Source organism: Anolis carolinensis, chromosome 2 (assembly GCF_035594765.1).
Source record: "Anolis carolinensis isolate JA03-04 chromosome 2, rAnoCar3.1.pri, whole genome shotgun sequence".
Taxonomy (NCBI): Eukaryota; Metazoa; Chordata; class Lepidosauria; order Squamata; family Dactyloidae; genus Anolis; species Anolis carolinensis.
Window position 1 is genome coordinate 290,593,947 of NC_085842.1, and position 72,089 is coordinate 290,666,035.

At 39.8% G+C, this 72,089-nt stretch overlaps 1 protein-coding gene across 1 annotated transcript; it reads right to left on the minus strand.

Annotated features, from left to right (window-relative positions):
* Positions 1–1,368: 1,368 nt before the first annotated feature.
* Positions 1,369–23,445, minus strand: slc30a5 (solute carrier family 30 member 5). The gene is made up of 16 exons (XM_003216344.4): positions 23,161–23,445; positions 20,433–20,555; positions 19,981–20,047; positions 18,405–18,490; positions 16,790–16,877; positions 16,351–16,438; positions 15,761–15,837; positions 14,623–14,793; positions 12,730–13,018; positions 12,122–12,330; positions 9,640–9,797; positions 7,692–7,821; positions 5,868–6,090; positions 4,925–5,151; positions 3,999–4,127; positions 1,369–2,255 (listed from the first exon to the last, which is right to left on the minus strand). Exons 1-16 carry the CDS (start codon positions 23,241–23,243, stop codon positions 2,085–2,087), a joined length of 2,319 nt encoding a protein of 772 aa, XP_003216392.1. The 5' UTR covers positions 23,244–23,445; the 3' UTR covers positions 1,369–2,084.
* Between the last annotated feature and the right edge of the window lie 48,644 nt (positions 23,446–72,089).

Sequence of the window (72,089 nt, forward strand, 5' to 3'; positions counted from 1 at the left end):
TCAGCAGCTCAGTGGTTTAACTCACTGTGCCACCAGGAGCACCCAAAACTGGGAAGGGTGGCTAAAACATAGGAAAATAGGCATATAATTCCAAAGATAAAATATAACACAAGGCAGGAATAGAATAAAATTCAACAGAAACCAATGCAAAATCCTACACTTATGCCACAAAAGCCAAATGCACAGGTATAGGATGGGAGGCACATGGCTCGATAGAACATGATGTGAAAAAAGCCTTGGGATTATTGATCATCATAAACTGAAGATCTGACAGCAGTATGATGCTATAGCAATGAGAACAAACACTACCTTAGTCTGCATTAATAAAAGCATAGTTTCCCAGCTGACAGAAGTTATAGTCCCACTATATTCTGGCTGATTAGGACTCACCTGGAGCATTGTGAATTCTGGATGCCCCATTGTAAGGATACAGACAGGATGGTGCAGAATCACATGAAAGTAACAAGCATAGCGAGAAGTAAGGAAAGCAAAACATGAGGAAAGACTGAAGGAAAGACTGTTCACCCTGGTGAAAAGTAGACTAACATGATTGCTCTCTTTCAATACCTTAAGGGTTGTCACCGAGAAGAGAGAGCAGGCCTATTTCTTGCGGTTCCATGGCCAATGGTTTGATTAATTTCAATTGGAAGGAGTAGAAGGAATTATTTGACAGTAAGTGTGATTTGACAATGAAAATCAACTGCCTCAGGTGATGGGCATGTCTTTGATGAACATCTTTGAAAAGAGGCTGAACAGCTTTTTGCTGGCAATACTTTAGAGCTTGAGCAAGGGGCAGGACTAGATGGCCCTTAAGGGCCCCTCCATCTCTGTTAGAAGACTGCCAACCCAGGAAAATCTGCCATTACATCAAATGAGTTCATCAAATTGCTGTCATGTTTTTCTTAACATTCACTCAAAAACCACCCTCCTAGCATTTGTGATTTAATCCTGCCAATTTAAGGAACAGATCAGAAATCTTTATTGTTTCATAGTCCCTTGGGTAATTGGAAATATGTCATCTGGTCCTTACTATCATATCTTTCCCAAAGCTAAACATGCTTGATTCATTCAAACTTTCCTCATTTTTTCGCTATAGTGCTGATCATCTTGGCTGCTTTAGTCTGCATTAATAGAAGCATGCATACTTTCTAAGCTGAGAGAAGTTATAGTTTCACTATATTCTGTGTTAATCCAACCTTGCATTTTCTACACAATGTTTGTATCAGACCAGTTTTTTCACACTGCATGTGATGAGTGTGATTTAGGGCACACTCTAAACAGAAGATAGCATGGATGTATCATTCCATTTTACAGAACAGATCAAACTTTTGAAGCTGTAGTTTAAGTAATATGTCACTAGAAAATATATAAAAATTATGAAATGTTTATTTTACATAGTGGTTCAAATTAATTTTTCAACTGAACAAAAACAGGAGTGTACCAACAAAAATGTAGTTTTGTTTCTCCCTTGCTCATTGCCAATATATCTATCAGATTTTTTTGCTTAAAAATTAGCTCATTGATGATTTTTAAATGGTAGAATCTATCACCCTTCATTTTACAAAGCTGAGCTTAGAAAATAGGATTTTATACAGAAATGGAATAAATATAAAATTGTACAGATTCATTTGTATGTAATGAATGGAAATACCTTTTTGCATTAATCTTTATGTGTAAATACACATACAGCAGCACTACTTCAAAATAATTTTGAAGAAATTGTTTTTGGAGTCTACTTGTTTCTAGTAAAACCTAAAACAATTTCCTTTAGGTCAGAGATGGAAGAGAAATGCTCAATATTCCTTTTTGGGGAAAGTGTGCAATACATTTGTGCTCATCCACACTCTGATAGCAACATTTGTTTTAATAAACACCAAATACAGTATTTTTACATCGCCACCATGTCCACATATACAGCATATGTTCCAAGTGTTCCATTACTTCTTAAACCTCCTGATTAGGTTTTAATGTTATAATACTTTCCCCCCTAAAAATCCAAATATATAATATACATGTTTCTGTACATTTATGTGCAAATTCCCCTGATATCATCCAGATAAGGAACTGATAGACGTAGCTCTGAGTCACATGATGTAAGTCCCATCTTTGTAGTATTTCAAAGATTCCATTTGTTTTGTCATAGCAAGGACATCATGAAACCCTGTGCTGAGGCCAGACATATGCTGAAAATAGGCTTCTTTTTCTACTTGGACTGTTAAATTGTTGACACCAGCATCTTTGAGAACTGCTGAAACCTGAATAGAATGAAAATATGAATATTAAATCTTCAGGAAATGCCTTTCAGCAGCTTTAAGCAAAATATATTATGTGGTGTGTAAGACAGCAGTTTGCATCGGAACTCTATTTCCACAAAGAATTACATGAGAAAACAGGATTGCATGTGAATCATTCTGAGCTCAAAAGCGTAACTTTCTATACTTTGCTAATAGAGCGCAGGATCAAAAGTGGTCACTTGAGAGACCATGTTGGGGATGGATAAAAGACTTTCAGGACTCATTGATTTATGACACAGAATCTACATTTTGCAATAGTGCAATGACATGGCCAGAAAACACAAAATTGATAAATAAAATATTTCACTAAAACGTAACATAGTTTACCATGATAACTCTGTTCTGAAGTCTTAGAATGATTACCCCATTGGATTTTTAAAAATCTTTCTGTATGAATCTGAACATGTTCTAAGATCTGTGGGGGAAGTCTTTCTCTTAGTACCATCATTTTCCCAGCAAGAAAGAGAGTCTTCTTAGTAACTAATCCCATTTTATGATACTGGCTTCTCCTAGAAGTCTCTTTGACACCCACCCCCCCCCCCCCCCCCCCCCCCGCGCGGCAGTCTTTCTGCTGGTAGATAAGAACTTTTTATTTAAATAAGTTTTGTTTATAGTGTATACAGCAGACACAGCTTTACTGAAATTATAGTGGTTTTTTGTTTTTAAAGCATATTTTAATGTTGTTTCACACTTGTTTTCAATGTTATTTTAAACCTTTTAAAATAAGAAATTTAATTTGTGATTTAACTTTTCAATTCATAATATTTAAACTGTGCTGTGCTTTAAAAAGTGTATACTACTTTGGGTTCTAACACTGGAGAAAGGCAGGATACAAGCCAAATATAATCATTCCAGACGCATGAGAAATGAACAAATGAAGACTGTTTACATCATCACATCAAACATTATATTCATGCTTGTATGTTTTTCCACAGTGACAGATAAGTGTATTCTCATGCATCTGGAATGATTATATTTAGTTTGTTACCATTGTTCTATTCTGTATAATAGCTAGTAATAGGACAACTTTATCTCTACGTGTATTCATAGATTTCTATGTACTTTTAGTGATTAGTAAGGATACAAGCCAAACCAAACAATCAAATAATAAACTTCATCTCTTAAGTAACAATGAACAAAATTCAAAATTTATTTTTAATTCCCCCATCCTTTCCAAATTTGTCTGATATACATAAGAATTACTCAAGAAGGCTAAAATTTTGAGTCTGTAGCACAGGGGTGGTGAATCTCTGGCCCCAAATACTGAGGAAATCCTACACCACCAGGCTGGCTAGACTAATGGAAACTGAAGTTCAATAATATCTGAGGGCCAGAGGTTCTATTACTCTGCTGTGAGTGAAAGGAAAACACATAATTGGAGGAGGAAGAGCACCACTTTACACCTGTCCTGCTTGAACAAGCTGCACAGGTGACATCATTAAAAGGACATCCTCAGCAGCTCTCAAAAACCTGAAAAATGGGATTTCCAAGTAGGTAAACCCTCCTCACCTCAGGCTCCCTGTGAAAAAATCACAAACTTTATATCTTGAGTGCAGTGAGGAACACCTAGAGATGATGACTAGCAAATTTCAGTATATTTTTGTATACAGCTTGCGTATTGTTTATGTTACTGAATATACACATGTGGAAAAACTGGAAACCATGAGAACTGGTGGTGGATAAAGCATTAGTACACTAAGTTACCTGCTGTATGATTCTTTGCTCCATGACTTCCGACATCACTTGGACATGTATAGTGCCTGCCACAATGCTAGCAGAGTGACACCAGAAATGAGGGTCTCTGTAGGAAATTACACCATCAATGTTCTGGATCTGTAAAAACAACAGAAATAACTAGTAACAGCATTTGTAATAATATTAAAAAGGAATGCTCACTCTGGATAGTTAGGTTATCATGAACTTACAAAGTTTCAAAGCAGAGGCATTACATTTTGGCGAAGCAAAACTAGGAATTTAAATGGCGCATAATTTCCATCCATCTTTCTGGTTGTTGGGGAAGAGTGGCTATGTTTGGTCAAAACTCCTACTTCGTTGGTTAAAATTTTCTGGGAGGCAGGAGCTGCCAGTGCTTGGGATGGTTGGCTGGGATCCCAAAATCTGAGAATGTGCTGCAATGGAAATGAGCTTGGGTTTGCAGTCCTGAAAACTGGAGCATTGTGCCTTAATACTGAGTAGACTGAACCATGGTTTACATACAACCATAATGGAAAGGTGTCCAAACGACATCTAGTTCTGGCCATTTTGATCTGTTTCATGTCCTTGGTCCCACTTCTCCCACGCTGAGACTCTTTTTAAGCAAGAACTAAAACACTACTTCTGCCTCAGAGGGTCCTCAAACAAAGTAGAAGCTTCTGATACAAAAGGGTTAAATGAAAGGTATTTCTGGGAAAACATAACCTATTGCTCTACATGTAGTTTTCCAAAGGCTCCAGCTTTTCAATTTCTTTTTAAAATCCCCAAATATGGATTTTGCTCAAAAGATTCCATTTACCATCACACTGCAAACAGCAATGATTAATGTATTAAGACAGAACTTAAGAACTCTAAAGATCTAAACACAGCATGTGACAAGGAATGAAGAAAATAAAAAAAGAAAGCACTATTTTTACCTTTTCCAAAGCCATGTGTAAATCCTTTTCATGTTCTGGTGGCAGCCTCAACAAGAGCACCTGGCAAGCATCCTTGATAAGTGGGATAACACTGAGGAAAATCAATGTAGCAATAAAGAGAGAGCAGAGGGGGTCAGCTATCAGCCATCCAAACTGCTGAATGAGTATTGTCGATATGATCACACCGACACTACCGAGGGTGTCTGCCAAAACGTGAAGAAATACTCCTGAAATTGGAAAACAAAACAAAACATAGACCATTTATTTCAAAGTTGGGAAACCTCCAGAGTCCAGGACCCATTTCTTTTTAATCCTTAAGACCTAGCATGGACTGGACAAGCCAAGAAAAAAAAATGGAAAGATTATAGAAAACAACTGGAACTGGCCAGAAGCTTCAAAACTGATGTTCCTAATTATTTCTCTTCATTTTTCCGAAATAGAAAATGACCTGAACTTGAAGGAGCAAAAAACCAACATGACACATGACAAGTCTGAGGTTGTGAGAAAAGGTCTGAGTACTGCAAAAGTCACCCTGGGGGCTATACAAAATGGTCATCAGGACACATGGAGCCTGAAGGCTACACTGTGCCCATCGTGGATCAATTTACTGCTACCTGCTTTTTTTTCTGAAAAAAGGATAATTGAAGCACTTAAGTTCTAAAACACAGCGTAAAATCAAGTTTAAATATCAAAGCTAACATAAAAGCAGATTTAAGTCAGAAGCACAATTAAAAACACAACATTTATGTGATTGGGTCTTTGTCAGCTGTAGATCAACTCACAAGTCAAATATCATAACTCAAGTTTTACCAGATACATATTATGAGCACATGCCACTCCACAGTACTTCTGTGAATCATCATCCAGTATTGCATCGTCACACTGTTCCCCACTCTCAACAATAGGAACTCAAAGGGCAAACAAATCCATTGGCTTGGCTTACCTCTCATATTGGTATTCATGCCACCTCCTGATGAATGTCCATGACTATGACCGTGCCCGTAGTCATTGTGGGAATGGCCATGGCCATGACTGTGGCTATGGCCATGGTGTGAATGACCATGTTCATGTGCATGGCATCCTCCTCGAGAAGGTCCATGGGAATGGGCATGACTAAAGGCACAGATACCAACAAGGTTTACCAGTAATCCTCCAACCGAGACAGGCTGCACAAATGATAGGAAAAATATCTTTAAAACATTACCTTCTCTCATCCATGAAGCTTAAGAAAGGTGTATGTATAATATAAGCAGAGTGCCTATGGCCTTCCAGCTGTGGCCGGAATTTAATTCCTTTCAGTCCTAATCAGCAGAGACACTGGTCAGGATGATGGGAGTTGTAGTCCAATAAAAACTAGAAGACCAGAGGTTCCTCAACAGAGGAGAGATGGGAAGCCACTCCATCACCTTTGCTGAATAGCCAACTTCTCTGGGCTGCTCCTCAAACCAGTTGGCACATGGCAACAACTCTTCCATGGTCATTATTTTTAGTTAACCCAGTTTGGGATGATTTATAAACTTAATTAGGATTAGAAGCCAGCCCTGAAATCTGAAGCATTATGTAAACCCTGGTTAGCATAAATACTGTAATTTCTATGCTGATGTAACGTGTGAGGCACTCATGTCCAATTGTTATAGCATCTGAAGGTTTCACAACCTTGCTGGAACAAAGTACTATTTCCTGAGTTAAGAGATGTAACATTTTTGGAATTTTTGACATTGTAAGGAAAACTCTCCTGCACCTCAGTTTCCCCCCCAAAGCAAAATGGAATTTTTTTTGAAAAACAGAAAGGCAGTATCAGTACAATCTGCTACTTTGGGAAGATAAAGTATTTCATATGTAAGTGACCTGGCATCTAATTATGGCTGATGTACTAAAAGTGTAATTTACTCACACATTGATTGTAAATTAAATTACTTCTTAATTTTTATGTTTTCTTAGAAATTGTGATATTAGCTTCTGAATTGTAAGAAACCTTTTTGTTTTTGCTAGCTGATGAAAATCAGCTAATCATCATTAGTAATCATCATTAGTAAAACGTAATCATCATTAGTAAAACAATTACTTTGTCTTCAATAGTTCTAGTTTAAAAAGTGTAATACAAAAATTGAACAATTAAAATACAATCAATGCACCAAAGTGGCTTTGAAAACCCATTTTAAGAAAAGCAATGTTTTCCCATTTAAGGCTATCTTGGTGACACTTATTTTCACATTTTTTTCCCGAACTATTGGAGTAATAAGAAGGAAAGTGTGGAAAGCTGCTCAACAACTGTTAACCTTGTAGAATTTATTTCTTCAGCCTTAAAGGCAGAGAATCCCTGTGTAGCAGAAACCTAGTCAATTTACAGTCAATGAGCCACATTACAGCAGTAGAGTCTATTTTGGCTTTAGGATAGCAGCAGTTTACAGAATAGGAAAAACTTGATACATGTACTGTAAGAATATTATATTGAGATTTGGCAAACATTACCATTGCAGATCAATACTTTATCATATTACCATTTATTTTTCAGAGGATAAGCATTAATAAGTCTTCCTTCTATATATCTGCCAATGCAGAAAAGGCTTTTTTATTTTTAGTGCTGTGTGAATTTGGCTTGAACCAAGTATAGTTTATTGCTTCTCATGCATCACTACCTTAGGCTAACCTCTATGAAATGAAAAGAGCATCAGCAATGCTTGAACCCTTCTGTTCTCACCACATAGGCTAATATGCTCAGCAGAAGTAAATTCAATGTTAATAGAAAATAAGGTGTCAAACTTACCGTCAACATGTTTGTATCAATATCAGGAGGATCAACCAGCCTGGCCACAGACTCAATGAAGACAAAGAAAGCTATTACCATGAGGAAAAGGCCATTAATAAACCCAGAGAGAATTTCTACACGACCAAACCTGCAATTCAGAAAGAGAGGAATAAAAATACTGTAAGTAGGAGATAATGTTGAAGTGTCCCTAAATGTCTTAAAAACCACAATTATTATGCTGGGAATTAGAACAATTTGATCAAGAGAAATCAAGCAAATCAGGCAGGCCTCTTATGTTTTTGGTTGGTTTACAGACTGTATAACTATACAGTCTGTTATGATATGGCAGGACAGTGACTTTGCTAGATTGAAGGAACAATGCTAGTTCTTTAAGAGAATGGGCAAGAGAAAGAAGCACCTTCAGAAATACTGTAATACTAATTAACTTTTATTCTCTGGAATAGAAACTGGTGACTAAGTAGGACAATCTTCATGTTATTTATCTTGTATTTTTTACTTTGAGCCTTTGGGATGAATACGATAAAAGAGTACCAAGGCATATAAGAACAACTCAGGACTAGCTTTAAGATGTCTTGAGTTTAGTTCTTGAATACAAACAGTCCCCGAGTTACAAACCTCTGACTTACACACAACTCCAAGTTACAAATGGGGTGAAGTAAGAATAAATCTACCCCTAGGAAGGGAAATTCACTCCAGTAAGAGTTATCGTGAGAAAAAGGTGTTTCCACTGATGCTTTATCACTAATCCACGTTCCCATGAGAACGCAACATTTTCAGAATACAATTGTCACAGAAACAGAAAGCGGGGCACAGACAACTAAACAAACATCACAGAGGTATTAACCCTCCCCTATGCTATTGAAAATTAAAAACTGGCTGGATTTACCTGTTTCTACTTACATACAAATTCAACTTAAGAACAAATCCACAGAACCTATCTTGCTCGTAACCTGGGGACTGCCTGTACTGGAAATTAACATCTGATGCTTGCTTTCTTAAGTCTTCTCTAATATTAATAACATAAGGAATATATAGAATGTTTCTTTTTGAAAGGCAACAAGCTCTCTTCAGCTTTTCAGGAGGGAAACTTTCCCAATCTTAATGGAAACGCTGATGACTGAATCAGGAAGACACACATTCTACACAGCTTGGTTAAGTAACATTTTTGGAGTACACTTCAAGACAACACAGCCAATTTGGAGAGCTGTATTCAAAAAAAGTAACGTTTCCAGGCTATGGTACTCTGCCACTGAGCTACAGTCCTTCCCCATTGCCTGTTATTTCATTTAACACAAAAAGAGTAAAGGAATGGGAACTAATTACAATGGCTGTCAGCCCTAGGCAGCACGGCCAACAATGAGGGCTACAAGTTTCAAGAGCCATAAACTGATTGCCTCTGGAATGGAGTATGACCAGTTTACATGAAATGCAATTTGCAGTCAGGGTACATTGGTCCTTGGTGTGGTGAACATGTCAAAGCCTAATAGTGAGGTGTATGTCAAAAGCAGTTGGGGACATACTGTAGGGACCAACATTGGTTTCAGCTCGTTTATTTTCTGATGTATGTTTAGAAACACATGACTTTCATGCATGCTTGCCATGTTTATTATGCCAAACCATGCAACACAGATATATCCAGAATAATACATACACTATACCTGGTTAAATGTTTTGCAGTTAGGGAGAACAGGCAGCAAATGATGTAAAAAGCCCAACAATCTTCTTAAGAAGCAGGCAAAGCACAGCTAATCATATTAAATGATACTGGGCAAAGCTGATACACAGTTCAGACAAATATAAAGCAACTTCCTCTGATATATGACATTATTAGTTCCTGTAAATTTTTCTTTTTGGACTGCAGCCCACAGAATCTCCCATCACAGCCCAGTTGTGACTCAACTGACATCTCTTTAATATATCTTAGTAATACATTCAGTGGGCATACCCATAGGAGAAGATGCGTGTTGCTTTCCATCTTGTCATCAATGCTGCAAACAGACCCATAACTAAAGCTGAACAGTCAAACAGCATGTGAAATCCATCTGATATCAATCCTAGACTGTTGGTCCACACACCATAAAAGAGTTCCACAAAAGTAAAAGCCTGCAACAAATTTGAGGAAAATTTGGATTTTGCCCTTGAAAATAAAACATAAAATGATGTATTGTAAGAGCAAATGGTCAACAGATTTTGTAAAATTCTCTCTTATTCATCTTACACTTCATATTAATGAAAGGGCCCTCATACATAATGAGGAAAGTAGATATATAATACTCAGTACAGCATATTCTATCGCAAAGTTCATTCTGAATACTTCTCTTAAAACCTTGTTTTTGCAATGTTTGCTGAAGCTATTAAAATGAGGTACGTTTTCTCTTTAATGCCTCATTCTCTCCCATATTTTATTACAGAATTTTATCTAAACCTCTTTTGATATAGCCTTATTTTCTTACTGTGATAATGACAAAAGGGTATGTTCATATCTATCTCTTTCTGTCATTATTAGCAAGAATATGAATTTTATGAAGAAAGAGGGCGCAACAAGGTGGCCTTAACACCCATCTTAGCAGGGCTACTGAGGAAAATGGCTGAGTGCTGTGCCTAGAATAGCTGTGGCAAGATGGGACAAAATGTCACCTCCTTTCCAGTGGAATGGCTTTTCTATTATTACTAGCTGGATTGAATGGGGTAAAGCTGTTTATCCTCGAAACTGGGACACAATTATCCTTTCTAAAGTCAATATAGGTATTCCTGATGTTTAGTGATAATATAATCTTGGATGAAGCAAACTGACTATTAACAAGGAAACATCTATAACACACTAGCCAAGAACTGTCAGCATTGAAGACTGAAAAATCTTTGAACACACTACATGTTCTTTAGAACATATAGAACCTTCCTGCAATTTGAAAGAAATTTCCCAAGTGGCAGAAAGGGTGGGGCAATGACAGTATCACAAATCACCACTGGATTTACAGAACTAGTTTAGATTGTCATCGGCCATGAGTTTCTGAACTCCCTTAAATGGGGTAATAAATTTACTTGTCACATTTTTCAATGAGAAAGACTTGCTAATGAACTTGGATGCCTGCATACAGAGACTCTGTGTCAATAGATTCAATCATCCATGACAAAAAGTACCTTCCTCCCAAAAAAATCCCCAAAGATAAATTTTGATTTTGCTATTTTATATATGGTACACAATTTTACTACATCACTGTATATAATGAGACTTGAGCATCTTCAGATTTTGGCATTTAATGGGGATTCTGGAACAAAATTCAGCGAATACCAATGGACGAAAGAAAAAGGATGGGGTATGAGGAAGGATCTAGTAGCAACTTTCAGACAGGTACAATGCAGCATAAGCTTTCAGAGAATTTAGGGCTTTTCATCAAGCTTAAGAGACTTTGTAACTTCCTTCTTTCATAACTTGACAAATGCAAGATGCTCCACTTAACAGACTAGAGAGATGGGTCAAAACTAACATAATGAAGTTCAACAGGGACAAATGCAAGTTACTCCACTTAGGCAGAATAAATGAAATGCAAAAATACAGAATGGGGGATGCCTGATTCGACAGCAGTACATGTGAAAAAGATCTTGGAATCCTTGTGGGCAACAAATTAAATATAAGCCAACAATGTCATGTGGTGTCTAAAAAAGTCAATGGGATTTTGACTTGCATCAATAGGAGTATAATGTATAGATCTAGAGAAGTCATGCTACCCCTCTATTCTGCCTTGGCCTGAGCACAATTGGAATACTGTGTCCAATTCTGGGCACCACAATTGAAGGGAGATGTTGATAAGCTGGAATGTGTCCAGAGGAGGGTGACTAAAATGATCAAGGGTCTGGAGAACAAGCCCTATGAGGAATGGCTTAAAGAGCTGGGCATGGTTAGCCTACAGAAGAGAAGGCTGAGAGGAGACATGATGAGGGCTATGTATCAAGATGTAAGGGGAAGTCTTAGGGAGTTTATTTTCTGCTGCTCTGGACACAGAACAATGTCTTCAAACTATAGGAAAGGAGGTACCATCTGAACATTAGGAAGAACTTCCTAACTGTGAGAGCTGTTCAGCAGTGGAACTCTCTGCCCGGAGTGTGGTGGTGGCTTTTAAACAGAGGCTGGATGACAAAAATCTGTTGGGGATGCTTTGAATGCAATTTTCCTGCTTCTTGGCAGGGGGTTGGACTGGATGGCCTACAAGGTCTCTTCCAATTCTTATGATTCTATGACTAGCTAACACTGAATAATTATCGAAGAGATAACATCGTCATACCTTAAAAACTGAGCAGCAAGACCAGAAGCTGAGCCAAGTCCTTTCACCTGGTTTAATATCACATCCAGCATATTTGATATTACAACTACATTTATACATCTCCCTGAATGACCAAAAAAGTTTGCTCAAAGTTTAGGGACTTACCAGATTTAGGCACAAAAAATAGAAGATCTGCCTTGAGTCATACTCCTCGAGGATTTGTTTTAACGAGTCTTTAATAAATCGAGGTAAAGACTGAGAGCTGTGTTGAAAAGCATCACCCATAAAATTGTATAGTGGTATTCCTTCTGGAGAATAACCGATGAGAGTGCCTTTCTGTCCTTTCCGTGTTGGAGAGGAGAGAATATTAGCAGCTGAAAAGATAATGAATTTGTTTGTATTTTATACCGAGTGTAATACAAGCATTTCTTCTACACATAAGTGTTTCCAAAAGCATTCAGTAACAATATCACACATTGATTGCATAATTATCTAATTGAATTGAATCATACCATCATTGGAAAGTATTAGTTTTCATGTCAGAATACAATCCAATGCCTCAAAGCATGTTGTTTCATGCTATAAACTTTGGATACTTCCCAAACTTTTTAATCTTAAATTGTTAGTGATGATTTTAAAGCTCGAAGTGACAGTTAAAGTTAATACTACTCATAGCATCAATATATCAAGGCATGCTGAATCACTTTATATCTGTATATGGAAAATAGATTAGTAAAATTTCACATTCTTCCTAAAGGAGAAGCAATACATACATAATATAAAGAAGATGGCACTGACAATCACTCCTCCAGAAATAACATGCTCTGTGGTTTCTGGGTGTGCTGGTTTGCTCATAGCTCGAAGCTGGTCTGTTATTGGATGTGTCCAAAAGTTTCCAAAAAGTAGAGCACTAATAAAAACTAGAAAGGAGCCATAACGGGCACACTTTGAGACCTCCATCTTGATGGAGCATACAGATTCAACATAAAAGTCCAAAACCATAACAAATAGGATAACTGTTAGGAAGGGCATGATGAGAGAAGACCAGGATTCTACTTTACTCTGCAAAGAAAAGATATAAACATTAAGGTACATAAGATACAAAAAAGTAATAGTAACATAGGCAGCAAAACTAGTTCATATTCAGAGTCGATGATGTTATGCCTAGTTAAATTTGGGGCAGACATTCTCATTACTTTCCCTCCCTACCACTAGAATCTGCAAGGTTCATCAAATATACGTTGAAGTTATAAAGCAATAGGGCATTTTCAGTATGTTCAACAGTTTGTTGTTGTTTATTCATTCAGTCGCTTCCAACTCTTCGTGACCTCATAGACCAGCCTACGCCAGAGCTCCTGTCCGCAGTCACTACCCTCAGCTCCTTCAAGGTTTAGGAATACCGTATTAAGTGATTTCATTTATGTATTCTTATTTAAGAATATACATTTTGCTTTGTTAGAGCAAACCAAGGCCTATTGATTCTAGCATTCTTTGTAAGAATCCTAGCAAGCACAGGCATTTTGTATTTTACAGCAGTGCACAACTTACCTTCTAACCACATCTGACCTATATTACAGAAAATTTAAAAAATGTTTGCTTATTCCACTGTCCAGTACACCACCAAAAATTTAATAAAATGTCTTTACTTGAAACATGTTGACAAAATTGACATAAATATTTCAAAAAAAAAATACTATCTAATTAAAATGGACAAATTTGATGCTGATACTTGGCTTCAATAAGAGCTTAGCATTGGCTGCATCCAAGTCATGTCATATTTCTTATTTCACAATAAACAACATAAACTATGGAATAACCTCAGTCAATGACCTGAAAATTTCATCAAATGTCTATTGTTTTTCCTTCTAGGGCACAGGTGGGCAAATTTGATAGGGCTGACCAAATTCTTACATGAAGCAAAACAAAGCTCCACCCCCCCCCCCCCCCCCCAGCCAACCCACAATTTAAAAAGCTGGAAATGAGTGGGTCATGCCTGTGGAACCCATACAACCTGTCTTAAGTGAAAAGCCATCACCCCAGAAATATTTTTTTCATTTCCCCCTTGCATTAAATGTGTTAAAAGGGGTTCTAGGAAAGGTTTGGGGTATTATGTGAGTGAAAAGTGCAATATGCACTTCAGGGAATTGTGCTTCAAAACACACATGATGTTTTAACCAGTGCCGAAAGCTGCTAATTGCCTCATTTCAAAATATGCAGAGCATAATAGTAGTTTTCTCTGAAGTGTACTACTTAACAGTTGCAATTCAAGGTGCTGGTATTAAGCCAGACACCAATCTTGTTTGAACTGGGAACATCAAGTGAGACTCTGGTCTGCTTTTGCATCTCATCACAGTTTCTCTGCTTGAGGCTGTAAGAAGACCCTTTTCTCCACTTAGTTTCTATCTGACAGAATCTCACCAAATTACTTCATTTCTAAACTTCAAATCTTATCAAAACCTAGTGTTCTTCTGTTGTTCCATTCAATTTACAAAGTCATGGTTAGGATTCTGAGGGTTTTTTTAAAATTGCAATTTCACTGAGGTTTTAGACCAGTCCTTTGCCTTGGGCACCTGTTTAAATAGAACACCAATTTATACATAAAATGTTATTTTAAAAATACATACATTAAAACTATTGGTTTGCTTCTCAGCTGTAATGATACTTGCCTCTGTTGTCAGAGATAAAACAATAACCCATGGGCACAAAATGATGACAGAAACAAGATGAGACAATGCTTGAAGGCGTTTGGCTCCACCGATATCTACTGAAAGCTTTCGGGAAGCTGTGTGAAAACCAACTTTACAACACAATGCTAAAACTAATAAGATTACTCCTCCCTGCAACAACAACAAAAGAGACAGACCGACAAAAGATATTAGCATGTTTATCAAATATTTCCCACCTTCTTTACATGCTACATGCTAGTTGTGACAAAATCTCCTCCCTTCCAACCCTTACAAGATTCAAAAACAATGTATGGACAGAAATTATCCTTAAGATGTACATGTATTCTTGGCAACCCTCAGAAATGGAAACAGAACAGAACATAAAGTTTTACACTGTTCTAGCTGGTCACACTGCAATTTGCATTCTCCAAACTCTTCTTCCCATACTCTACAATCATGATCCAGACACCGATGAATTTCTGGAAATCTCTAATTACCAAAGCATTTAATATTACAATTTCATGACTGTGACTGCAACCCTGAATATTTTTATGCTGCTCTATTATTGTGTTTTTCTCCCTTCAGCATATCTTTACTTTAAATATTATGCTATTAAAGTTTAAAGACTTTCTGTATTTCTAGTGGCAAGAATCTATGATTACATCTCAAGAAGTAGTGGAAATAAAAGTATAAAATCCATTTATATCTTTTTTGACAAGATTCTTAGGACCTTCTCTTCATAAGAATTTAATCTTTAGTCAATAAGTTTCAATTAGAATATTTTTGCATAGAAAAAGTGCTGAGACTGGAGAACAGCAGCATACAGAGTGCTATATTAGTAAAAACTAAAATCAGAGGCCAATGTATTTGCACATATTGCATTGTATTTTAATTTACTATTTAATAATTATTCTAGCTCCCAAATACGTTTTTATTGTAATAATATTTAACCATAAAATATACATAAAAGTTTGGCAAATATCTGAAAAGTGTTACAGAAACAAGCAATTCAACAAAATTAAAAGCTACTTAAAAATTGATAATTGCCAAGGCAACTAGTTAAAAGGCTCACTCAGCTTCCTAACATCAACTAGTGTAAATTTCCTCAATGATAGATCATATGAGCAGCAGTATTTACCTTGTGATCTGCAACTCCTAAGAAAGCAATGATTGTATAAAGTATGTGGGTAAGAGCACTATCATGGTGCCCTTCAGCTAAAGAAAAGAATGTTCAGGAAAATGCTATAGAGGAATCCTACCCCTCTACCCCCAGGGTCAGTGAAGCATTAACTTTTCTCATAAATAAATACCATCCTTGAAGAAAATAAATAAAGGGTAAAAAGGTTAATGACAGATCTATGGCAAGTTGTATTAATACATAGGATCTTAGGTAGCTAAGCCTCTATTTGAAAAATATACTGGAAAGAAAAATATTCATTCAAGCAAAATGGAATGGTCTCTCGAAAGCAAGTTTCAACATGCACATGAGAACAAATGAATTGCCTGTTTAAACCAGAGGTGAGCAACCACAGAGGTTTCCTCAGGAACTCCAGACTCCCCACTTATTTTGCTGCATATATTAACTGGAAAAATTGCAAAGATTGTAATGATTCTTCTAAATCTTTCAGCATTTTTCAGTACAATGAATCAACTTTGGAAAGTATTTTCATTCATTCAGACAAGTGAAACAATAAAAATGTATGCCTAATCCATGTTCAGAAAGGATACGGTGTTCTGCAATTTTAGCCATGAGGTCATCGTTATCAAAAAGCAAGAGGCAGATCACAGCAGTAATGAAAAAGACCACACCTCTTGTCTGGAAAAAAAGAAAGTCAGAAAATCAGCAGTACAAAAAATCAGAAAAGACAGGAAAATAAGAACATTTCTTTTAAAAATTCATTTATATATAATAGAACTTTTTTTTGAGGAAACAGCAAGAAGAATTTGCAACAAGTCATCTTGTTAAACAGGTTTCAATACAATGTTCGGAGTTTGCTCTGCTGTATCTCATATTGAATTAGTTTATCTGAAAGTTGCAGTCCAAGAAGAAAATATTAATAAATTCTGGCTAGAATGATAATTTTGTGAATTTTGGGCAGATGTTATCATCACAATTTCTATGTTTTTAAATATGTATAGTTTATTATTTACAAGAGAAATGACATACCTTTGCTGGTCCTCCTCCTGAGCTTGTGAACAGTACGCTAAGCAGTGAAATGACCACGATATCACTATGCTCAAAAAGCAATACAGTTCTGAAAAACAAAAGATTCAAATAATCTCATTATAAAATAGAATAATAAAAAATCTAGATGCTTTGCTAAGGTGTTGGCTGATGATTCTGTGAGTTGGGAAACCTCAAAAGTGAGTTTCCTAATCTCTGTCCAGGTCCAGTGCCCAGAACAACTGTAGGGACTCCATTCATCTCAGAGAGTGTAGGATTGTGGAGGATATCTCTTTGTGTAAAATATCTCTTTGTGTAGATGTGCAACAGAAAATCAAGGAGCTAAAGATCAATCCTATGCACATCTACTTTGTAGTCCCAAATTTGATGAATTTTATCTGCAGGTGAGCACATGCCACAACAACATTTACTTTCTTCCAGTGCTATGCACGTATGTCCTGAAGGGCAAAGTTCCAGCTACCAGAAATTTGGGGAATCACTATCAAGGATAGCTGAAATGTTGTAGAAGCCTGCCCTGGTTATTTAGCTTAATGCAAGAAAGTGATCTATACAAAATGGTGTCTCAGATTGATCATAAACAGGTGCAAGTAGCATAAAGATGCAGGAATGCTTAGGATGCTTTTATTTTGAAGATTTCTGGGTTTTCTATATCACCCCAGGCATTTATCAGTATGGAGAAAGCTGTGCAGAAAACAACAGACTTGTAGGATGTCACACAGTACTGTTAATGCCCTACTCCATGCTATATTGCACTTTGTCCATTTTAACTGTGAAATTACCTTCCCCATTTCGGCCCATTTCGGCCCATGTTGCACGTTGCCTGGGTTCTATGAATTAGTCTCCAGTGTTAATATTGTATGTTTTATGTTGATTTTAACGATTGTTTTTACTGTAATTGATGTTTTTATTGGATAACTGTTTTATTGCTGTGTTTTGATATTTGATTGTTTTATTGGGCAAGGCCCCATGTAAGCCGCCCCGAGTCCCTTCGGGGAGATGGGGCGGGGTATAAAAATAAAGTTATTATTATTATTATTATTATTGAATCAAGATATTAAGCTCAATGAGAAAGGATAGATGTATGGATATCCATATGCTCCCTAGGGATGCCCCCCTTGCTTTTTAAAAACGAATTGTCTAGAAGGGCATCTTCACTTTTGATATCTATTGTTGGAAGTCTTGTATTGTCATCCACTTGTGTGATTTCATCAAATATACACAGATGCTTTTTAATGGAAGTCAAACATGAGCTAAGAACAAACATTTCCAAAATATCATTCTATATCTATCTAAAAATAAACAAAATTTGGTCAGAGTAATCACCACTTAGCAATGCAAGATCGCCTATTTCAATTGTATATTGGCTTTCCCTAGCCAAAGTATCTGATATATTTATTTAATAAAGTAAGCAAGGTAGGCAAGGTATGCTTTCCAGCTGTAGTTGAACTGTAACTCTAATTACCCTGATCCAGAAACGATAGTGAAGAGAACTGTAGTCCATTTATATCTGGAGGACAAAACTTTCGATTGCCAGTCATTTCTAACAATTTGATTTTGAGACCTCATCGATGACATATAATTTCAGTGACATATTTACCTTAGAGGTCCACAAAGGGTGAGGCCAAAAAACCACAAAAGTGAAATTATGCAGCCAACAACAGCATGTTTAATTATTTTGATCCACTGCAAAAGAAAAAGTAGCATCAATATGACTGTACAGAATTTTACAGCCATGTCATTTTAAAAGGACTTATTATTTAGTACTTTGTTTACTAATTCAGAAACATACAATCCAAATGACGCAAAAATCAACGGCATCAGTATTATTCTCAGCACAATGGCTCCATATCAAACTATTGTCCTGACATGACGTAGCAAAATAATTGCTGTAATTACCACAGTAGACACAGCAGTTTTATAAATAACAAGCTTAACAATATCAGCCAGCAAATAAACAGTTTTGTCAAGATCCATCACTTCCTAAAATTGCAAAGCAACCGTATAAGGAATGTTGTTTCCATAATCCTGATAGAGCAGGGAATGAGAAGGTATTTCACAGTAACTTTCATATCATTGTCTTCAACACAAAGGAACATCAAGGTATCTATAATTTAAAATGTTAATAGCAAAGTTCAAAACCCAAGCCCAACTCAGCTTATAATACAGGAATGGGCAAACTTTTTTGCCTTGGGGCATATTGTGGGCCCAGCCAAAAGGGCCAGGCCAGGAGACAGGGAGGCAGTTTGTGAGCTGGGCAGGGCAAGCCTATGAGGGGTCGGGCCCAGGAGGGGGCAGAGCCTGGGTCATCCTCAGTTTGTCTTCTCAGCATAAGGATGGAGCCGCTTGACATCTGGTGACTGCCCTGATCCTCCTCCCCCGATCTTTGAGCTGTCCTCTTGGCATAATGCTAGGAGGGTGAGACATGCAGCAGCTGAGAGTGCTTGACCTGTCCTCCCGGCATAAGGATGGAGCTGCTCACACAGTCCTTATGCCGGGAGGAGGATGAAACAACACAGTGGCTGAGAGCGCTCCAGAAGGCTCTCAGCTGCTGCATGTCTGCCTCCCCCATGCCGCTTATGCCAAGAGCACAGGGAAAATGAGGAAGGACCTGAGATAAGTGCCCAGGGAGCCACATCCGGCCCCTGGGCCTTAGTTTGCCCATGCCTGCAATAATACAACACATCCTGTGTCATTAGGCTGAGGATCATATAAATATAGTAAATATATCTAATATGTTACTAAGGTCACTATATTGCAATGCTAGTGACAAAAAGAACCGTGCCAAATGTAAAACTGCTTTAGCTAATTGTGTAAAAAGCAGAAAAGCATGCACTGTAAAAAGCAAACCTAGCTAACTTTAACATATATTTCCTCAAAACAAGAAATGAAAAAGACAAATATACGTTTTAATTTGCACATACTCTAAACTGATTAAAATGCTAAATAGAATTTATCTAAGTAGAATTTTCTGAGGTCTATAGGACAAAAATGTATTGGGGAGCCACAGCACAAATTTCACATAAACATTCAAACCTTTGACATAGCTACTTTTCATTTCAATGCCCTGAGGCATCAAAGCCAGGCTCAGAAAGGAAATTTTAGTTCTTAAACTTAATTCAAAAATATAGTTTATACGTATAAAACATGAGATCTATAATAAAAGCTTTACTCACCTGATGCTTGGTAACAGGCTTTCCAGAAGAAAATGGCTTTTGAAACAGAATCATAAAAAATGCAGACCTGTGAAAATAAGGATTTCTGTTAGATTAAGTGACATTCACAATCAGCGTTCAAAGGCTTATTTTAACATGCTCATCTCACATTATTGTTGCATTTGGATCTTAGTGCTATAAGAAGAAAACAAAACCTGAGCTGTGAATTATGAATTAAGGACTATAGGACTTAATTATGTATTTTTATAATTAATATACTAAGCTCTTGGCTATAAATATAATTACAATAATAGTTCAATTGCAGATTGAACATAGCAACAGAGAAACATTAGAACTGAACTGTTAGTTATGGCATCTACAGCTAATCTTCTATGATGCAAACAAAAAAGAAAAGATTTTCAGTACACAACCATTTAATACATTTTAAACTGTTCAAGTGAAAATCAACTTACCCAAGCTTTACTATGAAGATAAACTGTACAAGGTGAACTACTTTCAGGAGGTCATAGGATTCAAACAAGCCCAATGCTTTCAAAAATTTGGTTAAACATAGCAACACAATATATTTAGTCAGGCTGGAAAGAAGAAGAAAAAGGAGATTATATGAAGTGGTGAACTATAAAAGAAGGATACAGAATGATAATAAATGGACTGAATTTAAAAGAGTACTCAAAATGTTATCTGAGGCAGTGAACACAGCCCCCAAAACACTGGCCTATCATCCGCTAACATTTCCCTGTTTACAATTGTGAACTATCTCAAATGTGTCTAATAAGCTCTGAACATTTTTGCTTACGGTGGTTCCCAACCTTGGGTCCTTCAGTTGTTTTGCACTTTAGTTTCCAGACTGCAAGGAATTGTGGGAGCTGAAGTCCAAAACACCCGGAAGAGCAAATGTTGGAAACCACTGCTCTAAAGCAGTGCTTCTGAATGTGGTGGGCCACAGAGTTCCCACTAACTGCTAGCACATGGCAAGTTTCCAAGAAAGAATAATAATGCAATAATAATATGACACAAATATGGTACAAGTTTGGTGCATCACATCAGGTGGTTTCTGAAGCACTGTTCTAGATAATAATTCAAGAAAGGAAAGCAGAGAGATAAAGATATGATATCCATCTAATATATCAATAAGGTGCTATAGCCTTAAGACTTTTTTATTGTAGTTCTCTCTATGTATGTATATGTATATTAAGAGATGTACCCTGGGGTGGATGTAGCCTAGAATAAATTGCAAATGTATATGCATACTCTCTACAGAAGATGAGATCCTCAACCAAAAAGGATTATTATTTTAAGTGAGTAGTTAAGTAAAGGACTAGTCTAGTCCAAAGCCAACAAACAATGGAATGGATGAAACATTTGGGAATAAGGTATATTCAAAACAGAAAGGAATGTCGTGTTTCGACTTGGGTCCCATCTCTAAGGGCCCTTCCACACAGTCATATAACCCAGAATATCAAGGCAGAAAATCCCACAATATCTAGTTTGAACTGGCTTATCTGAGTGCACACTGCCATATATTCCAGTTCAAAGCAGATGATGTGGGATTTTATTCAGTCGTGTGGAAGAGGCTTAAGATATTTCATTATGTACATAAATGCAAAAATAGGTATTCCAAAAATCCTTTCCCACATTTTTGGTCCCAAGTATTTCCCAATAAGGGATATTCCACCTGTATAATTAAGGCAGAGCACCGGAACTGACTTAACAGGTTCTTATCAAAAGCTTTGGTGCACTGACACACACTCTGAGAATTAGAAAATTGCATCTGAAAATTCCACTTAAGTGATCCCTCCTCTACAGGTTCATTGTTTTTGCTGCAAAAGAGTGACATGGACAGTGTTTTCTGGAATTTAACATATACAAGGTAGAGTGATTTAATTCAGGATAGATAGGGGACATGGAGCTCTCCATATGTTGTTGAGACTGAAAGTCTCATCAGGTCTACAACAAGAAAAGCCAGCACTCGGGGAAGATGGAAGTTGTCTTGGTTTAAGGCAGGCATGGGAAAAACTTCGCCCCTCCTGGTGTTTTGGACTCCAACTCCCACAATTCCTAACAGATGAACCCAAAGGGTGCTCACCAATGCTTCTTCTTCATATTGGAAAGAAAGGGATGAGTGGAGAGTCACAAGGTTCCATCCTGGGCCTGATTCTGTTCAATATCTTTATTAATGACTTGGATGAAGGGCTAGAAGGCATGATCATCAAGTTTGCAGATGATACCAAATTGGGAGGGATAGCCAATACAAGGCAGGAGCAGAATCCAAAATGATCTTAACAGATTAGAGCAGTGGTTCTCAACCTGGGGTCCCCAGATGTTTTTGGCCTACAACTCCCAGAAGTCCCAGGCAGTTTACTAACTGTTGGGAGAGATGGGTCAAAACTAACAAAATGAACTTCAACAGGAACCAATGAGATACTCCAGCGGCTTAAAGAACTGGGCATGTTTAGCTTGCAGAAGAGAAGGCTGAGAGAAGCCGTGATGGCCATGTATAAATATGTGAGGGGAAGTCATAGGGAGGAGGGCGCAAGCTTGTTTTCTGCTGCCCTGGAGACTAGGACGCGGAACAATGGTTTCAAACTACAGGAAAGAAAGGAGATTCCACCTGAACATTAGGAAGAACTGTTTAGCAGTGGAACTCTCTGCCCGCGGAGTGTAGTGGAGCCTCCTTCTTTGGAGGCTTTTAAACAGTGCCTGGATGGCCATCTGTCTGGGGTGCTTTGAATGGGATTTTCCTGCTTCTTGGCAGGGGTTGGACTAGATGGGCCATGAAGTCTCTTCCAACTGGTATGATTTTATGAAAACATCCAGAGGGCCGAAGTTTGCCATGCCTGCCTTAAGACTGTAAAATTAATGCAGCCTGACAGCACTTTAGTTGCAATGACTTAATGGGATTTGTAGCCTGGTGAGCAGGCACGGGTAAACTTGGGCCTCCCAGGTGGTTTGTACTTCCACTCTCACCATTCCTCACAGCCTCAGGCCCCTTCCTTTTCCCCCTCAGCCGCTTAAGCGGCTGAGGGGGGAAAGGAAAGGGCCTGAGACTGTGAGGAATGGTGGGAGTGGAAGTCCAAAACACCTGGGAGGCCCAGGTTGCTCCGTGCCTGCTGGTGAAGCACCAGCACTCTTTGGCTGATCAAACTACAACTCCCATGCTTTCCCTCCGGCCTCAGTTACCGGGCGCTGGGCACATCCACGGGCCCCAGCCTCCCGCCTCCGGCCAGGGCCTCCCCGCTGCCCCCGCTGAACGGCTCCTCCATGGCCGGCTCCCCTCAGCCGCCGCTGCCTCGGCTGCCTCCGCCTCCTCCTTCGCCGCCTCCTCTGCAGGGTTTCCTCCTCATCCTCGTCCAAGGCAAGGCCCGCAGGAAAGCAGGCCTCGGCCCGCGACGGAACAGGAAGCAGCCGGCAAACTGCGCGCTTCCTTAGAGCCACGTCCTCAGTTGCCGCCGGAACCTCTGATTGGGGAAAGCAAGGGGGGGGGGGTAAGGAGGAGGTTGGCGCGGTCCATTGTGCGCGCGCCTCTCCTCTCCTCTCTATCCCCCCTCCCATTACAGAATAATGGATTCGCCCAGAGGGGTCTGTAAAAATGTGTCATAACAGCGCCACCTACCGGCCCAGTTCTGAAAGTGAAAGAGGGAAAGAGGCAGAGCTGCCTTATCTTCTACAGACACACTAAGAAAATCCAAGAAATGCTACACGTTCAGCAAAGGACACAAGAGGGATCCTCTCACCCCTGAAGGAGTCTATCGTATAACATGCAGCTGTGGACAAGTCTACAAAGGGGCCACCAAACGCAGTATTACCCAAACACAAATCAAGGAACAAGAAAGGCACTGTAGACAAACTCAACCAGAGAAAGCCATAGCAGATCACTTGATGAACCAACCTGGACACAGCATATTACAGTAGAGTCTCACTTACCCAACATTCTGGATTATCCAATGCATTTTTGTAGTCAATGTTTTCAATACATCGTGATATTTTGGTGCTAAATTCGTAAATAAAGTAATTACTACATAGCATTACTGCACATTGTGTCAGAGTAATAGCAGCGCAGCAGTAGTTGGATGGAATCAGTGGGACGCAGAACGAAGTGACACCAAGACTTTAGTAAAACTATATACAAAGTTTTACTGTAAGCAGTAATAAAGACAAACAGACTTGAAGACAATGGACACAGGACTCTCACTCTAGGCAGACTCAACACAGAACAGAACTGATGCAATCAATAATGCATACACACACTTGTGTCTGGATACTCCCCAGTTCCAGCCACCCATCAAGGTCATCACAGCTTCTCAGTAATTAACTCTTTACAGACTATAGTACACTCTGGATGATGCAATCAGTATGCAATACAAACCAAGACACAAATTGCATTTAAACACTATCAATACACAAATCCCACATTAACACATTGAACTACTTTTTCAGTCAAATTTGTTGTATAACATGATGTTTTGGTGCTTCATTTGTAAAATCATAATCTAATTTGATGTTTAATAGGCTTTTTCTTAATCCCTCATTATCCAACATACCCGCTTATCCAACATTCTTCCGGCCCGTTTATGTTGGATAAGTGATACTCTACTGTATTTGAGAACACAGAAATGCTGGACCACTCTAACAATCACCATGTCAGGCTACACAGAGAAGCCATTGAAATCCACAAGCGTGCGGACAATTTCAACAGAAAGGAGGAAACCATGAAAATGGACAAAATATGGCTACCAGTATTAATGCCCTCTAAAATCAGGATGATAAATAAATAACAACACACTGAAAACAGGGGAACTCCAGACAGGAAACAATCAGGGCCAGCTAACATCTCCCAACAAAGGATTCCCCACAGACAGGAAGCAGCCAGGCCTTAAAGCGGTAAGGCCATTCAGTGCTAATCAAGGTGGCCAATTGGAACATTCACACTTGCCTCAAACAGACAAGAGTTCTTTCTCCCACCCCAGATCTTCCACAGATACATATACAGTAGAGTCTCACTTATCCAACATAAACAGGCCAGCAGAATGTTGGATAAGCAAATATGTTGGATAATGAGGGATTAAGGAAAAGCTTATTAAACATCAAGTTAGATTATGATTTTCAAATGAAGCACCAAAACATCATGTTGGACAACAAATTTGACAGAAAAAGTAGTTCAATACGCAGTAATGCTATGTAGTAATTACTGTATTTACGAATTTAGCACCAAAATATCACGATGTATTGAAAACATTGACTACAAAAATGCGTTGGATAATCCAGAACGTTGGATAAGTGAATGTTGGATAAGTGAGACTCTGGAACATATACTTCTGGAACATGGCCATACAGTCTGGAAAACTCACAGCAACCCAGTGATTCTGGCCACGAAAGCCTTCAACAACAATTGGAATGTTTCCAAATGGATTTTGTATTTATTTAAGTGAGCCCATATCAAGCATATCCTCTGGAATTGGTTGAAAATTCAGTAAAAAAATAATTAGGGTATCTCCATGACTGCTCCCCAAAGCGAATTTTATGTCTTCCACCAAACCCAGTTTAAATTGGGCCACTCCAAACAAATCTTCTAGATGTGGAAAAAATCGCATTTGGCAGCTTTTGTGTGATGTGTTAACATGCAAATAGACTAGCCAGAAACTTTATTTTGATAGATTGCTACTACCGGTAATAGTAAAGCATTTATTTCCCCCCATTTCCATCCAATAAGCTTAGCTGGGCAATTCTTTCTTACTTTTTCACACAATGGTTGTTGGAGCTTGGTACCTTTTTGTACTATAGATCTCACAGTCCTCTTGCAAGTTGGGAGAATTCTAGAAATTGCAACCTGGAATCCCCTCCCAAACTGTTCCACATTCATGTTTCTCTTCAATTAAATCAGGGTAGGGCTGCAATCCAAGGTCTCTCTTCCCCTCCCACCACCTTCTCTTTTTTCCTGGCTTGTTGGCCTGAAGAACGAGTGTAATTTCACACCTTGCAAATCCAGGCCAGGGAGCTTCAGCGTGTGAAATTACATTCGGTTTCAGCCCTGATCCAGTGTGACCCACGCCTGACCACCGCCATGCCCATACAGGTCTGCCTCTCTGCCTGTCTGCCCCATGCTTGCTGGCTGGACTCCTCTTTGGGAGGCATGGCCAGAGTTGGCTGCCCCAGCAAGAGGCCATTTCTCAGGGCAGACCAGCAGCTGTGAAAGCAGAGCCTGAAATTCGCCACGTCTGACCCTGTTAGCGCTGACATTCCTGCCACCCTCCAGGGCAAGGGGTGGCCATTTGACACCCGGCATCGACAAAGCTTTCTCTGTGTGATTCAACCACAGTGAGCGGATTTGACCACGTGGACCAGAGATGTGTATCAGAATACACTGTCCTAACATCATTTCATTCAGATTAATTACCTTTTAACGTTCTTGTAGCGACATCTCTTTGGAGAGCAGGGTCCACGGCTCCAAAGAATCACAGCCTTTCTGGAGAAAGGGCTGCCAACTTTTATTTCTCGTTTGATATGTTGATAGGGCTGATAAATAGAAATTCAGTGAAAGGAGCACTCACCAGTGCATTAGGATGCATGCACAGAGTTTTTGCCTGCCACAGATATTATAGGAATTTCCATCTATAACACTATTTCTACTCAAGGAGCTGGGATTGCACGTTGGTATTAAAATCTGAAGGCTTCCTTTATTAAACCATTTATTAGGGCACAATTAAAGTGCTATAGAATCATAGAGTTGAAAGAGATATTTATGCATGGCCCTCATCATGTCTCCTCTCAGCCTTCTCTCCTGTAGGCTAAACATGCCCAGATCTTGAAACCGCTCCTCATAGGACTAGTTCTCCAGACCTTTGATCATTTTAGTTGCTCTCCTCTGGACACATTCCATCTGGGAGTTATAGTTCACCCGTATTCAGAGAACCCTAAACCCAGGAAGTGATGGATCTGGAACATACTTGGCACACAGACCCAACATGGCCAAGTGTGCATACTGGCGGGGTTCGAAGAGGGTTGACCTTGGAATATAGGAGTTGTAGTTCACCCTTAACCAGAGAGCACTGAACCCAGCCGACGATGGATCTGGACCAAACTTGGCATACAGACCCAACATGACCAACTATGAGTACTGGCAGGCTTTGGCGGTAGTTGCTCTTGACATATGGGAGTTGTAGTTCACCTGCATCCAGACAGCACTGAACCCAGCCAGTGATGAATCTGCACCAACTTGGCACACAGACCCAAAACACGACTATATCACTATATCATGAAGTTATAGTTAACTTGTATTCAGAGAACACTGAACCCAGCAGATGACAGATCTGGACCAAATTTGGTACACAGACCCATTCACAGACTGTGAATACCAGCGGAGTTTGGGGAGGATTGACCCAAGATTCTGGGGAATTGTAATTCACCCACATCCTTATGCATTTTCTAATGGGAGCATTCATAAAAAAAAAAAAACAGGGAAGACTGAGGTTTTTCTAAGAAATAGCATAGCATATGACCAAACTGATATTACCTAACATCCAAAAACAAGCAAGACTCTTTTCAAATAATCTGGACATAATGACACTTTATATAAATATATTTCTCAAAATGAACATTTTCATATACATGTGACTTTATTATATGATTAGCAGAACTCTTCACTATTACTGAGTCAATGGGGAGCCACACTCACTAGCAATGCTCTTACTCTGGGAAGAGAAGAATGCTTTGACACACAGCTTCATACACCAATTGTGTGTATGCACATGCACAAACATAATCCACACATCCATATTTTGATGATCATAACCACAAATTGGAAATGCTCATTTTCTGATGGGAAGTGGTCTAAAAGTGGTCTAAAAGTAACTTTTCCAAGCACTGCTCAGGATGGAAGAGAACCTTATGTCACCTTTCCCATTAATCAGGTATGGGCATGGGACACATACAGTCCCATGGGTTTTAGTGCTGTCCTACACCGTTTGGATCATCTCCATAGGCTCTTTTGGGCAGCACGTGCCCCAGACTTTTCGAAAATGCTCACCCGTCTTAAAGGAAATAATACCAAGTAAAGAGTTTGGGAAGGCATTGCCCCTCCCACCCCCAGTCTCAGTGACTCATAGGAGGGATTTAAGATCCTTTGTGCCGAACAACAGACAATCTATATTACTTTGGGTTTTCAAAGGAGACGTCAGGATGGAGACTGTAGCTGCTGTCTGTATTTGCTGACCTTGTCCATTTTTAAACTCGCCCATGCAAATGCCAGATGGCGAGCCACTTTCTACAGTATCCCATTGTTGTCCTGTGAGTCAGAGGCCTTCCATTCATGGAAACCCAACCCTTTCACTTGTGAGCAATGCATGGAGCAGAGAACCTCGCAGCCAGTAAATCAGCTTTAGAGGTAGCTTTTGTGGGAACAGGATCACTCATTACCTCGCTGAGGTTGTTAGAGATAGTCTTAATACCCCATCACGCTATTGCAATTACAGTATATACATTTCCAATGATTATGGGTTTTAATAACACACAGTTTCCATCCAGAAGGGGGAGATGTTGCCAAACGACAGAATTCATATGTGAAGTTCTGAAAACTTGACCTTAGGAAGACACTGGCTTGAAGTATGGAAAGACAAGAGTGACTCGTTTGCATGGTACTTAAAAGGCTTTTGCCTCTGGGGACAGGCGCTGGTCTTAAAAGCATAGACATGAATGTAATGTACAAACAGTCAAACTGTCACAGTAGGGGGGTTTGGCCCCGCTCCAGAGTTCAGTCTCACCAGAGCTTGGAAAAGTTGCTCTTTTGACTACAGCTTTCAGAATCTCCAGCCAGCATGGAGTAATCCAGCAATGCAGGCAATAATCTTTAAAAAGTCCATGTTGTGAGTGTTACTGATTAATAATGCATTGATCACAGCATGAGAAAGAGTCAGACAATCATTTGCTGCTTCAGAGCATGACAGAGTCTCCTTCTCTGGAGGTTTCAAACCAGAGGGTGGATGGCCATCTGTTGAGGCTGCTTTGATTGTGTTTTCCTGCAGGCAGGGGGTTGGACTGGATGGCCCTTGTGGTCTCTTCCAAAACTATGATTCTAAGATCATGATTATTGGATTTTGAAATCTATCCCAGCCAGGGATTGCAAATGGAGGTGAACATGCACATGAACAAGTAGCATGTGTGAACGGAATGTGTGCATAGAAACTATTTCTTTAACCAGTTTCTCAGACCCCATGTACACTGCCACGTAATATAGCATAGGAAATGGATTTGCCTGAGGTGTTCAAATGAGGCTCCAGGCTAATCTGTTTTAACCTGATTATCCAGGTTTATTCTGGGTTTAAAAAATACCTGCAAAGATCCAGACCTTTTAGGTATGAGTGCCTCCTGGGAATTCCCCTTCCAAAGTTTTGTAATATCATTATCAAGTGACATAGAGCTAAGGGAAGCATCCTGCTTTAGTAGGGAGATATTTTTTCTATTTTTAAGGGCTAAATGAGGGGCAAGGAGGGGAGGGGAAGAATGGCCATGCCCACCTGTGCTGATTGTGAATTGGCACAGGTGGGTTTCTGGCCACTCCCAGTCAGAAAGGAATAATAATAATAATAATAATAATAATAATAATAATAATAATAATAATAATAATTTATTTGTATTCCACCCTATCTCCCCGAGGAACTCGGAGCAGATTCCAACTTACACAAACACAAAGGCAAACATTCAATGCCTAGAAACAACGAAACACAGATAAAGGTAAAGGCTTCCTCTTCTGTCTCTGAGGGGTGGTGCTCATCTCCATTTCTAAGCCGAAGAGCCTGCGTTGTCCGTAGATACCTCCTAGGTCATGTGGCCGGCATGACTAAATCGAGCGCCATTTACCTTTCTGCCGAGGCGGTACCTATTGATCTAGGTAAAGGTAAAGATTTTTGCCTGACATTAAGTCTAGTAGTGTCTGACTCTGGGAGTTGGTGCTCATCTCCATTTCTAAGCAGAAGAGCTGGCATTGTCTGTAGATGCCTCCAAGGTCTTATGTCTGACATGACTGCATGGAGCACTGTTATCTTCTCGCTGGAGCTGTACCTATTGATCTACTCACATTTGCATGTTTTCAAACTGCTAGGTTGGCAGAAGCTGGACCTAACAGCGGGAGCTCCCCCCCACTTCCCGGATTTGAACCGCCGACCTTTCAGTAAGCAAGTTCAGCAGCTCAGCAGTTTAACCTGCTGTGCCACCACGGCCTTTTGAAAGGTGAGGTTTTGGCCCCTTGTCTGGCCACAAAAAGCTAGAGGAATTGGCATTTTAAATGCCGATTCCACCCACATTTTTGGCTGCCTGGAAGCGCTGTTATTTCTGCATCTGCAGTAGGGTGGAACAATATAAGCAATCCCCTAGTTATGAACAAGATAGGTTCTTGTTCTTCAGTTGAATTTGTTTGTAAGTTGAAAAAGGAACATTTTGAAGTGTAACTCCAGATATGTGTGTGTGCTTTTAATACCATAGGGAAAGATTAACACCCTTCCTTCTGGCAAAGTTGAGCATGTTGGATCTGTGTGTCAAGTTTCATCCAGATTCATTGTCATTTGGGTTCACAGTGTTCTTTGATTGTGGGTGAACTACAGCTCACTAAACGTAAGGTAAGTTCCCATCAAACCTCACCAGTATTCAAAGATGAGCAAGTTGGGCCTGTGTGCCAAGTTTGATCCAGATCCATTATTGGTTGAGTTCACAGTGCAGGGTAAACTACAACTCCCGCCATGGTGGGTCAGTCCCCCCAAACCCTCCAGTATGTTTTGTTGGTCATGGGGGTTCTGTGTGTCAAGTTTGTTGCAAATCCGTCATCACTGGGAGTTATAGTGCTCTCTGGAAGTTGGAGCTCTCTTGGAAATCCATCGCCGACAAACATACAAACGTCTTTTATTATATAGATAGATAATAGATATAGATTTTTAAAAAGTTTTAAGACAGATGCAGAATGAATGTGAAGATTACCATCGAAAAATATTCAGTTTCGATTTTGTTTCTTTAAACTTCAGTTTACCCTTATGTTTTTTTATTTACTAAGCAATAGCAACCGGAAGAAGTGTCAAAGACAAGACAGCTGAGTAACCGAGTTTTTGAGCATGTGGAGGGTGGGTGTATATCTGTCTGCCTCCCTCTGCCCGGCATGTTTTAGCCTGAGAAGCTATAACATATGCTAAGGCTTTGCTTTGTATTTTTGGTTCCTCATTCTGCTGCCTGCTGCCACAGTTTCCACGTGAGGTTTTCAAATACATAAATACAAAAGTGGAGTGAACTGTTGGAAGGGAAGCATGCAGACGGCTGCATTCCATGGCCTGGGTTCAGTTCTTTAATACCACCACAGAGTAACAGGATCTCCACAAGAAGCAGAGAATTTGGGGGCTGGCATATGCTGTTATGGGGGGGGGAGGGTTGGAGGTGGAAAACAGCACGCTAAGACTAAACTAATACCTTCTTCAATCTGGGAAAAAAAGATGGATCAGTTGACTGACATGCATTTGAAATTAATGGACTGGGAACACTAGGAGGAAATTTTATTTTGCTTTATGAAACTCTTGTTTGAATATTTTGTGGTTATGACTTGGGGTCAGGGCCGGTCCAACAATGGAGGCCGTTTAAGCGGCCGCTTCGGGCGCACGTCAAGGGGGGCGCTGTTGAGGCTCCCTTTCGCACTCCTCGGCCCACTCGCGCATCTCTCGCACTCGTCCCACTCGCGGCCCTCTCGCACTCTGCTCAATCGCGCCCCTCTCGCACTCGGCCCACTCACGCCTCTCTCACACTCGGCCCACTCACGCATCTCTCTCACTCGGCCCACTCGCGCCCCTCTCGCACTCGGCCCACTCACGCCTCTCTCGCACTCGGCCCACTCACGCCCCTCTCGCACTCGGCCCACTCACGCCTCTCTCGCACTCGGCCCTCTCGCACCTCTCTCTCACTCGGCTCACTCGCGCCTCTCTCTCACTCGGCCCACTCGCGCCTCTCTCTCACTCGGCCCACTCACGCCCCTCTCGCACTCGGCCCACTCACGCCTCTCTCGCACTCGGCCCACTCGCACCTCTCTCTCACTCGGCCCACTCGCGCCTCTCTCTCACTCGGCCCACTCACACCCCTCTCGCACTCGGCCCACTCACGCATCTCTCTCACTCGGCCCACTCACGCCCCTCTCGCACTCGGCCCACTCACGCATCTCTCTCACTCGGCCCACTCACGCCCCTCTCGCACTCGGCCCACTCACGCATCTCTCTCACTCGGCCCACTCACGCCCCTCTCGCACTCGGCCCACTCACGCCTCTCTCGCACTTGGCCCTCTCGCCCCTGCAGCCCTCTTGCCCCTGAACAAGACCTGAGGCCAGGCCTCTGGGCCTGCTGCTCCACCTGCACCCTTCCTGGATTCCTCCCGCAACGCCCGGCAGCCCTCCGAGGCTGGAAGGAGCTCTGGCAGGTCGAGCAGGCCTGTGCCCCTGCCATGCACCTCCTTGGGGACCCTCTCAGCCATGAAGACGGGGCAGGTAGGAACCCGTCCCTGTTCCCAGCATTTCGCCAGGCATGTCTCCAGGGCAGGCCTGGGCCAACTTGGCAACTGAGGGGGAAATGGAGGGGCCTGAGGCTGGGTTGCTGCAGGTTTTTCAGCTGCCTGGCCATGTTCCAGAAGCTGGAACATGTGGGCCTACTCCTAGGATTTATAGTTTCCTAAGGCCCCTTCTTCACAGCCATAGAACACAGATTATCAAGGCAGATAATCCACATTTTCTGCTTTGAACCAGATTATATGCATCCACACAGCCATATAATCCAGTTCAGAGCAGATAGTCTGGATTTTATATGGCAGGGTATGGGTTCTTCTACATAACCATATAATTGAGATTATGAAGGCAGATAATCCAGGTCATATGCACTGAACCGGATTACATGCATCCATACAGCCATATAATCCAGTTCAGAGCAGATAGTCTGGATTTTATATGGCAGGGTATGGGTTCTTCTACATAACCATATAATTGAGATTATGAAGGCAGATAATCCAGGTCATATGTACTGAACCGGATTATATGCATCTACACAGCCATATAATCTAGTTCAGAGCAGATAGTCTGGATCTTATATGGCAGGGTATGGGTTCTTCTACATAACCATATAATTCAGATTATCAACGCAGATAATCCACATTATCTGCCTTGAACTGGGTTATCTGAGTCTACACTCCCATATAATCCAGTTCAAAGCAGATAACCTGCATTTTATATGGCAATACAGAAAGGGCCTAAGGGTATATTGTAGTGTATATTGTAGTGGTGTACTTCAGAGGGATGCATATATCTCACGAAAGGGCAGCTGCACTTTGGAATTAATGCAGTTTGACTCCAATTTCATTGCCATGGCTCAATGCTATGAAACCCTGGGAATTGTAGTTTTATAAGGTCTTTAAACCTTCTCTGCCAAATAGTTTAGATGCCTCACCGAACTATAACTCCCAGGATTCCATAGCATTGAGCCGTGGCAGTGAAAGTGGAGTCAAACTATGTTAATTCCACGGTGCCTCACTTCTTCCAATGGAGAAATAAAGATACAAGTGCCAGTTAAGTCCAGTGGATTTCTTTATTCATACCAGGGGTCCCCAAACTTTTTAAACAGGGGGCCAGTTCACGATCCTTCGGACCGTTGGAGGGCCAGACTATAGTTGGCCACCGAGCAATAATAAATAAATATCTAAATAAATAAATAAATAATAACAATAACAATAAAAAAGAGGGTTGGAAGACACCCTTTGGGCCATTGAGTCCAATCCCCTTCTGCTTTGTGCATCGAAAGCACAAACAAAGCACCCCTGACAGATGACCACCCAGCGTCAATGTGAAGAAGAAGAAGAAGAAGAAGAAGAAGAAGAAGAAGAAGAAGAAGAAGAAAGAGGTTTGGAAGAGACCCCTTGGGCCATTTAGTCCAACCCCCTTCTGCCTGTGTGCACCAAAAGCACAAGCAAAGCATCCCTGATAGATGGCCACCCAGCCTCAATAATAATAATAATAATAATAATAATAATAATAATAATAATAATAATAATAATAATAATAGGATTGGAAGAGACCCCTTGGGCCATTTAGTTCAACCCCCTTCTGCCTGTGTGCACCAAAAGCACAAGCAAAGCATCCCTGATAGATGGCCACCCAGCCTTAATAATAATAATAATAATAATAATAATAATAATAATAGGATTGGAAGAGACCCCTTGGGCCATTTAGTCCAACTACCTTCTGTCTCTGTGCACCAAAAGCACAAGCAAAGCATCCCTGATAGATGGCCACCCAGCCTCAATATTAATAATAATAATAATAATAATAATAATAATAATTAATGGTTGTAAGAGAAGAAGAGACCCCTTGGGTTACTTAGCCCAACCCCCTTCTGCCCTTGTGCCGTGGGGCTGGATAAATGGCTTCGATGGGCCGCATCCGGCCCCCGGGCCTTAGTTTGGGGACCCCTGATTCATACCATATGGAGAGGGGCAGATTTCTCGCCCTTTTCATGATATTGTTTAAACTTCCACTCTATGCCTAATTTTTGTTTTGTGTAAGGTAAAGGTAAAGGTTTCCCCTGACGTTAAGTCCAGTCATGTCTGACTCTGGGGGTTGGTGCTCATCTCCATTTCTAAGCCAAAGAGCCAGTGTTGTCCGTAGACACCTCCAAGGTCATGTGGCCAGCATGACTGCATGGAGCACCGTTACCTTCCCGCCGGAAGTGGTACCTATTGATCTACTCACATTGGCATGTTTTCGAACTACTAAGTTGGCAAAAGCTGGAGCTAACAGCGGGCGCTCATTTCGCTCCCGGGATTTGAACCTGGGACCTTTCGGTCTGCAAGTTCAGCAGCTCAGTGCTTTAACACACTTCGCTACCGGGGCTCCTTTTTGTTTTGTGTATTTTATGGAAATATGTTTCCATATGTATATTTTACGGAGTGTTTTTAAATTATTATGTGTTCTAGCAATGTTGTCAACCGTCTTGAGCGGGTAAGAAATAAAATTATCATTATCATTATTAAGTTGCTGTACATTTTCTGGGCTGTCTGGCCATGCTCCAGAAGCATTCTCTCCTGACATTTCACCCACATCTATGGCAGGCATCCTCAGAGGTTGTGAGGTTGAGGCAAGTGTGAATGTTGCAGTTGGCCACCTTGATTAGCATTGAATGTCCCTCACATATTCATAGCTGGCTGCTTCCTGCCTGAGGGAATCTTTGTTGGGTGGTGTTAGCTGGCCCTGATTGTTTCATGTCTGGAATTCCCCTGTTTTTGAGTGTTCTTTTTTTACTGTCCTGGTTTTATTTATTTATTTATTTATTTATTTCCCATACTTGTGTCCCGCCCTTCTCACCCTGAAGAGGACTCAGGGTAGCCTCACAACTGCCAACAATTCGATATCCGATTGTTTTGGGGGGGGGCGCCAAAATTCTGTTCGCTTACACTTGAAAATTACCTTGGGCCGGCCCTGCTTGGGGTGCATCTACACAGTAGAACGAATGCAGACATCATTTTAACTGCAATGGTTCAATGCTATGGAATCCTGGGATTTGTAGTTTGGTGAGGTATCAGCACTTTTTGGCAGAGAAGGCTAAAGACTATAGGTCCCAGGAATCCATAGCATTGGACCATAGCAGTTAAATGGGTATCAAACTGCACTAATTCCGGGCTGTGGCGCAGGCTGGTGAGCAGCTGCTGCAATAAATCACTCTGACCATGAGGTCATGAGTTCGAGGCCAGCCCGTGGCAGGGTGAGCACCCGTCAATTAAAAATAAACTATAGCCCCTGCTCGTTGCTGACCTAGCAACCCGAAAGATAGTTGCATCTATCAAGTAGGAAATAAGGTACCACTTATAAAAGTGGGGAGGCAAGTTTAACTAATTTACAACGTTGGAATGAGGAAGTGAGGAAGTGCCATCAGAGTGGATGATGAAGCAGCTGCTCCCCCCTGTGGCCAGAATCGAACATCCCCTCAGGAGAAGGTTAAATTGCCTCTGCGTCTGTCTGTCTGTCTCTGTCTCGGTTCGATGTGTTTATGGGCATTTAATGTTTGCCCTGTATGTGTATAATGTGATCCGCCCTGAGTCCCCTTCGGGGTGAGAAGGGTGGAATATAAATACTGTAAATAAATAAATAAAAATAAATAAATAGTTACAGTTTAAATAGTTAAAAAGTTACAGACTGCAGTAGCAATGAAGGGAAAAGGGGCAGCTGTGGTCACCAGAAATACATCAGGTTGTATGGCACACTGGGAATACCATAGGTTGTTCTATATATCCCACTGTATGCTACCATCACCTAGGGTGCATCTACACCATAGATATAATGCAGACTGGCATCCCTTAACTGCCATGACTCATTACTATAGAATTATGGGTGTTGTATTTTGTCAACTCTTTGTCAACGACCTTTTAAAGCCACAACTATAAGGATTCCCCGAGTCATGGCAGTTAAAGTTGTGTCAAACTTTATTCATTCTACAGTGTAGGTGTACCCGTAGTAAATCATGCAACCTTTATCCTACACATCGACCCTTGTGCAAAGGGAGGTCTGCACTTACAGCCTCTGATTCATTTTCTATGCAGAATGCTTTGTGTATGCATTGTCCTCTGTGCTTTGCACGATTCTCTAAAAACTGTGGAATTCTTCTTTCACATTAATGGGTCCTGTGTACTTTTCCATTTGTGTGTGACAAAGAGTTCAGACAGAGAGTGCCCTTACTATATATAGGACATGTCTTTCAGAGTGTGTCTGGGTGGACTTTTAAATGCTTCACTTGGTCAAAACAGACAAGAATTCATTTGCATCAGTTGTACAGCCCCTCCTACTGCATTTGCACTGGAATTCTTCTGCAGAAGACAAGAACCGGATCTGCCAAAGTTAATGCACAGCTGCCCACTCAAATGCATTCATATAGGAGCCATCACACGAGTGGCTAGACGTGTCAGTGTGTGTGGGGAAATTCCCCTTACCTAACCAAAAATAGCCCCCAGAAAAGAGACTTACACATATTTTTGTTTCTTTTTTAATTCTCAAAAATACCACTGTTTCACAGCCCATAAATGTCAGAAGCTTTTCTATTCGCTGCATATTAAAAACAAGACAGTACATGGCCAGCAAGGCAGTACCTCAGATAATTGCCTTAAATGTGCTTAATATTCCTTTGAAACAGTTAGCTTTAAAAAAGGACATTTATCATAATCGCACAAAATTATCTCTCTGTGTCATGACATTGAACACAGAGAACATTTTACTTTGATGTGGACTCTTATTTATTATAGTTGAAGGATTCTTTGAAAAATCATTTTCAAAGTTATACAAATAGCACAGTAATGCTGATTTTCTATTCACCAGACACCCATTTGAGTGATGGTTTGCTTTTTTAAAGAGCTTGCCACTAACATGATAATTGTGGTAGAGTAGGAGTGAACCATTGATGGACCTCCTTGTTGGACTGCAGCCCCCATCATCTGTCACTATTGGTTACTATGCTGGCTAGGCTTGATGGGAAGTCCAGCAACATCTGGAGACTCCATGGAGGCCATGATGCATGGAGAATTCTAGGAGTTATAGTTATAGTCCAAAAAAAGTAATATTTCCAATCTGTGGACCTTGTTCATGGAAAGTGACTTCCATTTCCAGGCTTCCCAGAGGTGGAAGTGGAGGCCCCCTTTCTTCCTATTTCTCCTTATGATTGTCTTGTGGCCTGAGATGTTTTCTATCTCTTTTTCTCTCACATGTCCAAAACCATATTTGGAAAGTCCAGACACCTATCTCCAAAATTTCCTTGTTGTGGTGCCTTCAACCTCTTGGCCTAGTCACTGAATGAGTAGAAATAAGGAGCCCTTTCACATTCTAATTTTTAATCACAATGATTCTACTTAAACTAAGGGCACATCCAGACAGCTCACAAAATGCTCAAGCTCCTGAGGTTTTACCTATGACATCCAAATGACACTTCAGGTAAAATTGAATTCCTTTAGGATAAAGCAGGAAAACCCTGCTTTGTCCTGAAGTCAGGCCCGTAGCCAGGATTTTGATTTGGGGTGGGGGGTGGTGGTGGTGGCTGGGATTTTGATTCGGGGGGGGGGGGGCTGTGAGAGAGGATCTACCCTAGCAAACCTTTTGTATCATTATCCCAATACCTCCTTGCATATGGGATATATTGAGCATGGTGATCAGATCGTGATATGAATAGACATAACAATTTAAATAATAAATTTAAAGCCTTATTGCGGACCACCCTGAGAATTTCGGGGGGGGGGGGTGAAGCCCCTCAAGCCCCCCTCCCCGGCTACATGCCTGCCTGAAGTAGTTTGATACTGGAAAGACCCAGGTCTTCCTGAAAAACCTGAGTCTAACCCAGTATGGTCCTGTCTGGATTGCCCCCACGGAAGTTCTGGGACTTCTGAGGGGGCAGCCCACACAGCTGTCTTGGGATTTTTGGGCTTCTGGAGCTTGAAATACCCAAAATAACCCCTTTAAAAAGCCTTAAAAAGAGAAAATTACTTACCCTGCTGCCAGTCCTCTCCTGGCATCCAGCCAGAAACAGTATATTAAAATAACTCACGAGAAATTCTGGATCAAGCCATAAAATCTTCTGAAGGTGATCATATACCATGCAGAGCAGGAATCTGAGACTGAAATGTAGACTGCTTGTAAGGACAGGGCTAGCACTGAAGCATTTGGAGAAAGAAACCAGATACAGTCTTCCCTCACTACTTTGTGGTTCACTTATTGCGGATTTGCTGTTTTGCGGGTTTTTTCATAGGACCCGCCCTCCCTTGCAGGCACAAAAGAGCCCAGGCTGAGGCGCGCGGTCTGGCACAGCCTGTCTTCCTCAGCTGAGGAGGACAGGCTGGGCCAGGTCGCGCGCCTCAGCCTGGGCCCTTTTGTGCCTGCAAGGGAGAGCGGGCTGCCTGCGCCTCATCGCTTCAGTGAACAAGAAGGAATACAGTACAGTACATCAAAAGAGGGAGGGAGGGGGGACACTATATTTATTAAAATAAATATAGTGTCCCTACTTCACGGATTTTCACTTATTGCGGGAGGTCCTGGAACGTAACCCCTGCAATAAGTGAGGGAAGACTGTACACAGTTTATCTGGAAAATGAACAAAGACCTTCCCCTGGAGATGAAGCCATAGCATTCCCATCAAAACACTTTCCCTTTCTTCCTTGTCCTGATTCCATCCAGAGTTGATTCTTATCGATAGGCTGCTTCTTATCAGCACATCTTGCTGGACGAGGAAGGGGGGGGGGGAAATCCTTAGATAGGCTGATCTGCAATCAGCGGCTCGTTGTGGCTATGATCCAAGCTTGGAAATGGTTTGTGGGGTGCCTGTGCAGGCATTTTGGAGTGAACGCTTCACATCCTGACCTGGATTAAAAGGCTGTGTAGAAGCACCTTCTGTCTTATCTACCTTACAGAGTAATTGTGAGAATAAAATGAAATTGCAGAACCATGCATATCACAATTATGGGCTCCTTGAAGGAAATAAAATTGCAAAAAAAATGCTTTTTTCTTAAGTGTGGTCTATGTCCTCCTCCCAAAACTTCTAGGATGGAAAACACTTGTGGTTGCACAGTTAAGTAATGGGGTCCTTAAAACCCAGTGTAAAGATATAGGGCTTCCATTGGTTCCCCTTCAAGGTCTTATGAGTTTAGTAGGATGAGGGTGACTGAGGAACACACAGTATTTTTCATTCACCTTCAACTGTTATTTTTAACAATTTGGGGATAGAGAGGAAGTCAGCTCTGTTATTCTGATGCAGCAAAAAGAGTAAAGGTTTTTTTGTGTGTGTATGTATACCTTAAGAGTTTACAGGTTTTATTTGGCATAAGCCTTTGTGGACTAAAACCTATTGCGTCTGATGTTGTGAAGTGCAGTCTATGAAATGTCATGCCAAATGAAATACTTTAGCCTTTAAGGATTGCAAAACAAGTTTGTTATTTTTTTTCCCAGTGTTTGGTTGGGAGAGAAGGCACTGATTCAGAAATGCTCTGAAAACAATAAAAGTCATGAGGTCATGTTTGCTAAGTTAAGGAAAAAAACAATGACTCTCCTCACGACCAGAATTGAGGAACTGCTGCCAGGTAGAGGCTATGTTTAGCTTCTGTTCTCTCCACATGGATGGCTTTTCTTGTGCCTCAAACTGCCACATGCAGAAACCACCTGTTGTGCTGCCCCTCCAAGTTGAATAACTTCCTGTGTGGAAGCAAATGCTCCCAGATGTTGCTGATTCCCAACAACACAACCCTATTGTGTGATTACTCAAAAGTGTGACTCACTGTTTTCAGTGGAGCTTACCATACTCATTTATGTGTCAAATACAATCTCCAGATAGGGGACTTGTGCCTATGCCATTATTATAATAATACAGTTCAAATATAACTCTAAACTAGGGTTGGGCAGTATTGGCTTCAGATCAGCTCAAACTGACATGATCAGTTATGAGGGATTATTGAACATGCAGTCCAAAACATCTGGAGGACCACAGGTACCCACTATTGGTCTAAAAAACATTGTTTAACATTATGTGAATTACTAGCTTTCTTCCGGACTCACATGCATTGCCCTTTACTTATTGTATGATTCTTAATTATTCAGAAGGTTTCCATCCCATTTTTGATTAATAGCACATTCCTCTGTTGTTGGGATCTTAGCAAACCAGATGGATCTTGATCATAGCAACCTCACAAGCCATAATTTGTGATTAAGTTGGGTTGTTTTGACTAATTGTATTTAATGTTCACAGCAGTTCAGAATATTGTCTGAACTCTAGTTGTAAAAGTGGACCTTTCCATAATTCTCATAGCTATGTCAGAGGAAGAGAGGGATGTAGGAAATGAATGAATTTGAAGCTTATATAATGCCAAATAATGGTGAGCCATGAAGGGAACCATTGTGCTATCAACCTAATCCAGCCTGCAGAGGTTTAAATGAACCTGTAAAGCTTTAGGACCGTGTTTCTCAAACTGTGCTCCTCCAGGTGTTCTGGACTTCAGCTCCAGGAATCCAAGCTGGAATACCAGCTGTTAAGAATTGTGGGAGCTGAAGTCCAACGCATCTAGAGGAGCACAGTTTGAGAAACTCTGCTTTAGGAAATTCATCGCGCCTCCCCCCTTACTCCTATAGCAGGTGTGGAAAATTGTTGGGATTGGGAATATACATTGTTCCTACCTCCTGAAATCAGGAAATCCATATCCTCCATTGTCATCATATGTTGCTGGGCTCCCAGATTATTTCCCCCTAAATATATAATATATAATAGCACTGTTTGGTTAAATTATCACGTCCATACTCATATTAGTATTTTTCAAAGCAAGAAGTAATGAGTTTTTGCTCAAGTTACTTCCTTTTTTAAAATGAGACATGTACAGTCAATTATTATTTATCCTCTGTGGACATGAAAAAGTGAACCCCCAAATACTGAAATCTTGGAGAAATGATCACTAGCAGCTCTTTTCAAGGCACTTCCTGTCATTTGAGGGCAAAAGATCTTGCCTGTTTTTAGGTGGGGAGGTAAATACACAAGCATCGTGTGGGGAAGTAAAAATGGCACTTTGTTCATCTTCCCTGTAGGCTACTAAAGGAGAGAAGAGAAAACTCTGCTGATACTAGATTGGTTATAGCAGTAGGGATTGCTATGCATTGTTTCCTCATCCTGTTGGAAAGGAGAATGGTAAACAAACCTGAGTTCTTCTTTTTGCAGATGTACAAGGCAGAAGAAGGAGAAGCAAATCTGGTTGTGCTCAGCAAAACAGTAGTTGGCAATGGCTAAGACTATGCCCACTGGCATCATCTAGCCCGGCCAACGTTGTGGTTGGCATTATCTCAATTGAGGTCAATCTAGTTCCTGGTCTCTTTTCTGAACAGACCCGTGGTATGTATGTATGTATGCAGACCGAAAGGTCCCAGGTTCAAGTCCCGGGAGCAGCATGAGCGGCCGCTGTTAGCTCCAGCTCCTGCCAACCTAGCAGTTCGAAAACATGCCAATGTGAGTAGATCAATAGGTACCGCTCCGGCGGGAAGGTAACGGCGCTCCATGTAGTCATGCTGGCCACATGACCTTGGAGGTGTCTACGGACAACGCTGGCTCTTCGGCTTAGAGATGGAGATGAGCACCAACCCCCAGAGTCAGACATGACTGGACTTAGCGTCAGGGGAAACCTTTACCTAACCTTTACCTTATGTATGTATTATGTATGCATGTGTGTGTGTGTGTATAAGCACACACACACATATATAACAGTAGAAAGAAGTCTATTAAGTAATTTAAGTGGGGGAGGAGGACATTTCCACACACTCCTGACAATACTGGCATACCAGCATAGAAGCTGAGAGAAGACATGATGGCCATGTATAAATGTGTTAAGGAAAGTCATAGGGAGGAGGGAGCAAGCTTGTTTTCTGCTACCCTAGAGACTAGGATGCGGAACAACGGCTTCAAACTACAGGTTGTATTTTTTTTTAAAACTGGTTTACTCATGAATTTTAACTGATTAACCAAATTCCCATGAGTGTCCACTGAAGTTTACTGATGCAGCCCAATTTCTAAATTATTTTGTGTTATGGAACTACACTTCGTGATTCACTAAAAAAAGTTTCAAACCCCCCCTTCCCCTTGAAATTTTTTCTGACTATGGTCCTGGTTCTGCCCATCAATATCTGGGGATGGGTTTGTCATGGGGAAGGTGGCAGATTGACAATTGATATTGAATGGTGTCATGTGACACTTCTGATTGTATACTGGGTTGCCACCTTTATGTGATATTGTCTGGTCTCATCTCCAAGATATCTTATTATGTAGGTGTATGCAAATTCAGGTATTCCAAGATCTGAAGAAATATGAAATCCCAAACACTTCTGGACCCAAGCATTTCAGAGAAGGGCTACACAACCTCTATATCACTTTAGAGGAAATGGCATTTGCTTTGGTGTCCCTACATGAAAATGTGGTGGTTAAAATCACAGTGTGTAGACTTTGTTAAATCTAAAATGGATGTGTGAATCACGGCCAGAACGCTTAAAAGCCTGTAATAATACAGCCTGATGTGATATCAAAATAACCTTAGTTTTATCATGTGGATTTTGTTTGTCACATTGTAGGCATAAAAGAAAATAGGCACAATGATTGGAGAGAGAGATTGTTAAAGTATAAGTGGCTGTGCTGTAGAGATAAGGTAGATTTCCAATGCATATTCAAATATTCACAATCTCCCTTTATTGCAGTGCTCAGGGGGCTTTTGAAAGGTTTGGATAGTGGAAAATTTATACGAAGAGGAATTCTTAATTAGGGTTACATTGATGTGAAACCTTATATAAAAGAGATGGGGGTATAAACTGTTATAATTAGAAATTTCAGATTGCAAAGATTTGCCAAACCAAGAAATGGGATTTAACTCCATGTTTTCAGTATTGGAATGAATAGGTATAAATTATTCACTATGACAACAGTCCCTTAAAAATCAGTGAATCATACTTCCGAAGAAAAAGAATAGAGCAGAGCATCCTTATCTTTTTGGATTACAGCCCCAAGCTCTCACCCTCTCACCTGTAACAAGTATGGACATTGGAGGATCTGTAACAATAATAAAAAAAATTCAGAGTTGGCATATTACTAAACTGGTCTAATGCAGGCAGGCAGGAGTCCAGGTAGACCTTAAAAGAAAACAAAACACAATGTGTCCCCTGTTGCCCCTGGAGCAGTGGTTCTCATCCCCCCCCCCCCCCCAGAAGCTTTGCAGTAGAACTGGAGTTGCCAGATCTCCGGACCTGGGTCATCTCCGTAAGGAAGACAAGGAAGGGTACACATTCTCCAATTTTGGTGGTTCAGCGTTGAGAAAGAAGAAAGAGCTCTCTGTTAGGAGGGTAACAGCTTACTACAATTTGCAAGTTTTCACTGATTTGTAGCTGCAGATGGCAAAGACTTTCTAGGCGTCTTAATTAATTGTTATAGGCTCATCTTCTACTCTGCCTTGCATCTACCTTGGAAGCAAGTAGATTCCAAGAGTGGGTCTTTATCCCACTTCCATGTCCTCACCTTGTTTTGATCTGGAACCTTCTGCTTTAATTAAGATTCCTGTCTTAATTTTCAAACATTGGGGCAGAGAACAGACTTCGTGTAAGCTGTTCTATGATTTGTTCTTCCATTTCAGCCATGCCCAAACCGATACCTTCCATGCTGGCTGGAGATTATGTAAATTGTAGTTCAACACATCTGGAAGTCTGGGGAAGGCTGTGTTAGCTGTTTTCTATGGACAGTGTCAACTTTCAAGGACTCCCCCATAAATACGAATGTTGCTACTACTGAAGGGCACCAACACATATGCCTAAATGTTTTGAAAATGGATTTTAGTATCATTCTGTGTTTATATTATCCCGAGCTTCATTGTGTTGAGAAATAAACCTTCAGGGCAAAGGATGGGCTATGTGATCTGAAAAAACAAGGTGCATCACATGTCAGGTCATATTCATTTACTGTAAATACATTAGGAAGGGGAAGGTGCTGGAAAGGGAGTTTTATAAATCTCAGTTGCCGCTATTTTATTCCTGATAAGAGCTCAACTTGTTAAATCATTTGTGCAATATTCCAGCTTTTTCTTGGTTATGCTGCTGAGCTGGGTTTTTATTTTCATGGCAATTCATGTCTACTTGCACAACTCAGGATTGAAAAACTATGTCTTAAATCGTGTGGATTAATTTTTAAAGCAGTGATTTAAGATCCCCCTTTTGGTATTCCTTACTTCTAAATCCTATTATTTCTCAGTCTTCTAAATCCAATAGCATTCATGATGAGCATTTTATATTTTTACAAAAAAGAAGAGAAAAGGGAATGTAAGCCTGGATATTTGCACGCAAACTTGAATTAGAAGAATGTTCTGAAGAATTTCCTCCCAAAATGTATTTCATATCTCTCAGATACTTCACAGTACATCACACTGGGGGCTCTCTCATTAGATGTCTCTCCCCAATGAAGACTGCTCTTTAAAAAATGCCACATTTTTAAAAATAAAAAGTAGCTTTGAGAGCTATGATCCAGATCAGGATTGAAGGCTTGATTTTTCTTCCAAGTTGTTTTCATAATGAAATTTGCTTTTAAAATACATTAACATACATACTAAAATAATTCAAACCAATAAAATCTCAATTTAAAATTTATAGTTTAACATTGACTAGTAACCCCTGGTGGCGCAGCAGATTAAACTGCTGAGCTGATGAACTTGCTGACCGAAAGGTTGGTGATTCAAATCCGGGGAGTGGGGGGAGCTCCTGCTGTTAGCACCAGCTTCTGCCTACTTATCAGTTCGAAAACATGCAAATGTGAGTAGATCAATAGGTACTGTTCCAGCAGGAAGGTAATGGTGCTCCATGCAGTCATGCCGGCCACATGAATTAGGAGGCATCTAAGGACAATGCTGGCTCTTTGGCTTAGAAATGGAGATGAGCACCAACCCCCAGAGTTGGACACGAGTTGACTTAACGTCAGGGGAAACCTTTACTTTTACCTAATAAGCCTGGTGGAAGCAGGGCCGGCCGGAGATAATTTAAAATATTAAGCGGGGGTGGAGAAAAGTGCCCCCCCCGCCGGCGCCGCGCAGGGGGTGGGGAAAAGCGCCTGACGGTGCCCCCCGGGGACCTGTGCCCGAGGCGGCCGCCTCTCGTGGCCTCTATGGTGGGGCCGGCCCTGGGTGGAAGATATAGGTCTTTAATTGTATTTTAAATTCTGACAGTTCATTCAGCTTTCAATGCCTTTGTGGCAAGCCATTCCACATTCTTGGGGTGGCCAATGAAAAGGTCCTTTACACTTTCATAGCCCATCTGTGGTAGCGCAGTGGGTTAAACTGCTAGCTGCAGGAAATCTGCTGACTGGAGAGTTAGCATTTTGAAGCCACGAGTCAGGGTGAGCTCCCTGCTGTCAGCTCTAGCTTCTGCCTACCTAGCAGTTCGAAAGCATGCAATGCGAGTAGATCAATAAGTACCGTCTTGGCAAGGAGGTAAATGGGCTCCCCATGCAGTCATGCTGGCAACATGGAAGGAGAAGTCTATGGAAGACAGGCTCCTCGGCATCAAAAGATGGAAGTGGAAAGCCTTTACCTCTGTTTGTGTATTGTATGTCATTATTACTGTGTTAAAAAGCATTGAATTGTTGCCTCATATATGTAAACTGTAATCTGCTCTGAGTCCCTTCGGGGAGATAAAGTGGAATATAAATAAAGTGTATTATTACTATTCATTGGGAAAACGAAAAGTGGTTATACAGGACACAGTCCAGTGGTTTGTTAGTGTCCTTCACTTTGACAGAGGCCATTTGAAAAGGATCTCTGAGACAATTAAAAAAAAGGCAAAGTGTTGGAATGTGTAAAAAAATCATTTAAAAAAATAGAACTTGATAAAATATAAAAGTAATTTACAAAAGCCACATTCCTTAACATTACTTCTCAATAAATTACATGGAAAGAATTTCTGCTTTAGGTTTAATAAAACCTGATTGTTGGAGAAGACAAAACTTGAAGTTCCAATGCATGAGGCTCCAAATTGTATCTTGGTCTGAAGCTCTTCTGTATTGAATAATATTTATGATGAATTTGGATTTTTATCTTTCCCCTCAAACCTTTCCTGATTTTTAACAACTGTGTGGCAATGGGTTACAACATGACCCCGAATTCTTAGCTTGGGAAGCTAAGAAACTCTTTTTATGGATCAGACATTGAATTACAGTGTTCCCTCACTACTTCGCGGATCACTTTTCGCAGATTCACTGTTTTGCTGTTTTTCAATAAACTCTAAAAGAATATTATAAATCATAAAAAATTACAATTTACAGCCTAAGGAAGGGAGAAAGGAGAAGCTGAAGGGAGAGAAAAAAAGCCCAAGCGGCAACAGGAGGAGAAGCAGGTGATTTATCTACACACGATTGGTTGATAAAGACTTAAAATAGAGTATAACTACTAAAATAATGTATAAATATATAGCATCCCTGCTTTGCGGATTTTCACTTATTGTGGGTGGTCCTGGAACCTAACCCCAGCAATAAGTGAGAAAACACCGTATATAGTCTTATACAAATTTCACATGCATTAAAATTAGTAGTGATGATAAGCCACACAGCGATATATGGCAAGCTTGTATTCATTTCTGGATCTACTCCATATTTGTGCCAATTGTGGTTTTTATGGTCCTCATTTTCATTAAAGTACACAGCAACACTGATAGGATATCTTCCTAATTTCCAGTTAATAGAGTTTAAAATAGAAATGTTCTTTTCAAAGATAATGCTGCCAATTTCAATTATAGATGGCAGTTTCGTTCTGTGTTTTAAGTGCTTCTCTGCTGGATGAAATGAGTTAGGATGTGTAGTGTCATAATACCTGGTGACAAATTTTTATATATGAACAAAACATACAATAAAATACAGCAAACAATCTTAGCAATCATCAGCAGGGTTGGGTGGCTTTTCAGTTTCTCCTTTTTCTAAATACTCTAAAGGCTCCAGATCATGTCTGATCTTGGAAGCTAAGCAGGGTCATCCTGGTTAATACTTGGATGGGAGACCACCAGTGAATACCAGATACTGTAGGGTATATGAGTTCAGAGGAAGGAACTGCCAAAAACACATTTGAATATTCTTTGCCTAACAAATCATAATGGAATTCACGGGGTAGTTGTAAGTTAACAAGCAACTTGAAGGTGCACAACCCCACACAATAACTGTAGGATATGCTGCCTCAAAGCGTGGTGGAATCTCCTTCTCTGGAGATTTTTAAGCAGAGGCTGGATGGCCATCTGTTAGAGGTGCTTTAATTTTGTGTTCCTGCATGTTAGGGGGATGGCCCTGGCAGTCTCTTGCAAATTCATGATTCTATTACTTTCTCTGTGGCCTGAGGACAATCTGTCACATCCAGTTGTAAAATATGGTGCATGTAAGTATTTAGCATGCATGAGAAAAGTATAATTTGTTTTGCTTTATTCACATAAAAGACATATAAACTCTGGAGCTTCTTTTGGAGTATTTTTTAAGGAAAAGTTGCATTCAGAAAGGCATAAATTAGGAAAATGGAAAGTGCCATAGAAATATATATCTAGTTCCAAATGGAAATGGAATGGATAGATTCGTTGCATGGCTGCTCCAGTTGAGGCCAATGTGTTTGGAGACTGGTATTGCTGCAATTCTCACTTTGCATTTTTTTTAAAAAAAATAGCCAAACATTTATGTTGTCACAGCTTTGTTATGACACTGGATTTTCCTGACTTGGGTTTTCTTGGCAAGGGGTTTGTCATTGCCATTCTCTAAGGCTGAAATAATGTGATTTGCCCAAGGTGATCCATTGGGTTTCAAGGCTATATGGGAATTCAAACCCTAGTTCCAGAGTCCTAGTTCTTAAAACCCATCTCACTGCATTAGCTTTCCATATTGTCCAAGCAAATCTTCTGGCAGTTTCCAGCACCAGGTGCAGCATTTTATTTTCACTTTTGAGTAGGTTTCTTTAAAAATTAAAGACATGTTAGAATTCTACGGCTGAAAGCGAGCAGGAGCTGAGGAGCCTTATAAACCAAGGTGAAAGAAGAAAGTGAAAAACTGGGTTGCAGTTAAACATAAAAAACAAGATTATGGCAACCAGACTCATTGGTAACTGGCTAATAGAGGGAGAAAACGTGGAGGCAGTGACAGACTTTGCATTTCTAGGTGCAAAGATCACTTCAGATGCAGACTGCAGCCAGGAAATCAGAAGACTTTTCTTGGGATAAAATAGTGAAAAGTAGAGACATCACACTGGCAATGAAGATCTGCATAGTTAAAGCAATGGTATCCCCCATAGTAACCTATGGATGTGAGAACTGGACCATAAGGAAGGCTGAGCGAAGGAAGATAGATGTTTTTGAACTTTGGTGTTGGAGGAAAATCCTGAGAGTGCCTTGGACCGCAAAAAGATCCAACCAGTCCATCCTCCAGGAAATAATGCCCGGCTTCTCACTGGGGGGAAAGATATTAGAGGCAAAGATGAAGTACTTTGGCAACATAATGAAAAGACAGGCAAGGTTGGAGAAGGGAATGATGCTGGGGAAAAAGGAAGGAAAAAGGAAGAGGGGCCAACCAAGGACAAGATTGATGGATGGTATCCTTGAAGTGATTGGCTTGTCCTTGAAGGAGCTGGGGTGGCTACAGCCATGGAGCTCTGGCGTGGGCTGGTCCATGAGGTCACGAAGAGTTGGAAGCGACTGAACAAATAAACAACAAAATAACAAAAAAGTATATGTTACTTTAAAAAACATGTTGTAGTTTATCTTTGCAAAGGCACTGTAGCACTATAACCCATGGGTGGAGTGGGGGACAAATAACCAGAGTAGAGAAAATTTGTCATTTCAAACCAGAGGACAACCTCAGCAAGGCTGCAACCCAGATTTTTAAAAAAGTTTTTTTTGGAAGAATTGTGCTATATATCCAATAAATTTCTACAAAAAGCTACCAAAATGAATGGAATTAGTGGACACAAAGGAAATAAACACCATCAAAATGCAAGAAGATATATTATGAGAAGTCATGCTTCTTTAGACCACTGTTTCTTAATAGTGTGAGTCCTGACCGCAAATGGAGTCTCCTTAGCTCAATGTTGGGGCTGTGAAACATTTGGCAACAGTAAAAGGTTTCTGAATGCCACGTACTGGCTGTTTTAGACATTTATATGAATGTGTTGTGCAGTGCTTACAGAGTGAACTTTGCAGACAGTGCTTCGGCTATACTTCATAAAAAAGAAAATCAGGCTATTTAGCAAGTGTTGATTTATTATCAGTAAATGTTTGATTTTATACTTATTTTATATACCTATATACTTTTGTAAAAGCTTTCAAGACTTAGTTGTTTGGTTGTGCATTTAAGTAAATCAGATCTAATTTGCCAAATAGTCACTGTTGAATGTTTTTATGTTGAATGTTTTTATATTGTGGAATTATATTTTAAATTGTAAGTCGCTCGGAGCACTCTGGTGGAGAGCGACTAATTAAGAAATAAAGTGAAGTGAAGATATACTTGGGTTGGAAAGGGGTCATAAATGGAAAAACTTTACAAAGCCCTACTTTAGAGCACTGCTTCTTATATTCTTAAATGGAGTCCCCTTAGCTCAGTGCTGGAGTCTCAAACCATTTTGCAACAAGTAAAGTTTTCTGAACATTTCCTAATGACTGCTTTTTATGTTTACGCTAACCCGTGCACCATTTACAATGGTCTCTGTAGGCAATGCTTCAGTTGTACTTCATATAAAAGAAAATCAGACTGTTTTGGAAATCTTGGAAATGCTTTAGACCAACTTGGAAATCAAGTCAAGAAAACCACATGAACCAATGGAACTTATGTACATATTGACTTCAAACTTTCCATTTTTTCCCGTAGATATACTCAGTTTGGGACTACAGGCCACTGGATATAGGTTATGTGTGACTCTTTTTAAAAAGACATTAACAAAATTTCATAGAATAATATAGAAATAGGATGGAATAGACTCACAACTCCATATATGTGAAACTGATTCTGAGGAATTATAGATTCCTCTATTTCTGATGTAAATGTTTCTGCAAACCAGTGCACACTTCACATGCAAAGATTAAACAACTTCCAATTATGGCTAAAACTTTGTTAGTCAGATGTAGACACAAAGGCCAAAAAGGTCTATCTTAGATAATGTGGATATGTCAGGACCATTCCAGATCCTGTGATGCTCTGATATGCTGAGATTTTTCACCCTCTCCCTGAAGACCAGCAAAAATGGGATAGACTCTGGGATATGGAAACCCTAGTGCTATAATAGTCTTTAAGATGGCATAGCCCATCCTGAGTCTGTTTGTGTCAAGAAGTGAACTATGTTTTTAAACTATGGTTACATGAAAAAGCTTAGCAAATATGTATCTGAGCAAAATGTGTAAACAAATATCATTTCTTCCTTTTTACATCACTCTTTTCCAACAGTGATCTTAAATATGGCTCTTACTTCAAGGGACTGTAGTCAGGGTGACAACATAAATTACTACAACATAAAAAGCATGAGTTTGAGCAAGAGATACATAAGGCAGGAAATAGGTGGCATTTATTTATGGCCAGGGCAGTTCTGGAGCATCTCCAAGAAGGGGTTCCTAATCAGTGATGCTATGGAAGAAACCAGAAAGCAATTGCATGGATTTTTATTTTCTTTTTCGTCTTGAAAGCTTATGGGCTGAAACTGACCTCCCTGTTTAATGCTATGCTTCTCAATGTGCATCTACACGATAGAATTAACACAGTTTGACAATACTTTAACTGCTATGGTTCACTGCAGTGGAATCATGGGAGCTGTAGTTTTACAAAGTCTTTATTCTTCCCTATTTATCTTTTATCCCAACAAACCCCCAGGATCCCACAGCATTCAGCCATGGCAGTTGAAGTAGTGTCAAGCGGTATGAATTCTATTGTGTAGATGCAGCCTAAATAATTGGTTCTCCAAATCTTTTGAAATTTTAGTCTTAGAAGTACACTCGCAATGATGGCAGAGACTTCTGGGAGATGAAGTCCAAAAACATCTGTAATATCAAAAGTTGAACACCACTGCTTTTATGAAAATTACACGGTATGCTTTGATAATTTACAAATATGAATTCAGAAATTGACCAATGAAATATTTAGACATTTCAGAAATATCTGCTTTATATGGTCATTTTTTAATTGTGTTAGAAGCTAACATACTGCAAGTCTCTTCTGGTGTGAGAGAATTGGCCTTCTACAGGGACGCTGCCCAGGGGACACCCAGATGTATTACCATCCTGCTGGGAGACTTCTCTCATGTTCCCACATAGGAAGCTAGAGCTGACAGACGGGAGCTCACTCTGTCTCGCAGATTCAAACTGCCAACCTTTAGGTCAACTGTTCAGCAGGCACAAGGATTTAATCCAGTGGTTCTCAACCTGTGGATCCCCAGGTGTTTTGGCCTACAACTCCCAGAAATCCCAGCCAGTTTACCAGCTGTTAGGATTTTTGGGAGTTCAAGGTCAAAACATCTGGGGACCCACAGGTCGAGAACCACTGGTATACATAGTCCTGAACACACTTGTCAGTTCTAATTAGATTAGACTTGCCGGCTCAATTATTGAAAAGAAATTAATTACTTATGCTGATTCCCACTGTTTTATTGGACTCAATTATAATGGGGCTACCAACAGGATCCAGGTCATATTAAGTACATATGTGTGTGTACAATTCACGCAAACATGTACACAGAGATATATATATATGTTTACACAGATATAAGTATAAAGCTACAGTATATGAATATGTATTATGTAAACATTACATTATACTGACACTTCTATAAGAAAACTGCTTTTGTGGTTTTTTCAAATCATAGTATGTCTCTTGTATAGGGTTTTAAAAAATAAATAAAACTCTTTCTATTAATATTCCAATAGAGAAATTGCCAACATGTACAAATTAAAAACAGATCAATATGCCATAAAAGATGGTCATTAAGAAGATGAGACCTCCCTAACTTGTAGGCCATTATTTTATAGTATTTTTGATTAATGATTTCATTTCAGCTGTTTCAGTGTTCTGCGGTCTTCATTTGTTAGCAATAATTATGGGACACCATGCCTTGCCTGAATCTGAGTAATTCTGACCAACAAATATGAATTAAAATCAATAGAAATGTCATTAGCATCCCACTTCCATGAAAGATAATCCAACCATTTCTCATGCATTCAGTTTATTAAAATTTTCTAAAGTGTGAAATATGTATGACAAGTAACAATGTTTTAATCTTTCGCCATGGTAACAATTGAAAGCTGATTGATTCCTTTCAGTATTCCATTCAGTAATTATAAAATCAAAATGATGGAAGACTGTAATCAAGAAAGATTCAAGCCCATACATTGTCACTCCCCCATGCAAAATAACATTCTAATTTGCATCCTAAATTTAATCTGAACAGAAAATGAAACTCTCATTCATGCCAATATAAATATGTTAGATAGGTACGTAATAGCTTGCTAAGGGGGAAAATGCATCCTTTGCTCATTGACTTATAAGCTCTATGTGTGTGTTTGTGAATATGTAAGCTTAATTTATTTCTAAATGTAGGTTATTTTTCAGAGACTTAATGAGAAAGGTTCTCAAGATAGGCACCAATATAAAGAACCAAAATTAAAAATCATAATAATGGTAGCAGAGCTTGGAAAGTTGCCCTTTAAAAATAATTTGTTATGCTACTTGTTATAAAACTCCCAATGTTTCCATTAATGTTGCAGAGCATTTCGACATGATTTAAAACAAAAAGAAAAAAAGTCAGCTGGAGTGCACATCCAGACAGATTGAAAAGTTCCAGATTTTGTTCTGGTTCTTCTCAATTTTAAATCAGCTTGGTGAGCTGGTGTAAAAAGTCGCTGATTGTACCAAGAGCTGAAAGAAAATATCCTGAGATAAACAAAATTAGTATTGGTTGTCAAAATAAAATGGAAAAGAATGGGAACAAAATCTGGGACTTTCTGGACTTTTCAAGAAGTCAGGATGCGTCCTTATGTCTGGTATTCACTTTTTTAGCTCATGTAGGAAAAATCCTTCCTTCTAAAAGAGTAAGCAACTGGCCTACATGTCCTGGTCAGCTCTGACAGTGAGGACAAGTGGTTGGAGCTGCAGACCAACAGCCTTCATCAGCCTCCACAGCAGAGTGTAGTAGCTACAGGATGAGAACCAGTAGCCACCACGTCCCAGCAGGAGGAGCAAGCAGAAGCCAACATTTCATGACAGACTGCTGAAGGGTTGGCTGCTCCTTCTCATGTGCAATTGTGCAGTGAGCAAGTTCAATTATGCAGGTTTGTCAGGTTAGCTGAGAAATAGGCTATATCCACAAGCAACACCTGTAGCCTTAGCATAAAAGACTTGAGTTCACAATCTTGTTGCTGTAGGCGATGTCTTGCTGGATGGTGTTATTGTGAACTTGTGTGACTGACTTTGTGAACCCTGGACTGGACCTGGACTTAAATACTTTGGATTCTGTCTTACAATTAATTATACTGTTACTTACTGGCTTGTTTGACCTCAGAATGTGGACACTGACGACTGGCACTTGAATTGTGGATTTAGGCTTTGATTCAAGAACTTTCTGTGTATAACCTCTGAACTTGGATATTGACTATTTGTGTTTGAGCGTGTTTGACACTACAACATGAAAAAATTGCCCAAATGCCAAAGGAAGAATCTTTAAGTCCTCCCAAAGAAGTTGGAAAAATAAAAAGTGAATGCTACTCATCTCATATAAATATGTCATTATGGGATAAGGATAATGTTGTTATACTCACATTATTTCAGCAAGTGACACATTAAATGTAGGAATTTTTTTGCAACATATTGTGAGATTCTCATTTACTTTCTACAGTTCTTGTATTCTTATCAGGACACTTTTCATCCGACTGTTAACATGACCTGTTATGATTGAGCCTCATGGCTCTGTTACTGACAGACGTGGGCGTAAGACTCCTCGAGAGTCAGATACTCTCGAGGAGCGAGAAAGAAAAAGAATGCGAGACATTTTTGCAGCACCGTCTGACGAAGAGTCTTTTGAGGGGTTTACGGAGAGAATGGAGGAGGGGTTGGTTAGCTCGGAGGAGGATGAGATGGATTGGACTCGGGTAAGGGAGGAATTGGGTGCCACTGGTCATGATGGGATAGAAGATGAATGGGGACTTTCAGGATTAGACCCATGGCTTAGCTGGAGGGATGGGACGGGATCCACAGCTGGAGATGCTGTGGGGCGTAGTCAGAGGTGTTCCAGCTCTGATGAGGAAAGTGATGAGGAAACGCCTGGGTTAAGGAGGACAGCTGACAGTGATGAGGATTTGTAACTGGCATAAAATGGGGCTTGGGAGCAATTGCAAATTGCGTTGGGCAAGGTAATCTGGACGAACGCTTGGGATCTGTGTGGGACGCTTTCCTGAAGACTGGTGTTTTTTCCTGTGCTGAGACGTAAGTTGTTTTGGAATTCAGGGTCAGACGGCGGGAGGAATTGTGTGGGCATTTGTTTGTGCAAACCTGTGCTTACTCTTATTAGCTTGACCTTCCGTCGTCTTCTTGACGGACGCCATCTCCTGCTTTGAAAACTCGGATTGAACTGACCACGGCTTGTCTTCCCCCTTCTGGACTTGGAAACTACAACGTCTATTTCTGGCTTTGAACCACGGAAAGGAACCGGGTCTACTCTTCTGCTACAATCCTTGGCTGATCTGTTCGTGTTGGGAATCCTGTCTGCTGTGTGTGTGTGGGAGCGACGCAAGTTCCTCTAAGCACAGTGTTGGCAGCAGAGAGGAATCTGCTGCCAATTAGTTGCATTCTTTTGTATCTTTTGTTCCTCGGCTTTTGTTTTGTTTACCCTCAGGCTGAAGCAAGCAGTTTGTTTTTACCCGGATTAAACTTCGGTTTAATCCGGTTTATCTTTTGTACGTTTTTTCCTTGTCCCTTTTTTGCTCCTAAAGGCTAAAATTGCCTGGCCCTTGTGTTCTACGGGCATTTTTGAGTTCTGTAATTAAATAAACTCTGTTATCTTGAACCTTGTGGCGTTCTGTCCTTGACATGACCTCTGTGGGATTCTTTTTCATCTGGTCTCTGTATGAATATTTCTGTTTTAAATCCATTTTGTTTGTTCTATGGATATTTCTCCATGCCTTCTGAAACAAGCTTAGATGCACAATTGATCCAGTCTTCTGATTATATTGCAAATATCAGTTGATTGGATCAAAGATCTGGAATGGGTAATGTGATTGAAGATGCATTCAAAAAACAAAGAGAATTGAAGAGCAAACTGAGATGAATAAAAAAGAATGCTTTCTCAGTTCGCTGTCTGAAGCCAGAAGCCAGAAGCAAGCTGCACTATTGGTCATCCAATAGAACAGACATAAGGAGATCATTCTTCGTAATAGAGGAAAAATTCCGTTTTTGGACTACATATTCCAGACAACCCTAACCAACAGGGTCAACAAAGTAAGTAGTGACTATTTCAGCTACAGAATTTTCAATAAAAAATATGTTGTGGTGATAACCACAAATTGAGATGATAATTAAAAAAAGATTATAGACAAATGGAATATAAGGTTATCCATGACTACTGTTATGTGGTTGTATACTGTCCTTAGTATCAGAAGAAGCATGCTCTGAATACCAGTTGCTGCAGAACAGTTATGGGAGAGGATTATTAGCTTTGTGCCTTATCCTTGTGGGTTTCCCATAGTCATCTGGTTGACCACTGTGGGAAATAGGATGGTGAACAAGCTAGGCATTTAACCTGAGCAAACTGGCATCTCAGTTTCTTCTTTTTTTTCTGCTAGATTTTTCCTGTCTCGTCTGTTTCTTCCCCAGGAAATTTGTCTTTCACTTTGCCTTGGCTTTTTGGATCTGACATTCCATTTCCTTTATACTCCATATTTATTTATTAGTAATGTTATTTGTAAATTACTTCATTGCCTGGCATGGTACAATGCTATCTTCATGTGCATTTGTAAAAATGTAAAGATGTCCAGAAGAAAAATGATGTCTAGAAATGATGTGGGTACATAAGAACAGGACTGACAAAATGTAATAAATCACTGCTGAGATGCACATGTAATGAAAGACCTTCGTGTGACATTTCTATCACGTCTGCCAACATCGTGCATTTTAGTGCTGAGGCTGAAGCAAATTTCAGTGTAAAAAAAAGGAACAGAAGGAATATTTTGTATTGAGGAAGTGCTTATTTTAAAAGATGAAATCTCTAAAAGAGCAATAAAGTGTTCTAAAGAAATTTCTTCCTCAATTCATAAACCACAAAAGCTTTGTGTCACTCTCTAATGAATTTTAATCTGGATGGTGTTTTATAAACTGTTTTTTTGTAGTCTATACACATATACATTTTTTTTTTTTGCAAAACAACACACCTCTGGCATCTGTGTAGCTGTTCTTGTGATTTGCCATTGCTACCTAAATTTCAAAATGAAACTATATTGCATCTGAATGCAATTGCAGATCCAAGGGGTCATTCTAGTTCCACTAATAACAAACACACAAGACACTTTAGTGTTGGAGAAAATAAACCACAACTTCAGCAATTACAGATGCACAAAAAGGTTGTCATGGGACCAGAATTAGGCATCGACCAACCTGCTTGTTGGTCAATGAATGTGGGTCTCAAACCCACTAGACCAGGGGTCCCCAAACTAAGGCCCAGGGGCCAGATGCGGCCCTCCAAGGTCATTTACCTGGCCCCCACTCTTAGTTTTAGACTTCGCCTCACCCAAAATCTGAAATGACTTGAAGGCACACAATACCAACAACCCTACTTAACTTGACTATCTCATTGGCCAGAAGCAGGCCCAGGCTTCCCATTGAAATCCTGATAGGTTTATGTTGGTTAAAATTGTTTTTATTTTTAAATATTGTATTGTTCTTTCATTTACTAACACGGTGCTATGGTAATAATTGAATATATTGTGTATACATATAATATTGATACTAATATTATAATGTAATACAATATAATACCAATAATTATACAATATAATAATATCCAACCTAGCAGTTCGAAAACTTGCCAATGTGAGTAGATCAATAGGTACCGCTCTGGCAGGAAGGTAACGGCTCTCCATGCAGTCATGCCGACCACATGACCTTGGAGGTGTCTACAGACAACGCTGGCTCTTCGGCTTAGAAATGGAGATGAGCACCAACCCCCAGAGTCGGACATGACTGGACTTAACATCAGGGGAAACCTTTACCTTTACCTATTATATATTAAATGTAATATTACTAATAATATTACAGTATAGTGGTATAGGACAATATCTATATATATAAAAGAGTGATGGCATCACGGCAATTCACAAAAGAACAAAAGTACAGGCCCCCCAACCTCAAAATTTGACAACACAACCCATCATCCACGCCTCAAGGTTGATACAACAAAAGAAAAAGAAAAATAAAGTCCTAATTAGAGGGAGAGCAATATTTTTTTTTATCCAATTGCTGCCAGTTTAGAGGGCTAATCTCTGCCCACTTCGTTGCCTAGCAACCAAGGGACAGCCAGGTTTCAGTTAGGGGACAGGCAGATTTAGGCCTCACTTAGGCTTCTTCCACAGATTATCTAATTTGCACTGGATTATATGGCAGTGTAGACTCAAGGCCCTTCAACACAGCTATATAACCCATTTATAATCTTAGATTATCTGCTTTGCACTGGATTATCTTGACTCCACACTACCATATAATCCACTTCAGTGTGCATTTTATACAGCTGTGAAGAAGGGGCCTCAGATAATCCAGTTCTAAGCAGATAATATAAGATTAGAAATATACAGTAGAGTCTCACTTATCCAACGTAAACAGGCCGGCAGGATAAGTGAATATGTTGGATAATAAGAAGGGATTCAGGAAAAGCCAATTAAACATCAAATTAGGTAATCGTTATACAAATTAAGCACCAAAACATCATGTTATACAACAAATTTGACAGAAAAAGTAGTTCCTTGCCTCCCAACAAAGTATTCCCATCATCAAAGTCTGGCAAATCCTGTTTTCTCAGGGCCACAGACAGTAGAAGCACATAAAATATCGCAAACAACATCACTCTGAAAACAAGGGTATTCCAGACAGGAAACAATCAGGGCCAGTTAACACCTCCCAACAAAAAATTCACTCAGGGAGGAAACAGCCAGGCTTTAAAGCTGTTAGGCCATTACATCCTAATCATTTTTCCTAATTGTAGCATTCATACTTGCCTCCAACAAACAAAAAAAACCAATCAGAAATATTGTATATTCACAACCTTTAGGAAATAATATCCCCTGATGGCGCAGCGTGTTAAAGCGCTGAGCTGCTGAACTTCTGGACCGAAAGGCCACAGGTTTGAATTGGGGGAGCGGAGAGAGCCCTCACTGTTAGCTCCAGCTTCTGCCAACCCAGAAGTTCGAAAACATGCAAATGTGAGTGCATCAATAGGTACTGCTCCGGCGGGAAGGTAACGCCGTTCCATGTAGTCATCCCACATGACCTTGGAGGAGTCTACGGACAACGCCGGCTCTTCGGCTTAGAAATGGAGATGAGCACCAACCTCCAGAGTAAGACACGACTGGACTTAATGTCTGGGGAAAACCTTTACCCTTTACCCTAACTACCACCAATTCCTCAAGACTTTATTTCCCAGACCACCAGACTTCGCCACAGCAACGCGTGGCCGGGTACAGCTAGTAGTAATATATAATGCTAATATTGTGCTATGCCAATAATATTATATATTGTATGCACATACAACTTGTAAGCCGCTCTGAGTCCCTGTTATGATTGAGCCTCATGGCTCTGTTACTGGCAGACGTGGGCGTAAGACTCCTCGAGAGTCAGATACTCTCGAGGAGCGAGAAAGAAAAAGACTGCGAGACATTTTTGCAGCACCATCTGACGAAGAGTCTTTTGAGGGGTTTACGGAGAGAATGGAGGAGGGGCTGGTTAGCTCGGAGGAGGATGAGATGGATTGGACTCGGGTAAGGGAGGAATTGGGTGCCACTGGCAATGATGGGATGGAAGATGAATGGGGACCTTCAGGATTAGACCCATGGTCAAGCTGGAGGGATGGGACGGGATCCACAGCTGGAGATGCTGTGGGGCGTAGTCAGAGGTGTTCCAGCTCTGATGAGGAAAGTGATGAGGAAACGCCCGGGTTAAGGAGGACAGCTGACAGTGATGAGGATTTGTAACTGGCATAAAATGGGGCTTGGGAGCAATTGCAAATTGCGTTGGGCAAGGTAATCTGGACGAACGCTTGGGATCTGTGTGGGACGCTTTCCTGAAGACTGGTGTGTTTTCGTGTGCTGATACGTAAGTTGTTTTGGAATTCAGGGTCAGACGGCGGGAGGAATTGTGTGGGCATTTGTTTGTGCAAACCTGTGCTTACTCTTATTAGCTTGACCTTCCGTCGTCTTCTTGACGGACGCCATCTCCTGCTTTGAAATTCGGACTGAACTGACCACGGCTTGACTTCCCCCTTCTAGACTTGGAAACTACAAACGTCTGCTTCTGGCTTTGATCTACGGAAAGGAACTGGGTCTACTCTACTGCTACAATCCTTGGCTGATCTGTTCGTGTTGGAAATCCTGTCTGCTGTGTGTGGGAGCGACGCAAGTTACTCAAAGCACAGTGCTGGCAGCAGAGAGGAATCTGCTGCCAATTAGTTGCATTCTTTTGTATCTTTTGTTCCTCGGCTTTTGTTTTGTTTATCCCCAGGCTGAAGCAAGCAGTTTGTTTTTACCCGGATTAAACTCCGGTTTAATCCGGTTTATCTTTTGAACGTTTTTCCTTGTCCCTTTTTGCTCCTAAAGGCTAATACTGCCTGGCCCTTGTATTTTACGGGCATTTTTGAGTTCTGTAATCTAATAAACTCTGTTATCTTTGATCTTGTGGCGTTCTGTCCTTGACAGTCCCCTTCGGGGTGAGAGAGGGTGGGGTATAAATGTAGCAAATAAATAGTTGTTGTTGGGTTTTTTTTTTTTTTGCACTACAAATAAGACATGTGCAGTGTGCATAGGAATTTGTTGGGTTTTTTTCCAAATGATAATTTGGCCCCTCAACAGCTTGAGGGACCATGAACCGGCCCTCCACTTAAAAAGTTTGAGGACCCCTGCACTAGACAATCCCAGGGATGGCAGCTTCAGGATTCCACATGGGCAGATGGCACTTTGCGGTTTCGCCTGTCACTTCATGGTTTCTTCTGTCACTTTAACAGACTTACTGGTGAAGTCCCAGCAGGATATGTCTCCTGCTGACCATGTCCTCACAATCCCTTAAGAGGATTCCCTTCACTGTTTGTTGAACCTACCAACTTCCAAAAAGCCTTTCCAAAAAACATCTTTCTGGATCTGGATCAGGAAGCTGTGATGTTTGCATACAAGCAATATGAGTACAAAGGACTTAGAGAGGGTGGGTGGTGCTATGAAGCTCCTGAACAGACACTTCCCAATTATTTGAATTAAGGCATTTTGCAGCCCTTATAGTTAGCTTCTGAAAACACCTTAAGTAGTATAGCAATAAAGATTATAATGTTGCCAAGAGAGTGCTTTCATATAGCACATGCATTCAAATTGTTTCCTTTCCTTTCCTGGTACAATAATTATGGAAAGACCACGGCTCAGATCGAAAGATGAAACCTGGCTTCCTATCTATGAATCTGTTTGATCATCCATCTCTACAACTAGATACTTAATGATTACATTTTATATTCAGTTACAAAATGCATGTACTTTGCCAAACATTCATCATGATAAATTGCAGCTTTATAAGCTTTAGAACTACAAAATAAGGGAAATAAAACCTGCCAGTAGCAGGCACTGATTTGTTTGTTTTCCAGTTTGGGAATGGTAATAGAAAGACACTTTCCGTATGGAATGTTCAGCCAACTTATTTTAGATCATTGAAAAGTAATTTTTGGAGTACACGTCCTAGAATACCGAGTGAGGATTCTAGAGTTGTTCTCCAAAACAGTTACTTTATGAGCTGAGAGATACAACATTTCAAAGGGCTTAATCAAGATAAAACACAGGCGTTGTAATCCATTTCAGCATGGATTCTTTTAAGTTTGTGGTGATGACATGTGCCCATGGTGTTTGTGATGTGTGTGCCAGCAAATGTGAGTGCATGAGTGCACTAGCTGTCTGTGGCAATGGTTTTTGAGTTTATTTTGAAAAGTTTGATTTTTGTATGAAATCTGTACTTTGAAGACGTTCAAGGTACTGCATATTGAAGACGTTAGTGTTGGATTTGCACCAAGGAGACTCTGGTGTGCTCTCTATTTTATTGTTAAACTAATTGATGCTCTCTGTCACTCTAATCCACCACATATGGTGGTTGAGAAGATAACATACAGTGGTGATGGTGGGAAGAAAGTAAATCTTATTCAGGCAAGCTGAGTGATTTGAAGTCCAATTTGGTATCAGTGGGAGTGTTAAGTGCATGCGTATTTTTTCTAATTGAAATTGGTAGCTGTTAACTTTAGTTGGATTGCAGCCTGAGAGCCATTTCAAATCAAGTTTTCATCACACCACCATCCTGCTTCATTCACCAACGTGTACAAGGGTTTCAGATATCATTGTTGCCATCCATTCTCTTCTTCCATTGTTTTTCCTTACAGAAGATTAAGGAGATAAAAGGAGTAGGGGAAGATGAACTGGCTGCTAATGGCTTCTAATTGTTATTATAAAGATCTCTCACTCTGGAAATACTTAAAATCTCTCTTTTCCACTCTGAAAACTCTGTGTAAATGTTCTGTGGCTCTCCATTGCCCTTCATTAATCTGATCGTAAGGCATCTTAGATATTCACATACCATTTATTTACCCAGGATTCCTAGATTTCCATGAAAGGAGGGACGTATTCGGACACATTCAGTTCATTCATCCTGCAAGACTGGCAAAAGTAAATACTGAAGCAAAGGTGTATAGAATGTAAAAATACGATTTCTGCATCTAAAAATAGGCTCTTTAAAAATCTGTATCTTGTATGCGAGAAGCAGTATTGGTTGCCAAAGTGAAATCAGAGCTTGTTTGACTTCTTTCTTCGTTAATCAAATATCATGCAGATAAGGTTTCTCCTAATGTGATTGCCCCTCTTACTAGAAGTTTCCTATATTTGCACAGTAATATGAATACTTTGGGACATAAGCAACCATTGCTTGTTGCAGCTATTATAAGCATCTTCCCATCTTTCACAAGCTGGTACAGAATGTTAGACCTTGATTAGCTCTCAAGGCAAGAGAGATTTAAGAGGTCAGTTTGTTGGAAGGAGATGGTGGAAAATACCAGGCACTTGATAGAGCAGCTAATATTCTTGCAAGCCTTATTCTGTTGTACGTAGAGGCTTACTCCCCTGACAAACTGAATGCAGCTATTCAGTTGGGACAAAACACGATACTTGTATTCAAGTTGTAATTTCAAAATATGATGTATAGCTTGATTAAAAATTTGAACTTCAAATAGTGTGAGCTTTGGATGTTCCCCACACAATTTGAGGAATGTGCACAATTTTTCATTTTTACAGTTTTTTTTTCGTGTCAGGAGCAACCGGAGTTGCTTCTGGAGTGAGAGAATTGGCCGTCTGCAAGGACGTTGCCCAGGGGACACCCGGATGTTTTGATGTTTTACCATCCTTGTGGGAGGCTTCTCTCATGTCCCCGCATGGAGCTGGAGCTGATAGAGGGAGCTCATCCGCACTGTCCCCCCGGGTGGGTTTCGAACCTGGCAGCCTTCAGGTCAGCAACCCAACCTTCAAGTCACAAGGCTTTTATCCCCTAGGCCACCGGAGGCTCCTATTTTTATAGTGCATAGATCACAAATCTTCCCCAATGATTGTGCATTTGATGTCGGGATGTTGCATTCCTCTCAGCACTCCTAACTGCTGCAAAGGTTTTATTGCTGAAAAAGCAGAATCTTTGTCTGGATCTATACTGCCAAATAATGCAGTTTGAACTGTGTTTAACTGTATTGTATTTGTTTACATCAGGGGTTTTCAAACTGTACTTCATGGAGCCCTTGGCCTCTGGGGTCTTCCACTGAAATACTGTTAAGTTTATGTTGGTTAAAATTGTTCTTCATTTAAAATATTGCATTGTTCTTTCTTTCTTTGCACTACAATTGAGATGTGTGGAGTGTACATATGAATTTGTTCATTTTTTTTCTATTAGTGTGAAGAGTTCTGTGCCCAAAAAGGAGGAAGCCATGGTCCTGAGTCTGAAAGACATAACCATGGCTATTGATGATAGAGTGTCTCATAGAGTCCAAATTATATTTTATTCTCTACATAGTACTGTGACTGAAAGCTAGAAATGTCCTAGCCCCACTTCAGATGCCAGATATGAGAAATATCCCAAAATTGGTTATGAAATCAGTCTTTTTAGCCTTTTGTGTTTAAACTGCTATCTCCTACTATTTCCAGCAACACCTTCCAACAATGAGAGCTTTAGGGCAAAAATTAAATTAAATTAAATAGTTTCTCTAGAAACAGTTTTCACAGTATACATCACCCTGAATTTAATTAGTTAGAAGTGAAAATTAGAAGTGGAAGTAGAAGATTTTATATCACCTGAAATTGGAAGTTCATTTTCAGAACTTTAATCCCCTCCAATCACCAGGTAAAGTTAGTGTCTCCTGACCTTCGTTACTTAATGCAGCATTTTAAATTATCTCCAGCCTTCTAAATGTGAAGAGTGCCAAGCTCCTTCCTCTTTCCCACTAGTTTACTTTGCCAGGGGTGGAGAGAAATCAGGAAGATTTTATATTTTCAAAAATGACAGAATCACTTATTTCTACTTCTTCTGTTCCCAGTATACCTAGAGGCTATTCCAGGTCAAACTCAATCCCAGAGAGAACTTCCTCAGGGTGACTGCAAACCCTTCATTTTCTATTAAGACACCAGGAAGGCAACACAACTTTAAAAACAAGTCTTCCCTAAGTTTGCTTTTTACAATATGCCATCTTATAAAGATTTCTGAAGATATTGAAAGCTTGCTCACATGTTGTGCCATTTTGGCGGCTCTCTGTTTATATAATGACATGACTTGAAGAATACAGTTTTATGAACAAATCTTCCCGGTGTTTGCTTTTTGCAACATCATCTTTTATAAAGAGATCTTGAGATCTTGAAAGCTTGCTCACATCTTGTGGCATTTTGGTTGGCCTCTTTATATAATGACACAACTTTAAGAGCAAGTCCTCCCTATGTTTGCTTTTTACAACATCTCCTCTTATAAAGAGATCTACAGATCTTGAAAGCTTATGCTTGCATTTTGTGCCATTTTGATGGCCTCTGTGTGCATAATGTTAATAGCATACATTTGCATCTTTGAACAACAGTGTGTGTGTGTGTGTATATATATATTTGCCACAGTCAATATGATTATTACAGAAAGCAAAAATAAACCTGTATAAAACACTGAACTATCATATCTTTTCATCTCCCAGTTTGGTATACATTTAAAGTATTCTCATTAACATTGCTGATACACAGTCTTTCTAAGAAAGAGTGTAAATGCTATGTCAATCTCTATATTTCAATCTGTTTTGCGAGTGGAGGGGATATATTAGTTGTTCTTGTTAAAGGAGCTACACAAACACACACATATGGTCATATATATATGGCGCTCCCGTGCTGCCTACTTATTTCTGTATTGAGGCTCCTTTGGAAGAGAAAAAAACTGGATATAAATACTAATACTTTTACTACTACTACTACTACTAATAATGATTGTGACTTTGTCTTCTCAACTCTCCAAATTCAAAAACTAAACAGAAATAATACATTTTCATTCTCGGTAGTGTTGCATGTCATTTGTTATTGTCCTTAAGTGATTTGAAATATAATAATGCTGCAGGTTATGGTAAGCCAGAAAATTATATGAAGATTGGAGAAAATTGATTGCTTCTTTAATTGTGCCACCAAGAGTGGTATTAAGCAACTGTGAACTATAATTGACTATAACCCATAGCAAATGCTGAGGTGATGAATTGCACATTTATCTCAATGAATTCCATCTTTGCTGCCAAACTAATTTGGCAGCCATTTTGGTTCTTTCAGCTTGCTTAAGTGCACCAAGGTGGCATCGTTGAAATGATTGTTTCACATTGTGACACAAAATCTGTCAAAAACATTGGAGAGGAAATGCTTTACAATTAATTAAAGATGCAAGTATTGTAATACATTGGACTAGTGTCTGTATACTATGGTTCTGCACTATGGTGCATAACCAGAACACAGCATTCCCAGAATTGAGCTGATGTACTGCTGCCAATAATGTGTCATTCCTACACGGCATTTCATTTAAAGCAGTGGTTCTCAACCTGTGGGTCCCCAGGTGTTTTGGCCCACAACTCCCAGAAATCCCAGCCAGTTTAGCAGCTGTTAGGATTTCTGGAAGTTGAAGGCTAAAACATCTGGAGATCCACAGGCTGAGCACAACTGATTTAAAGCAAGGATGGGGAAATCCCTTTGACCTAAAAATTGAACTCAGTTTTGAAATTCTGATGGTGAATAAGTCAAAATATTAAGGGACCAAAATACCATCATGTTCTAGTTGAAAACTTTTCCTCTTAGCAAGGAAGATTGTGAGAAGCATTCCACCCTTTCAGAGTGGGGAAAACCTGTACAAAATCTTGGAAAACACCAAAAAATGATTATATGGGGAGGATGCATGATTAACTGGGGAAGATCTGAGAGTCAGGTTGGTTTCCAAGGAAGAACGGAATGTTCTTACTCCTGATGAAAATTCTATATTAGGAAAAACACTGTAAGGATGTTAGTGCTAATGAAGCATTGCTAACTGCTTAAATTTCTTGTTGATGACATGATTAGCAAAAGAGTCTCAGAAAATGCCAGACTTTGTTCCTGTTCAAACCAATTTTATTTCTGATAACCAGATAATATTTTTTAACCCAATACATTCCAAAATAAAATGGATCATTTACTTGCTTGATGTATTTTATTGTCAGAAATGATTGGTCACCAATAAACAAAATTATTGTTTCCCAGACACAGATTGTACAGAAATCAAGTGAGGGAAAGAGACATCTATGCACTGAAACAAAACAAAACAAACCTTTAAGGACCCTAATGCATATCATTGTAGTATTGCTATAGCACCATGGGTATAATTTCTGAACAGTTGGGAAAAAAGATCAGTGGATATTGCTGAAAATCGGTTTGTAATATGTTTCATGAAAGTCACTAGTCAGAGAGGAAGGATGAAAAGTTAGGTATAAAGGGGGGACCTATTATATTTTTTGAAGAAGGGACTGGATTCAGGAGTCAGTAAATTTGATGGTATGCAGGTACAATCAAATCAAACAGAAATGGAAACTCTCAATGCTATGAGGCAGTCTGATTGAGCCCAGAGATGAGAAGCATGAGCTTTATTTTTTTTATTTATTTATTTACAGCATTTATATTCTGCTCTTCTCATCCTAAAGGGGACTCAGGGCAGATCATAGAACACATATACAGCAAACATTCAATGCCGATTATAACAATGACAAGACAGACAACAGATAGAGGCATATAGGCTTTGCCATCTTTCGGCATCTTTGGAGGCTGTGTTTGTTTCCAGCCACTGGGAGTGCTGTCGCTTCATCTTCCTGCTGAGAGTTGTCTTTGTTTGTAAACTTCTTCCTTTTTCTGATCAAAATGCCAAACTTAAATAAATACCTCCCCGCTTTTAATGCAGTTTTAATTCAGACAGGAATTACCAGTTTACATGCTGGGAGCAGACTTATCAATTCATTGACAGACCCCCTTTTTACAGCTTGCTGGCAGGCTTTACCCCAAAGCATATCTCAATGTCAACTGAATTTTCACCCTCTTTTTCAGTTCTTGGCAACTGTCCAGCATTTTATTTCGCAGTCTATATATGGGTCCAGCAAGCTGGAGTCACTTCATCGCTTGAACTGAATAGTCTCTATTCAAAAATTTATATCATGTCAATGACCTGGGAATAGCTCTGCTTAAAAAAAGATAGCTGGAAAGTGTGATAGGAGAGAGAAAAGAACACATTGAGGAAGGCCTTATCATAAAGAAATAATAATAATAATAATAATAATAATAATAATAATAATAATAATAATAATAAACAACTTTATACTCCATCCTATCTCCGCAGAGGAACTCAGTTTGCCATTTGTCATTAAACCACTTTGGGTCTTGATTAAGAGAGAGAAGCAGGGTATAATTAAATACCACCACCACCACCACCATCATCATCATCAAACCTTATACCATTGCTAGTTTGTGGTGCTTTAAACTATATACAGACAGACCATAATCTAAATAATTATTCTAGCTTGTTTATATTAGCTGTTAACTTTAACTTCCTTGTTGCAGTAACTTCATTGATTGCCAGTTCATTTCCTGGCACAATTCAAAGTTTTTGTTATGACCTATAAAGCCATATGTGGCTTAGGTCCAGGTTATTCATATTTTTATTATTGGATTATTACCGTCTTTATCACCAGAGCAAGGTTACATTGATGTTTTCTTTCTTTCCAAGGATATACTGTTCCTGGAATATTACATTATTTTACAAAAAGCTCTATAAAAGGAATGCTTCCTTTGGCAGCTATTGTAAACATGGCTGTGATACATATTCTGGGGTAGCCATGCAGCAAACTGCAACCACCTACAAAACAGAGATAAAACTTTAAAAAGCACAAAATTGTGCTTTGTGGATAACTGCAAACATTTCTATGGAGAATTTTGAAGTTTTAAGGGTGCCGAAAAATATCTTAAAGAATCAATCTTAAACCTTTCATTTTCAGTAGCCATAGAATTACACCAATTTCCTTTTAAGAAATCCAACAGACCTGAAACACACACAAATTATAGCTCCCTATTATGAAGGCAGTTTCTGTTCTGGGATGGAAGCTGCAAAGGATCAAACCACGGGAAATGACAGATTCAGCTTCCATCACCTGTGAAAACCCTGTTGTTGTTTTTAAAGGAAGATCCCCAATTCATTTAAGTGTTTTGTTTAAACATCATTTTGACAGATACTTCAATGACAGTTAATTTTATTCATCTAGTGCAGGAATGTCAAACTCATTCGCGTCAAGGGCAACATCAGCCCATGGTTGCCTTCAAAGAGCTGTTGAATCCAAGGATGGAGAAACCGTGGATAGAGAAAAAACTATAATTGTTTTAGATAGTGGTCAGTGCTCTTTAGTTACTACTCAGTTTGAGTCCCCAGATGTTATTGAATAATAATTCCCATCCCTTTTGATTAGACACCATGTAGATTAAGGATAATGGGGATTGCAACCCAACATCACTTGTGGTTCTGAGGTTGAGGTCTGATTTTAAAATCAGACATCATACCTACAAGCCTTGTATCTAAATCCAAACCTCATTATCCAGACTAAACACAGCAAACTGCAGCCTTCCAGAGGTTACTGTATGACGATTCCCATCTGCTCTAGTCATGAGGTCTAATGATGAGGAATACAGGAGTTGTAGTCCAGCATCTGGAGGGCCACATAAAAAGACATGGCGGGCCACATTTGACCATGGGCCTTGAGTTTGACACATGTGATCTAATGATATATTTGTGTTCAAGTGGAGTACATCAGTTAACAAAAACAGATACTTTTTACAAAGTCTTGTTATCTGCTCTGGGCCCTCATTTTCTTTTGTTTCTTTGGTTTTTCCTCTGTCTGTCTGGAAAGCATTTTTAAGCATTATTGAATTGAGATGATTGGAAGGAGGGCTGGAGAAATACAGAGAATAATATACCTACCTAAACATAGAATGACTAGTGTTTAAATTATATCAGATGAGAAATCAACCTGAAAACTCCATTGTTCTAATAAAATATATTGCTCTACTACAGTTGATTTGCTTTTTCATATAACAATATGTCCAAATATTGTTATATGCTCCCTTCTTGTAGTTTCAGTCGAAGGTTGTGAGGTTCCAACAATGAATAAACAATGGGAGGATGATGTTCTCTGAAAAACAAAGAAATAGGAGTGAAAGGAGAGTTACTAGACTACTGAACTAGCAATTCTTTCTATGTGTATTTCTCATATTTGCATTTCCTTGGAACCATTTGAAGCTGACAGACATGTTTTATGTCAACAAATCTCTTTCACCCTAGCCAGTTTTGTTGTTTTTAACATAATGCAATCATTTTCGAAATCAAACTGGTGGAGCTGTTCCTCAAGGCATTACACAAACACTATATGTGGAATTATAGTCCCTGCCTTTATTGTATTAACAGCATGTTTGAACATCTCAAATGTTTATTGTTTCAGACATTGTTCATGTATTTGGTAAAAGGAGCAGGAAATCTTCTGACAAATTACCGAATAATGACTGGATGGAGATGAATTCTCGATTGAATGGAGTTGGGAAATAGCAAACAAATTAATAACAAGTTGATTGTCTTTAGTCTCTTTGATTTTCTGATGTGTCATTATGAAATTTTTGTTCTGAATTGAAACATGACCTGTTGATTTAGAAATACTTTCCATGGAGATCAATGGAGCTTATTACCAAGTAAACGTGGTAATTCAGAATCACTTCACCTACTTGAATTCATTTCCATAATTAAATTAAATTTTAATTCAGTGTAATGGGTATAAATCCTCAGTAAATTATTTTCATTAGTTTGATTCATGAACTTAATAAAGTTAAAAATAAGAACAAAACTTTTTCAAACTCTGTATTAAGAGCCCATTTCCTTAGATAGATGAGTGAGTATTTCTCTTCGAAGAAAACGGGATCTTTTTCATGCAGGACATGTGGTTTCCAACAGACATAGGACTGAAGTGGAAATGATACTCATTGTTTTTGTCTCCCAACATTCAAAAAAATCAGGCTGAGAAGAATGACAGTCTAGCAAGGACTTTTTAGTTTCCATTACATGCGGAAGTCTTTAGGGAAAATATTCTGTGCAGAAATATATGTTGTGGTGTGTGCATGTGTGTGTGTGTGTGTGTGATAATCAAAGCTTTCTGTGTGCAAAACATTGTTTATGCCCAAAAGGTACACTGTATCCAAATAATTATGCAACATATGAGCATAATTGCTGCTTTCTCCTCCAAAACCAGCTGTTTTGCACAATTACTATCATGAAAATGCAACACAATCACACACGCAGAGCTAGAGAACAATGGTCTTGCACAAAATGCCCAGGTGACTATCTGGAAACAAGGTTTTCACTAAACAATGTGTATTATTTTTTTTACACAAAATCCACATTTTCCACATTTATTTCTGCAGAGAATAAGTTGTTAGATGTCAAGGACATTGCCCACAGTGCATTAGAACAGGATGAAGTGGCAAATGAAAAAACAACAACTGAGAACATTTTAAAGGTGTCTAAAAGGTCCTTTCCAGAGTAGCCACTGAATAGTGCACAGATATACAATTTTCTCTGCTGTCAAATCTTTTCTTATCGATTATAGTGGGCAACAGATGAAAAACAGGAAACCAATGTTGTAGAGAACGTATTGGTTTATTTGACTAGTTAAAATATAATATAAGAATAATGTTTAAAAGATAAGTGCTACGATTTTGTGGGGAAAAGAACACATTGCTTCTAGCTATATCAATAAAGTAATCACATTTATACTTGTTATATTGTTTAGAAAAATGACACTTGCTACCTCAAAACTGGGACTCAATGTGGCTTACAAAAATAAAAACAAATGCAAAGTAAGTTCAGTAGACTCTCAGGATGGATTGACACAGCCAAATAATGCAGTTTCAGAATGCAGTTCAACTGCATTGAACTGGATTATATGAGTCTACACTGCCATATAATCCAGTTCAGTCCAGTTAAACTGCATTTTGAAACTGCATCATTTGGCTGTGTCGATCCAGCCTTAGTTAACCGGCACCCATGCAGGATAAATGTAGCTTCTGATGGCTTGAGAGTTACTATCTAACTAATATTATACCCCATACTACACCATTCCATAAACTCTGTATTGACATGATATTAAAACTGAAATACAGTAGTTAAAAGCAAATGAAGACAAACTTAACTTAATGCAGTACAGTTTTACAGTATGATAAAAATCAATTTATTCTATTATATCGAAACTGGTTATATTTCAAGTTTTATTTAAACTATTATTTCTTTGGTTTTTTCCCCAATTGCTTGAGAGTTCTGGTTGCTTGACTTCCAGTTAAGAGTCTATTGTACAAACATACTAGATCCCTGGCCTACACACCACAAAACTTTAAGAAAGATTAGACAAATCCATTGAGAATAAAGCTAGTAATTACTAATAATCATGATATCATTGGGTTTCTTAGGGCTCAGATCAAGAGGTAGAATCTCAGGGTTTGCGACTGATTCTCACTACTGCAAACTGCGTTATATGGTCAGCGTAGACCCATATAATGCAGTTCAATGCATTATCTTTTTGTGAACAACTGTGTGTCTCAATAATACTAAAATATTACTGCATGGAAACTGTCATAGGAACGATTTGTGCCAAAACAATCTTTATTCTTTTTCTGGAATTAATACAGTAGCTGAAAATTTCAAGGTTGCAATGGAAATAATGCAGCTGTTATGAAATCTACTTTGTG

Excerpts from the sequence above, each read along its gene's own strand:
- slc30a5 (XM_003216344.4), bottom strand. The coding sequence starts at position 23,243 with ATGGAGGAGCCGTTCAGCGGGGGCAGCGGGGAGGCCCTGGCCGGAGGC. Across the intron at positions 20,048-20,432 it reads ATCTTCATAGTAAAGCTTGG|GTCTGCATTTTTTATGATTC; the intron begins GTAAGTTGATTT and ends TTATTTTCACAG. Across the intron at positions 7,822-9,639 it reads ACACGCATCTTCTCCTATGG|GTTTGGTCGTGTAGAAATTC; the intron begins GTATGCCCACTG and ends TCTGAATTGCAG.